Genomic DNA, 70,306 nt, shown 5'->3' on the forward strand with positions numbered 1-70,306 from the left:
CACACAGTAGGCGCACCATAAACACATTTTTTTAAACTTCTTTTTTGTTGTTGTTAAGAAAATTTTTGTGGTTTTATTGTAGGGTGAGGCATTGAAACTTCTGAACAAATCCGTATGTGGGCGGTGAGGCAGCTGCTTTCTTCACTCTGGGTGGCTAGAGTAAGTTGTTGGCAGATTAAAAACAAACAAGCAAAACAAAAACAAAGCCCTTTTGCATTACTTAGGTCTTTCCAAGGCAGGCACTGGTACAACACCAGCTTCTCCTGTCGCATGCAGCCAGTCTGGTGTCCAAACATGCGCAACACCTTGGTGGCAGCAGTGCACTCTGCCCACTCCTGCCGTGGCCCATTTCTATGTGATATTTGATGCATCTGGAAGATTGTGACTAGTATGAGGAAGAGGAGGGAGGAGAAAACAGCATTGCGTGCCTGGCTGGGAGGAGGTCAGCCGGAGTGGCACTGGGTGAGCCTGGGTGTCCCTGGGGCAAACCCAAGCATCCTTGGTATCCTTTTTTTTTTTTGTTTTTTTTAACAGGCAGAGTGGATAGTGAGAGAGAGAGACAGAGAGAAAGGTCTTCCTTTTTGCCGTTGGTTCACCCTCCAATGGCCGCTGTGGCTGTGCTGATCCAAAACCAGGAGCCAGGTGCTTCTCCTGGTCTGCCATGCAGGTGCAGGGCCCAAGCACTTGGGCCATCCTCCACTGCCTTCCCGGGCCACAGCAGAGAGCTGGACTGGAAGAGGGGCAACCGGGACAGGATCCAGTGCCCCAACCAAGACTAGAACCCGGTGTGCCGGCGCCGCAAGGCAGAGGATTAGCCTGTCAAGCCACGGCACCAGCCGTGGTATCCTTTAACAGGAGCATCTGGTGGAAGCCCACGAGGGGTCTTCGGCAGCCTTGAGCTGGCCCAAGCCATGCTGATCATGCAGCTCTCTGTGCCATCATGCTGTGCTGGGTTTTCTGGAAGGGAAGACTAGAAAACTTGTCCTCCGTGGCAGCTCTCCCCTGGAACTGCTGTTCTTCCCGCATAAGGCATGAGGCAGCCATGGAAATGGAACCTAGTCGGGCTCTGTCCCAATCAATAAGTGGTAGTGACACTGGTTGAAGCTGGATGCGATCTGCTCCCACGTGGGCTTGTCTCCCATTCTGGAGCATCTTCCGGTCTGGCTGAGACCTGGGTTATGATCCGGTTCCAGGTGAGGATCCCAAGGGCATGAGTAGGCACCTGTACCCATGCTGACTCCAGGTGGCGCTGTCCAGCCCCAGATCCTTTGCAGGCAGTGGAGGGAATTGGGACTGGGGTCCCCCCGCCAGCCTGCCTGCAGAACTTGTGGGATTCCAGCAGGCAGAGCTGGGCTCGACGGGGTGGGGCAATCCCAAGATCTCCATCCAGAAGGTCTGGGTCAGAGATGAGGGCACTGCCACAGCGCACTCGGGTGTAACAACCATGGGGGCTGCACGGCAGGGATCAGTACCTGTTGGGACCCTCTGCATTCTGTCTCCCACCCCCACCTCCCCACTGCCATAGAAGACCAGTGCGAGCTGGAGCCATATGGGACACATGGCATGGCTGTGCCCCTTAAATTTAAACATTCATTTTTCAGACTAGTATGAGGAACTCCCACACCTGGATTCACTGTGGGGAGACAGCTGTTCCTGCGTCTCTCACTTTCTGCACTTCTTAGAAGCAGGGACACTCCTCCCCAGACTCTTCCAGGCTATCTTTTCAAGATTATTTGTAGCGAATAGCCTTGGCTCCTTTTGGAGCGAGGCACAGGGTTGTTTACCATTCAGTACAATTTTTCTAAAGTCTCTTTCTGGTGCAAAGGTTGTGCGGGTTTGCTTGTAGTCCATTACGAAAGACTGGGATTCCCTAAGCACAGACATTCTCAACTGTACTCTAACCCCTCTGAATGTGCTGTATCCACTTGGGCGGATTTCCCTCACCCTGATGGGACAGAGGGGCGAGAGGAACTGACATGAGAAGAAGCTCATGTGCCTTGCAGTGCCATGAGCAATAGATTCCTTGATCTCTGACCCAAGGGTCTCGTGCCCTCTGCCAGCCTCCAAACAGCTGTGGCAGGCTAAATCTCACAAGTGTGATAGAATCTCAGATCCTGTACGTTTCTTGACAGTTACCAACGGTTAACATCTGGCCACCTTTGCTCTCCCTCTCTGTGTGTCTCTCAACTGCCACCCCCATCCTCTTTAGACCTGAACAGTTTCATTTTTCTTTGCCTTTCTCCACATTGACATTTATTTATTTATTTATTTATTTATTTATTTGGACAGGCAGAGTGGATAGTGAGAGAGAGAGACAGAGAGAAAGGTCTTCCTTTTTGCCGTTGGGTCACCCTCCAATGGCCGGCGCATCGCGCTGATCCGAAGCCAGGAGCCAGGTGCTTCTCCTGGTCTCCCATGCGGGTGCAGGGCCCAAGGACTTGGGCCATCCTCCATTGCCTTCCCGGGCCATAGCAGAGAGCTGGCCTGGAAGAGGGGCAACCGGGATAGAATCCGGCGCCCCAATCGTGACTAGAACCCGGTGTGCCGGGCCGCAAGGCAGAGGATTAGCGCCGGCCTCACATTGACATTTTAAAATAGTACAGACTGGGGCTGGCGCTGTGGCATAGTGGGTAAAGGTGCCGCCTGCAGTGCCAGCATCCCATATGGGCACCGGTTGGAGTCCTGGCTGCCCATTTCTGACCCAGCACTCTGTCATGGCCTGGGAAAGCAGTGGAAGATGGCCCAAGTCCTTGGAGACTGGAGACCTGGAGGAGGCTCCTGGTTGTTGGCTTCAGATCGGTCCAGCTCTGGCCATTGCGGCCAACTGGGGAGTGAACCAGCAGATGGAAGACCTTTCTCCTACTCTCTGCCTCTGCCTCTCTGTGACTCTACCTTTCACATAAATAAATAAATATTTTTTAAAAAATAAAATAGTACAAGCCAGTTTTATTGTTGTTGTTAGTTGTTTGTTTTGAAAAATGTCCCTCAATTGGGATTTTTTCCCCCTCCTGATTATATCCATGTTAAGCATTTTTTAAAAAGCAGAAAAACTATATAAATATGTTGTATTCTTCTTGATGCATCATATTAGGACACACCTGTTGTTACTTGGCCATGTCATTGATGGGTGATCAGTAAGTATTTGCTAAATGGTTGGATGAAATTCTGGGAGGTAAGCCCTATTTGAGAGATAAGGGCTCTAAGCCACAGAGAAATGAGCTTACTCAGGGTTACAGAGCCAGTGGGTGGCAGAGCCTGGATGCCAGTCTAAGTGGGGCTGGATCCAAGACTGTGCTCTGAACCACATGGTGTTCTGCCTCTTCCTCTTGTTACTTAAAAAAAATCTTTGTCTTCATTTATATTATTGAGATAAAATATACATAATATAACATTTGCCATTTTAATTCTAGAATTCAGTGGTGTTAACTACATTCACAACGTGCAACCATCACCACCAACCATCTCTACACTTTCTTCTTCCCAAACTGAGATGCTGTATCCATTAAACAATACATCCCCGCTGTGCCCTCCCAGCACCCCGAAAACCATCATTCTGCTTTCTTTGTCAGTATGCCTGTTTTAGGCACTGCACATAAGAGGAATCACATGATATCCAGCCTTTTATGTCTTAATTACTTTGACTAATGTTTTCAAGATTCATCTATGTTGTAACTTGTATCAGAATCCCCTTCCTTTTTGGGGCTAACCAATAGTCCATTGTTTTCTTACACCACGTTGATTTTCCCTCTCATCCATCTATGGACACTCAACTTGTTTCCACCGTTTGGCTATTGTGAATAGTGCTGCTAGTGGTGTACAACTGTCTGTTTGCATTCCTATACTTAATACTTCTGGATGCATGTCCTGAAGTGCAATTGCTGATAATTCTATGACAATTTTTTTGAGGAGCCACCAAACTGCTTTGCACATTAGCTGCATTTTACCTTCTCCCACCAGTGCACAGGGCCTCCAATTGCTCCACATCCTCACCAGCACTTGTAATTCTCCAGAGCTTTGATGACAGCCACTCTACTGGGCGTGAAGTAGCAGCTCATTATGGTTTTGATTGGCTTTTCCCTAATGACTGGTGATGCTGAGCATCTTTGCTCGTGGTTAGTGGCCCTACCTCACTTCTGTGGTTAGGTACTCTTCATGGTAGCTGGTTCTACACTGGGATGGAGTGCTTTTTATGAGCGTAGGCTAAACTTTTTTCAGTCTGAATGTGCAGGAATGGGCTCCTGGTGGACTAATTTCAAGATTTGCCAGCAGGGAGCAGCAGGTATACTTCAGAGCAATAGAGAACATTAGATAGATGTTGTTAGAGCAGAAACAACTACAAAAACAGAAAACCTGGTCAGAACACCCTTGGTTCTCAGGCATCAGTGTGGACTGACAATTCATTTCCCAGGGCAAGTATTAAAGCCATTATATTTCATCAGGAAACAGTTATTTTATCAGGAGTGGAACTTCTTGTGGCTATGAGTTAAAATACAAGGAAATACCAGACCTATTTGCAACAATTTTGCAAAAGCTATCCTGTATATTTTTTATTCTCTTATATATTGGCTGTTATGAATATTGCTGCTATGAAGATTCATGGGCAAGTTTTTCTGTGGCGATAGTTTTCATTTCTCCCAGGTGTGAAGTTGCTGGTTATGCGGTAACTCTCTGCTTAACTTTTTTTTTTTTTTTTTGACAGACAGAGTGGACAGTGAGAGAAAGACAGAGAGAAAGGTCTTCCTTTTTCCGTTGGTTCACCCCACAATGGCCGCTGCGGCCAGCGCACCGCGCTGATCCGAAGCCAGGAGCCAGGTGCTTCCTCCTGGTCTCCCATGCGGGTGCAGGGCCCAAGCACTTGGGCCATCCTCCACTGCCTTCCCAGGCCACAGCAGAGAGCTGGACTGGAAGAGGAGCAACCGGGACAGAATCCGGCGCCCCAACACCCCAACCGGGATTAGAACCCAGTGTGCCGGCGCCGCAGGTGGAGGATTAGCCTAGTGAGCCTTGGCGCCGGCCTCTGCTTCGGCCTCTGCTTAGCGTTTTAAGGAACTTTCAGAATGTTTTCTAAAGCAGCCTTACCATTTTATACTCATGTCAGTGATGTAGGAGAATTCGTTTCTCCACATCACTGCCAATACCTGCTATTGTCTGCCTTTTAGAAGATCAAGCGGCAATGCTAGTGGGTTGTGAAGTAGCATCTCCTTCTGGTTTAGATTTGCTTTTCCCTAATGGCTCAAGGTGTTGAGCATCTGTTCGTGTGCATACTGGGCATTGGATGACTTCTCTATTTGTATTCAGATCCTTTCCCCATTTTAATTGGTTTTTATGTCTTTTTACAATTGAATTGTGAGAGTTCCATAAAAGTCCCCTATGAAATGTACGGTTGGCGGCTGGCGCTGTGGCTTAACAGGCTAATCATCCGCCTTGCGGCACCAGCACACTGGGTTCTAGTCCCAGTTGGGGCGTTGGATTCTATCCCGGTTGCCCCTCTTCCAGGCCAGCTCTCTGCTGTGGCCCGGGAAGGCAGTGGAGGATGGCCCAAGTCCCTGGGCCCTGCACCCGCATGGGAGACCAGAAGAAGCACCTGGCTCCTGGCTTCGGATCAGCACAATGCGCCGGCTGCAGCGGCCATTGGAGGGTGAACCAACGGCAAAAAGGAAGACCTTTCTCTCTGTCTCTCTCTCTCTCACTATCCACTCTGCCTGTCAAAAATAAAAATAAAAATATAAAAAGAAATGTACGGTTGGCAAATGTTTCCTTCTGCTCTGGGTCCTCTTTTCACCTTTTGATGGTGTCTTTTGAAGTTGATAAAGTCAGATTTATCTATTTTTTCTCAGGAAGAGTTTACTCCATTTTTTCTTTTTAAGTGTCTTTTAGTTTGAGCTGCTATATTTAGGTCTTGGGTTCATTTGGAATTCATTTTTGGGGGTTTTAAGATGCATTTATTTGAAAGGCAAAGAGATTGGGAGAGGGGGAGAGAGAGAGAGAGAGAGAGAGAGAGAGGTCCATATTCAATTCTCTGATTCACTCCCCACTGCAACAGTCAGGGCTGGGCCAGAACAATCCAGAAGCCCAGAACCCCATCTGGGTCTCCCACGTGGATAGCAAGGGTCCATGTACCCAAACCGTCTTCTGTTGCTTTCCTAGGTGCATTAGCAGGGAGCTGGATCAGAAGCAGAGCAGTGGAGACTTGAGTCGGGGCGTTGATATGGGATGCCAGCATTGTGAGCCATGGTCAAAACCTCTGTGCCACAGTGTGCAGTCCCACTTTGCCCTTTTGTAGGTGGATACCCAGTTGTCTCAGCACTGTGAAAACAACTGTTATTTCCCTCACTGAACTGTCTTGGCAGTCTTGTTGGATTGTAATTGATAGGAAATATGAGATGTATTTCTAGACTCTCAGTTCCAAGCCACTGACCTATATGTACATCTTGTACCAGTGCCAACCTGTTCTGACTACTATGATTACTAGGACTTGGTTGTAAGAGCCAAAAGTGCAAATGTGAAATCTGGTAGCAATTATTTTAACACCTTCTCCACCAACTACTTCACTTAACTGAGTATGTTGCTGGATTTTCCAGTCCATCAGTGTTTCTATCAGTAAACAGCTGTTAGGAGAACGGCTTCCATTTAAATATGTTGCTACGAGTACTGTAGAGATATTAACTGTTCTATCATGTTTGGGGCATAGGTTGGACAATAAAACCACATTTACTGAAAATTTAAAATTGTAGGCACGCTGAATTCAAGTTATTTCAATTTGAATAAATTACCAAAAAGCAGTGAAATCTACATTTTTTCGAATAAAGTTAAAATTCAATTATGTAAGAACACTGACATTCCTGTGGGCATATGTTCTATGGTAACAGTAACTTTATCACTTAGTTAAACATTATTTGTGTGCTTAAAAAAATCAAATATCAAGAACAAGCTCAAAGTGCCCTCCAGATAAACTCTGGGTGAAGGCCAAATTATCTGTTCTTTCCCTCTTTAAAAAAAAATTGTTTAAAAATGTATTTCTCACTGTGGAAAACATGGTAAATGTAAAAACTAAAAATAGGGGGAATTTTCATTACTACACTTTGAGGATAATCAGTTAAAATTTTATTATGCATTAGTTTCTTTTCTATCTTTTTGCATGTACTTAAAAGAATGTATCCAATTTCAAATCACAGGTACCATAATATAAATATTCTTCATTAAAAAGAACTTATAAACACAATTAGTTTCATAATATTTTTGAGTGCATACATTGTGACTTAACAATTCCCTTTTTACATAATACTTTTGTGACTTTCAAAACTATTGCTTAGAGAGATTTTTGTGCAAAAGGCTTTTTCCATAATTTGGTTTATTTCCAGCAGTTACAGAAAGAGAGCCTTGCCAACATTATATATTTTCATTTATTTTAAAGTATTGCCTAATTTGACTGATAAAAGTGTTTTCTTTATTTTGAATTCTTCTTTGATTATTAGAGAGTGTTGACTTCTTTTTTCATATATTTGCTAATCAATTACAATTGTAAATTGTTTCATCCTATCTTCTGTTCATTGATTAACTGAGGTTCAGTGGTTTAGAATTGATTTTAATGAGGTTTCAATGTACTTATTTACCATTTGTGGGTTTGTTTTGCTGGAAACATTTCAGCTTCCTTTTTAATTTTGGTGATTTTTCAAATATACATTTTTGCATAACCTAATCTTGGTGGATTTTTTTTTTCTTTTTCTTTTTACAGTGTGATTCACTGCTCTTTGATTTAGAGAATACACCCATGTCCAGACCCCTTCTGTGCTCTCTTGTTATTTTATGGCTAGCTTTGGATCTGCCTAAGTATATGCTGTGAGGAGAGAATTTAAATAATTAAAAACCTCAACAAAGAGCTAACACCACTAAAAATATTTTCCCCAATAATTGGGCCGGCGCCACGGCTCAATAGGCTAATCCTCCGCCTTGCTGCGCCGGCACACCGGGTTCTAGTCCTGGTCGGGGCACTGATCCTGTCCCGGTTGCCCCTCTTCCAGGCCAGCTCTCTGCTGGGGCCAGGGAGTGCAGTGGAGGATGGCCCAAGTGCTTGGGCCCTGCACCCCATGGGAGACCAGGATAAGCACCTGGCTCCTGCCATCGGATCAGCGCGGTGCGCCGGCAGCAGCGCGCCTACCGCGGCGGCCATTGGAGGGTGAACTAATGGCAAAAAGGAAGACCTTTCTCTCTGTCTCTCTCTCTCACTGTCCACTCTGTCTGTCAAAAAAATGAATTAATTAAAAAAATTAAAAAAAAATATTTTCCCCAATAATTGGATACTTCTTTTAAGAAGTATGCAATTCTTACAAAGAAGGGGATGTTTTTCTAGAATAATCATTCTTTTTTTGGTAAAGATTTATTTATTTATTTATTTATTTGAAAGCCAGATTTACTGTGAGAGAGAGAGAATGACAGAGAGAGAAATATCCTCCAACTGCTGGTTCACTTGCCAAATGGCCACAACAGCTGGGGCTGGGCCAGGCGAACCTAGGAGCCTGGAACTCCATCTGGGTCTCCCACGTGGGTGATAGGGGCCCAGGTATCTGGACCATTATCTGCTACCTTCCCAGGCACATTAGCAGGAAGGTGGATCAGAAGCAGAGCAGCCAGGAGTTGAAATGGTACTCTGATATGGGATGTCGGTGTCACGGGTGTCAGCTTAACTTGCTGTGTCATAACACTGGTCTCTGAACTTATCTTTTAATTTCATTTCCCCTTAAACTTTCTGAAGTCTCGTGGATATATCTCAAAAGAGAGAACCCCAAAATATCACATTGAGCCAGAAAAAAGGAACCCCAAAAAACCAAAAGTACCAGACATAAAGAATATGTTTCACAGGATTCCAATTGATGAAGCTCAAGAGCTGGTAGGGCTCCTGTAGGATGCTGGGAACAGAAGCATTGTTGTCCGGGGTGGGCCATGAGGGAACTCTGTGGGGTAACATCAGAGTCCCCTGTCTTGTTTGGGGTCGAAACTCACATGAGCACCTGCCTATATGGAAACTCCTTGAAGTGTCTGCTTTAGATCTGTGATTTTACTGTCCTTGAACTGTACCTTTATGTACATTTCTGAATAAAAAGACACATCAAATAAGGACAATAAAGAGACCTATCTTTTGCACTCCCGCGTCTGTTGACTGAGTCACTTCTGAACATTAATTCGTGTCATAATGATTGTGAAACAGGCACTGCTAGGGCAAAGGGCAAGGCGAAGGCCAAGCACCCCATGTTGAGAGACCACACCCTGTTGGACGGCTGCCAAAGCTCTCCACGCACATGCAGCCTTAGCCCAGTGGGTTAGGAAAGTGGCGAACAGAAAATAACACCAACCACAAATCGTCAGCTCTCCCATCTAGGGAAAACACCCGAGAATCATACAACACTCTGGAGAGGTGGTGACTTCCCCCAAGACCGTGGGCTGAGAAGGGCTCCTCCTCTGGGTAGGTGGTGTGGGGTCATGAATCCTTGTTAGTGGTTTGGTGCCATCTACTCTTGAACATTCCATCCTTAGCTTCTTAGCTGTTCCTTCCAAGGTTTGTGTCTCAATTACAAGTCTGGCTCCATATGCTACCCACAACCACTCCTAATTTCCCAGGTGAAACTGCTTCTCTCCCAGATACAAAGACCTGGAATCTTGGGAACAGCTGGCCAGAGCTTTCTGTGCTCAGGGTTCGTGTCTCTTGGAAGTTCCTCAAGGTGAGGGCCCGGAACCTCTCAAAACATCATGGACTCCACTTGGCCTCTGTAAGGGGATGACATGTTCCCCTATCGTCGCACCTCCATAGGATCCCTCAAGTTGAGTAACAGTGAGTGCTGCCTGGAGAAGGGCTTTTGCTTTTGTGTTACCACCATGTGGTTAAGTACCCTACTCTCCCCTCCCCTGCCAGCCTTCCGGGGCAAAAGGCTGACCTGCCAGCCTTCTGGGGCAAAGAGCAAGTACTGGTTCTGAGGTGAAGACAGGACAGGGTGCTAGCAGAGTGCTCAGCATTACCCCACCTTGATAATCAGTGGGTGAAGTATGGCCTGCTATTCCCAACAGACACCAAGGACCAGGAAAACTGAGCTTGGCTGCCAAGCAGCTCCCTGGAGCTTGGCAAGGTAATGGCTGTTTCTGGGGGAAGCTTTCAACTTTTTACACACTATCTGAGAGAGAGCGAGCAAGCAAACTCCCCATTGCTGGTTCACTCCCCAAATGCTCACAAGTTGTGGCTGTGGCTGTGGCTGGGCTGGGCTGGGACTGACTGGCAGCTGGGAACTCAATCCAGGTCTGCTAGGTGGGTGGCAGGAGCCCAATCACATCGCCCTTGCCTCCCATGGTCTGCATTAGCAGGAAACTGTAGTCAGGAGCCAGGGTTTGGAAGAGAACCCAAGCAGTCCAATCTGGGGTGCAGGAGACCTGGGTCTTTATTGCTAGGCTACTCCCTTCCCCACCCCTCCCCCACAGTCCCAGAGTTGAAACATTGTTGAGGTCACGTTTTCCTAGTTGCTCAGCACCTACCCTTCCACCTTCTCAATACTGATATTTTTTAAGTTTTGTTTTTATGTATTTGAATGAAAGGCAGAGAGAGAGAGAGAGAGCGCTCTTCTGTCCACTGGGTCACTCCTCAAGTACCTACACATGAGTTGAGGCTGTGCCAGGTCAAAGGCAGCCGCCCAGAACTCCCACGTGGGCGGAAGTTTCCTAAGTACTTGAGCCATCACCTGCTGTCTCCAAGGGAGCACATTAGCAGGAAGTTGGACCAGAAGCAGAGGAGGCTGACCCCAACCTAGGCACTCTAATGGACCTCTGTACCACATGTCTGTGCCATCAGTGCTGGCTTTCCTTATCTAGTCTGGGGGCTGCAACATGTCTCAGGTGTGTAACTGGATTTGGGTGAGGGGCTTTTTTATTTTTTTATTTTCTTGACAAGCAGAGTTATAGAGAGACAGAGAGAAAGGTCTTCCTTTTCCATTGGTTCACCCTGCCACCACGGCCGGCGCGCTGCGCCGATCTGAAGCCAGGAGCCAGGTGCTTCCTCCTGGTCTCCCATGCGGGTGCAGGGCCCAAGGACCTGGTCCATCCTCCCCTGCACTCCCGGGCCGCAGCAGAGAGCTGGACTGGAAGAGGAGCAACCGGGACAGGGTCCGGTGCCCCAACCGGGACTAGAACCCAGGGTGCCAGCGCCGCAGGTGGAGGATTAGCCTAGTGAGCCGTGGCGCCGGCCGTTGAGGGGCCTTTTTTTAAGCTAAGATATATTTGTGGACTTTGTTTCCTAAGTCTTTTGTGGCTGACTTGTGTCTAGCTGTCTGGGTTGGACACGTTTGGGGGTTGGTTGGGGGAGAAGAGGTGAACAGATGAAAGGACAATTAAAACAAGCATTTGGCTGAGAAAAGGGAAGAGAGAGGAGACAGAGTACATAGGAAGATGATTAGAACTTTGCAGTATCTCCAGGTCTATGTATAAATTAAAGCAGTATGTACTGCAAAAAGTACTCTAATGGGCTAGAAGAGTCGATATAAATTCCAAAGACTACTGAAAATTGTCTGGACATACAGATTACATACTGTATATCAAATTGTTCCAGAATGTCAGTAGACCCACTAGTGTCCTCATCAAGCACCTGTGTGTGGTTGATTGCTCTAACTGGCCCTTTCTTTTCATGAAAATGGGTGCATGAATGTTCTCCAATGGAGTAACATTGCATAAGACAATTTATCCAACAGAACTTTAAATTTTTAAAATGGTTATCTATTTGTTTTTATTTATTTGAAAGGCAGAGTGACAGAGTCAGAGAGATCTCCCTTGCATTGGTTCACTCTCCAAATGCCCACAACAGTCAAGGCTGGGCCAGGTGGAAGCCAGGAGCCAGGAACTTCATCTGGGTCTCCCCTAGGGGTGACAGGGACGCAAATACTTGAGGCATGATCTCCTGCCTCCTGGGAAGTACATTAGCAATAAGCTAGATCCGAAATGGAAGTAGAACTCAAACTAGACATTCTGGTATGGGATGTTCATGTTCTGGGCAGTGGTTCATGTGGCCACAAAGCCTGCGCCCCAGTGGAACTTTCTATGGTGATAGAAATATTTTGTGACTATGCTGTGTAATACAGTAGCCACCAGAAACATGTGTAGTGTAGCTAAGGAACTGAATTTTAATTTCATTCATTCTAATTAAATCTAGATGGCACGCATGATTAGGAGCTCCTATGGTGGATAGCACAGCTCTAGAGTTTACTTGTGTGCCCTGTGAGTAGGTGAAGAGGACTTCACACTGCCATAGCTCATGGGACTATGTGCTATGTCAGTGTCCTACCTGACGCAGACTGTGTGCTCAATAAACCTTTGTTCTCTTTGATGAAGAGAATGGACTTGCTTTTCACATAAAGCAGTCATGGGGTTTGGGGTGGACAAAATGCCTTCTACAAACTTTCTGTCTCAGGAAGAATACGGATAGCGAGTCCTGGTGCCGGTGTTGTGGCACAGTATGCCGGGCTGCCACCTGCAGTGTCAGCATCCCATATTGGATTCCAGTCTGGCTGCTCTGCTTCTGATTTGCTAATGTGCCTGGGAAACCACAGAAGACAGCCCAAGTGCCTGGGCCCCTGCACCCATGTAGGAGACCTGAATGGGTCTCTAGGTTCTTCTGGTTTTGGACCAGCCCCAGCCATTGTGGCCATCTGGGAAGTGAACCAGCAGATGGACAATTTTTCCCTCTCTCTCTCTCTCTCTCTCTCTCTTCTCTCTCTTCCTCTCTCTCTTTCCCTCTCTCTCTTCCTTTCTTCTCTGTCACTCTTTTAAATACATCCTTTTTTAAAATAAGAAAAGGAGTGAGTCCTGGAGGGACAGTTTCATTCTGTGAGGTGTGGTGGAAGAGGCAGTTATTAGGCAAGGAAAAGATCATTTCAGGTGAAGATGGAGAAAAGCGTATTGTCAGGAGGTAGAATCTCTGGGGGCCGGCGCTGTGGCTTAACAGGCTAATCCTCCACCTTGCGGCACTGGCACACTGGGTTCTAGTCCCGGTTGGGGCGCCGGATTCTATCCCGGTTGCCCCTCTTCCAGGCCAGCTCTCTGCTATGGCCCGGGAAGGCAGTGGAGGATGGCCCAAGTCCTTGGGCCCTGCACCCGCATGGGAGACCAGGAGAAGCACCTGGCTCCTGGCTTCGGATCAGCGCGGTGCGGCGGCCGCAGCGGCCATTGAGGGGTGAACCAACAGCAAAAAGGAAGACCTTACTCTCTGTCTCTCTCTCTCTTACTATCCACTCTGCCTGTCAAAAAAAAAAAAAAAAAAAAAAAAAGAATCTCTGGGTATCTGGTGAGGAAAGATCACTTCCAAAGGTTTGGAAGGGATTCATTTATTATCTTCTTATTTAAAAAATTACTTCATTTAGTTGAAAGGCAGAGCAATGGTGGGGAGGGTGGGCGGGGGGGGGCAGAGAGAGAGATCTTCCAGCTGCTGGCTCACTCTACAAATAGCTGCAATGGCTGTGGCTGGGTCAGGCCGAAGCCAAGAGCCCGAAACTCAGTCCAGGTCTCCCACACATGTGGAAGGGGCCCAAGCACTTTAACCATTTTCCACTGCTTTCTCAGGCACATTAGCAGGAAGCTAGATTGGAAGGGGAGCACCAGGACTCAGACCTGAGCAGGTGACAGCTTAACCCACAGTACCACAACAGCAGCCCCTAATTTTTTTCACGGTTGCTTTTTTTATTATTATTATTTTTGGCACTGTCCACTGTATCACCACAACATAGGCAGAAAAGCCGCAGCCAGCCAACGAGAAGCACCAGGGCTGTCCTCATACATGTCCTATCTATCCCATAAGGATGTTCCTTGCTTGTCCCTCAAAATTTATGAAATTATTATGATTAATTTAAAATAAATTTATGATACTATGAAAAAAGCTCCTAGGTTTCTTGAATTTTGAGGCTTGCGTGTGGTTGCCTTGGCGGGGCCAGATCAAATCCAGACATCCCACCCTTGATTCAAAAGAAGGCGGCAGGGGGCTGTACTGTGGCATAGTGGGTAAAGCCGATCCAGCTCCCTACTAATGTGCCTAGGAAAGCAGCGGAAGATGGCCCACGTGCTTGGGCCCCTGCATCCACATGGGAGACCTAAAAGAATTCCTGGCTCCTAGCTTCAGCTTGGCCCAGCCCTGGCTGATGTGGCCATTTGGGGAGTGAACCAGTGGATGGAAGATCTCTCTCGCTCTGTTTGTCCTCTCTAAATCTGACTTAAAAAAAAAAAAGATTTATTTATTTATTTGAAAGGCAGAATTACAGAGAGGCAGAAGAAGCAGAGAGAGAGAGAGGTCTTTCATCTGTTGGTTCACTTCCCAAATGGCCACTATGGCTGGAGATGGGCCGATCCAAAGCCAGGTGCAGGAGCTTCTTCCGGATTTCCCACGCAGGTGCAGGGGCCTAAGGACGTGGGCCATCCTCCACTGCTTTCCCAGACACATTAGTAGGGAGCTGGATTGGAAGTGGAGCAGCCGGGACTTGAACTGGCTCTCATGGGATGCTAGTGCTGCAGGCAGTGGCTTTACTTGCTATGTCATAGCGCTGGCCCCTAACTCTGCCTTTCAAATAAATAAATATTCAAAGAAGAAGAGGGAGGAGGAGGAGGAGGAAAAGGAGAAGATGAAGGGGGAAAAGGTGGGGAAGGAGGCGGGAGCTCACGGTTTGGGGTAAACAATTCCCTGCAAACTCTCTTTCCGGGGCCCAGGAGACTGCCTCTGTGAGTTCTCCTATACATACAAGACCTGTGCTGCCTTTCGCTCTGCTTCTATGGCCTGACATGCTAAATAAAGTCCTTTTTGCCTTCTTCCCTTCTCTCATGATGGCCTCCAGTCAGTCCTGTTGATCTCTAAAATACTATCAAATAAGCTCCCCCCTTTCCATCCCAGCTTCCCCATTCCAGTTCAGATCGGCAGCAACTTTTCCCTGCGTCATTGTTGTGGGCTTCCTGTTTCCAATCCGATATTTCTCTAACCAGGTTCATGGAGCACAGTTGGGCAGTTTGTGTACTGCACACAGGAGGTGAGGGGGGCTGAAATATGCCCTGTCAATCTGTTCTCTGGTGTGGGGTTCTATTTATATGGAGAGGATAACATGTGTAGTGTTGAAAGGTGCCATATAAACCTGGTGCTATAGACCTCTACTATCCAATATGGTAGCCACCAGCTACATATGGCTATCAAAGTGTAATTCATTAAAAAGATATAACATTTAAAGTTTAATTCCTCAGTCATATTTGCTACACTGAAAGTGCCCAAGAGTCACATGTGCCTTGTGGTTACTGTATTGGAGAGCAGACAAACTGAAAATTTCTACCAGTGCAGGAAGTTCTACCGGACAGCAGCGAGTAGACCTTCCTTTGAAACTGGTTCACACAATGCTCTAGTGTGAGTGATCTTTAATCCCAAACATGTCCTCCTCGTGCTTAAAAGTCTTCCATGATTTCCACTTCCATCAGCAGCAGTTAGGTGGCCCAACCATTCTGTGACTAGTAGCCAGCATCCACAGCAAAACAGCCAGAAAGAATAGAAGGGAAGAGGTTGCTGTTGTGGCTACATCTGGTTAAGTTGCTATTGGCATCTCATATCAAGGTGCCAGCTCAAGTCACTGGTGCTCTGTTTCCAATCCACTCGAGAGGAGCCTGGGCTCCTGTCACCTATGTGGGAGACCCAGACGGAGCTCCGGGCTGCCGCAACTCCAGCCGTTGCAGGGTTGAACCAGTGGAGAAAAGAACTCTGCTTCTCCCTCTCTTTTTGTCACTCTGCCTTTCAAATAAATAAATCTTTGGGAAAAAAAAAAAAAGGGAGGCGTACTCATGGATTTTTGGTGCTGTTTTGATAGGTATTTGTTTTGATTACATCTACATTTCTGCGTTTCTGTATCTATATTGCCATCTCTCTATAATTTTATATCTATATAATGTTCCATTGGGTTGTCATGGGAAAGTTTACTTGTGTGGTGAGCAAACACAGCTTGAAACCCTTGGGCTTGTAGGATATGGGGTCTGAACTCCTTAGCAGGGCACATGAAGTCTTTCATGATCTGACCCCTTGCTAACTCCTTTCTAACTGTTAACACTGTCTTGCATTTATGTTCCACTAATGTAAAACTGACGCTGGGTTCAGCCAACACACCAAGCTCTTCTTTGTAAGCACAGTCTTCGCGTGTGCCGGACTGCTTCCTTGGACAGCTAGCTGCCAGCTCTACCTTGTCTTAGCCTGGACAGCTTCTACTCACCACAGAGGCCTGAGCTTAGGAAACCTCTACTCCAAGAATTCTGGCCCGAATGCCTAGGGCCGGCTGGGTCCTCTTTGACCTTTCAGAACCTCCTACAGACATCCCTGTCTGGCTTATAATCTCGTAATTATTTAATCAGTAAATATTTATTCGTTTCCGGCACTATATTAATTTCTTTCAGTGCAAAGCTACTTCACTCATCTTTGTATCTCAAGAGAGAAGTATAGAACCTGGGACAAACTGGGCACTCATTCAGTAAATACTTGGTCAGAGAGTAACCAGAGGACCAAAGAATCCAACTGTGCCGACAACATGAGTGCGATGCACACTCCAGCCATCAGAGGGCGCTGGCGCGGCGCCCCTGGTGCGCAGGCGCGCTGGGAGGCGGGCACCACGGCGGCGGCGGCGGCGGTCCTGGCTGCGGCCGGGGGAAGTGAATGGTTTTACCCAGAGGGCTCTGCGCCGCCTTTCTCCCGCTGGCACCGGCGCCGCTCCCTGCTCCTCCTGCCCGGCCATGGCGTTCACGTTCGCGGCCTTCTGCTACATGCTGGCGCTGCTGCTCACCGCGGCGCTCATCTTCTTCGCCATCTGGCACGTGAGTAGCCGGGGCCGGGGGGAAGGCGGGCGCGGCGGCGGCGCAGCCCCTTCTCGCCCGGGGGCCCACAGTGCCGGGGACGCGGCGGCCCCCCGGAGGTCGCCGGGGCGGCGCGGGCCGCGCCGTGAGGGGTCTGCGCGCCGGTCCCCCTCGCGGCCTGGGGGGCTGCAGGTCGCTGGGGGGCAGCCGGGCGAGGGTCGCCAGGCCGGCGCGCGGCAGTGTCCAGGCGCAGGCCGCGCGCACCGCTGCTCGGCCGCGGCGGGGCGGGGCGGCCGCGGTGCAGCCGGGCCCTGCGGGACAGCGCCCCGCGTCCCGGGGGAGGCTGCCGAGGGCGCCCCGAGCCGCGGCACGCACTCAGCGAGAAGTTTCGAGGAATGTTCATGATGTAATAGCGAGTGCCTGCCTGATGGAGGGTTTCCGCAGGAGTGTGGCCGACGCCGACGGCCACAGCCCGGCCGAGATGCGTGTCCACCTGGACGACTTCTGGGCACTTGTTGGGGCTGCGAACAGAACCACGTCCTCTCCCAGCGCCCCCAGCCCCTCCCCGGGATTCCGGCTTCCTGTGAACTCGGATGCGGGGCGCGTTGCTTTGTCGACCGCCCTGAGTCCCGCTTTGACCGCCGGCTGTTTCTCGGGAGACGGTCTCCGAGCCACCTCTGTAATTGATGGTTGCCTGGCATGGTAGAGGGCGTTTTAATTTGATTTTCAGAATGCTCAGAAACCGTCGGTTGCGCTGAAGGAGTTTTAGTGTCTTTGACTTCGCATCCTAAAAAGCCCGTAGGATTCAAAAGCGCATCCTCAGTGGGCCCTAAGAGGAACAGGCTTAAGTTCCCGGTGACAGTTCTACCAGAGACTTTTTAAATTATTTTATTTTATTATTATTATTATTAACTTATTTATTTATTTTACAGAATTCTGGTTCTGTAGCATAAAGTGGGAGGCGTTAATAGCCCACTGGCAATCAGCTGCCATGAGTTCTGTCTTCCTTTTGCGCCTGTCCTCCCCATAGCCCAGTGCTTCTGGAATGATGGTCTCCCTTTGCATAGCTGAGGGTGTTCACCCCCAAGTCAGGTGTGGTCCTGCCCACGCCAGGGATTTGTTAGGAAACGTCCGGAGAAGCGGAGTGATGGGCTGGCAGCAGTGTGTTGTGCCAAAAGACGTCTCACAAGCAGAGAGACGGCATGGACCATTCCCTTTGGCTCAGCGGTGCGATGCTGCTTGGTTGCCACCCTGCCTGCTCGTGGACCGGGCGTGCTTGGGGAGGCTGCTGACTTTCAGACATGGCTGCTATCTCAGTGCTGGTCAGGAGCCAGGAGGACCCTGAGGAGCGGCAGGGCTGGTGCTGGGGAAGGTGGAGCAGCCCCGATGGAGCTGCAGTGTGTGGCCGTGGCCTGGCCGAGGCCTGGCGGTGGGTGGGGTTCGCTGGCGGTCACCCGCTGCTTGCTGCAAGGAGATTCAGAGCAAGGAGCCGCGCGGTGGCCCTTTCCACATTTTTACTTTTAGGACCTCCTTGTGCTTGGCTTCACGAAAACCTGAACCGCGCCTTTTAAAAAATGAGTAGTTTAATTTCAGCTTTGAAATGCGTGTCTCCGGGAAGTAGATAATTTTAAGCCCTGTTACAGAATTAAAAAAAAAAAAAAAAAAAAGAATCCTGTCACAGGTTAATGGAGAGCCTTCATGTTTAGGGGTTTCTCAGTTCAGAGAGTCACTGCATCCTTTTGGAAACAATTCTAAATAAACATGGAGTTTTTTTTTTTTTTTTTTTTTTTTTTTTGGACAGGCAGAGTTAGACAGTGAGAGAGAGAGACAGAGAGAAAGGTCTTCCTTCTGTTGGTTCACCCCCCAAATGGCTGCTGGCGTGCTGCGCTGATCTGAAGCCAGGAGCCAGGTGCTTCCTCCTGGTCTCCCATGGGGTGCAGGGCCCAAAGACTTGGGCCATCCTCCACTGCCCTCCCGGGCCACAGCAGAGAGCTGGACTGGAAGAGGGGCAACCGGGACAGAATCCGGCGCCCCGACTGGGACTAGAACCCGGTGCCCATATGGGATGCAGGCGCTGCAGGTGGAGGATTAACCAAGTGAGCCACAGTGCCGGCCCCAATAGACATGTAATTTTAAATTGTCTATTATCCACGTAACCTGAACTTTTTTTTTTTTTTTAAAGAATTTATTTATTTGAGAGTCAGAGAGACAGGTCTTCCATCCGCTGGTTCACTCCCCAAATGGCTGCAACCTGAGCTGGGCTGATCTGAAGCTAGGAGTCAGGAGCTTCTTCCGGGCAGGTGCAGGGACAAAACACTTGGACCATCTCCACTGCTTCCCCAGGCACATTAGCAGGGAGCTGGATCAGAAGTGGAGCAGCCAGGACTCAAACTGGTGCCCATATAGGATGCCAGCACTATAGGTGGCAGCTGTACCTGCTATACCACAGCACTGACCCCTCTCTTTTCTTTCTTTCTTTTTTTTTTTTTTAGATTTGTTTATTTATTTGAAACTCAGGTACAGAGAGAGAGAGAGAGAGAAAGAGAAAGAGACAGATCTTCCATTCACTGGTTCACTCTTTAAATGGCTACAACGGCCGGGGCTGGGCCAGGCCAAAGACAGGAGCCAGAAGCTTTTTCTGGGTCTCTCATTTGTGTACAGGTCATCTTCTGCTGCTTTCGCAAGCGCATTAGCAGGGCACTGGATTGGAAGTGAAACAGTTGGGACTTGAACCTGCATCCATAGGGGATGCCAGTGCTGTGGACTGCAGCTTAACCTGCTGCTCCACAGCACTGTCCCCAGGGATCCTGAGTTTTATACTTGGCATCTTGAGGGATTTGTCTGTTTTTTTATTTTTATATTTTGTGGGCGATCTTATGAACATTTTTGTTGAGCCACACAAAAGGCCACTGCAAAAGAGTTGAAATCCTCTCGTTTAAGAATCCTATCGGAAGAGCATTGAAAACTCTCACTTAGGGCACTCAAACAGAAACACATTTGGCATAATATGCAAAATGCCGCTGGAAGTCACCTAAAGATAATGTCCAATAAAAAAAATAGTGTTAAAGATAAGTTTTGTATTTTGCTATTAAATTAGATCTTGTTATAGGCAACTACTGTTTTTCTTTTGTGATGATGGTCCTTGTCTTGAACTTTATTACTAAAATGCAGTGGGGATATATCACAGTAGTGTCAGGTTGCTAATCATGTCCGTGAGTAATCAGAAATCAGTATCTTCTGATTTCACATTTATATTTTTATCATTTACTTGTGTTAGGGGCCATTAGAACAGGAAAATCTCCTGATGAATTCTTTTTTGTTGTTTTAATTTGTTGATTTTTATTTGAAAGGCAGAGTTACAGAGAGAGGGAGAGACAGAGGGAGAGTGATCCTCCATCCACTGGTTCACTCCCCAGTGGCTGCAACGGCTAGAGCTGTGACGGACCAAAGCTAGGAGCCAGAAGCTTCTTCCAGGTCTCCCAAGTGGATGCAGGGGCCCAAGCACTTGGGCCGTCTTCTGCTGCTTTCCCAGGCACATTAGTAGGGAGCTGGATCGGAAGAAGAACAGCCCGGACTAGAAATGACATCCATATTGGATGCCGACGCTGCTGGCAGTGGCTTAACCGCCACAATGCCGGTTCCAAATTCTGTCCTTTTTAAAAAAAATCTCCAGTGTTTTTCACTCTCCGCACCTTCCATTCAATAAATATTTATTGAACACTTAAATATGTGCCAGGTGTCATTTTTATGTTTTAGGTCCTCGGCCACAGTAGTGAATACAGTAAAAATCTTGGTTCTCTTCAGTGTTACATTATCTAACTGTTTTCATTTCTATTTTGTTAGAGTTTTTATTGGGACAAATTGGTGGAATTTATAAAATTATAGAAATTGAGACTCTATCTTTTTATGAAACTTAAGAAGATTAACAGGGAAATAAGCATATTAAAAGCTAGAAATACAGCACTACTGATTACTGATAATACAGGGCGGTGCTGTCTCACTTAGAAAGATGCTATTCCCAACCCAGCAGGGGAGGCCGGGATCAGTGCTGTGTCCCCTGAGTAATCAGTGGCAGCAGTTGACATGGCTCCTCATTAAACTTGCTGCCATTGGCCTCTCTGACACACGGTGTCAGTGCCACACGGTGGTGTATGGCCTGTATTTTGGGTCTAAGTACATTTTCACTTTGAAGTTCTGTGCTTTAGTGACCCCTAAGGTGATAGCCATATCCCTGCAGAGTGTGGACAAAAGCATTCCTGGAAATGTATATGTTTGGGCCCGAAGGGGAGCAAGTTGAAGTGCGAAGTCCATCTCTGGTGTCTCACCAGTGCTGTGGCAAGGGCAGGGCCTGCCCACATCATTCAAAGTGCTCCTGCAACGTGCAAGAGAACCTGTTGGTCAATGTCAGTGAAGTGCTACCTGCAAACATTCACAAGAATGCCATTATTTTTGCCTGAGACAGTCAGGAAAACTCCAGAGAGTAGTTGATACATAGAAAGCAGATCTTTAAGAGAAAGAGGAGTTTGGATAAATAATTTTGGAGGTAGAGGAAGTCATATCTCAAGTAGAGAAAATAAGAGAGTGGGTGTTGAAGAGATGGAAATTTGAAGGTAATTAGCTCAGTGATATCAGATCATTTTAATGATAATGACATAACAGTGTTTTCAGTTCTTTTAATCTGATTCTTGTGGTTCTTGCTATTAGTATGTGTTTACTGTAAATTGGTTTGCTTTTACTTTCATTTTATTAACTTGTTTCAGTAGTTATTTGATGGTGGGGCAGGTTTGTTGCTCCTTTTTATTCAAATGAGTTGTCCTAACTGTTTAAATTTTATTTTAGATTATTGCATTTGATGAGCTGAAGACTGATTACAAGAACCCTATAGACCAGTGTAATACCCTGAATCCTGTAAGTTACAATATAGGATTTGTCTATAGATTTTTAAAATGTTATTTGCTTTTAACTTGATACAATTTTGAAAATGGCCAGTATTCTCAGAGGCATGGTATATTTGTACTTTTTGAAATAGGTACAGTTTTTTAAATGTTTTTTTTTCTGTCATGCGTGACTATTCTGACTATTATTAATCTGCTGGTGATCTTGTCAGCTGTCATACTAACATTCTTCCAATCTGCTTTTTACGTTGTCGGCCAAAGACAGTTGAAAAGGTCAAAAAGATTAAAAGAGTCAAAATTGCACTAAAGGTGTGTACTGCTTTTCAGTTTAATGCTTTGATGCTACTTCATTTCATGGGGAGGGTAGGGCATTTGTATTGTTCTGTTCAGTGTGCTTGTTCATATGCCTGTTGAGGTTTATGATTTCATGAAACTTCATACTTTATGCAAATATTTGCTTGCTGGCCCAGTCAAGTAGGGAAAGCTGTTAAATGCTTATGCCTTTTTAAATGTCATAGCCATAGGCACTTCTGTATTAAATTATTTGGTGCAATGTTTGAAAGTTGGTTAATATAAAGCGACTTTATAACAGAGTTGAGATTATTCTTGAGTTGTGGCTTTATTGTGAGGTGGGAGGCAAGTGGCATCTTTGGTAGGGGCTTAGCTGCCTAGGCTGGCTTTAGCCCTGGTTAGGGGTGTTCTGGAGTAGATTTAGCCTCTCCGCTAATGCTTTTTCTTAGCCTTTCAGGTGGATAGCTCTGTTCTTGCATTCTGGAATCTTGAGGTAATTGCCCTTTGGACTTAAACTGCTAGAATTTCATAGAAAGCAATTTGTCTACAAATGTCTAGAGTTATTTGTAGCGCATGTCCATTCTCAGTCTCTAAGACAGATCTGTCATACATACACTAAGTTGTGAGATGGGATGGAGTTAGTGATCCTGAGGCTCCATTTGCTTAGAGGTTTTGTGGACTTTTTTTTTTTTTTTTTTTTTTTTTTACTTTTTAAGGAAAATTTTCTTCCAGTTCATAGGTTTAATTTGACTTTAGTAATCTGAAGCAGAAGGAAAACAATAGATGCGTTTTCAAGAAGTAAAATATAGTAATTCATCCTTAAAAATACAATGAAATAGGAGTATGTGTAGCATTTAGTTGTGTAAAATGCCAGTGCACTAGCACGCTGGCGGAGCTGACAGATGGAAGAAGCATCTGTCGTGTGAGTTTGCTACCTTATCAGTTTTCCAGGTACAGGTGAATGACGGTTTGATTTTTAGTTTGTCTTTTGAGAACTGTTACAGGAAGACTTGATGTAGATACAAGGATAACTGTTAACTTAGCAGCTGTGGCTCTGTTCTGTGGCATGAAATGGGAGGAGAAGAGTGCCTTCTGGTTGGAAATACTATGTTCATTGTCAAAATCCCTACCTTAGGAGTTGAAACTAATTGTTACTAGGAAACAAGTAGACCGCAGGCTCTCCTTTTGACAGTATTTTATTCTGGAATGAATAGTATTCTGTGCTCTTTGGCTTTTTATTACTGCCAGTAACCAACTGATGAGGAGAGCAATAGTAACTGCAGTCAGACGAGGCCTTTGTTGGGTGCCAGGCTGTGTGCTAAGCGGTATACCTGGATTTCGTTGGTTCAACTCTCATGCCAGTCCTCAGAAGTTGGTATATTTTCGTTCTCATGAGCAGGAGAGTGTGTGGATGGCTTGGCAAGCTGAAAGCACTTGCTCAAGGTTCCGCAGCTAAGGGAATGCCAGAATTGGAACCCGGACAGCCTGAGTTTTTGAAGCTAAAGCTCGTATTTCCCTAATTTATTGTCATTTAAGAGGAGCAAATTTCATTTTAACATAATATGCCTGATTTCTGGCTTTTCTTAATGGAAAGAAAGTGTCCCTGAGAACACACATGAGCCAAACCCCCTGCCGCCGCGGGGTAGGGAGTCAGGGTGTGGCCGCCCAGGTCACGCCGAGGCTAGGGTGCCGATCATTGGCTGAGCAGCAGTGCATCTGACAGTTTTCCCTATCAGAGTTTGTTCTGACAGTTCTGCCAAAGTATGGGGGAAGACACATACCCTAATTTCCAAAAACGAGAACTGCAACAAGAGAGTATTATATTTTGCGTGCCTGAGTGCTGCCACTAGAGCCGTGTTTGCGTGCGGTACTTGTCCTGGATACTAGTTTGTGTGTGAACTTGAGTTCTTAAGGAGGGTAAGTTTTGTGGTACTCACGGGGCATTTCATCACCGAAGAGCTGGTTTTTGTGAGATGCATAACAAGTGTATCTGAACTTGTTTTTGAGAAGGGAGGGAATGTGAATTTTGTTTCTTATTAGAACTGGTGAGTTGCAGGTTATCTTCACACTCTTACAAAATAAGTGCTTAAGAGCAGTGTGGGTTGTGCTGATTTGAAAATCATGCCCTTTCCATACCCTAGCTGGGAAGGGTGGGCTGAATGATTGCATAATGATTTGTATCTGTTGACTTCAGAGGGCTGAAGTAGGCTTATTGTCTTAGGAAGAAAATCTCCGATATTTAAACAGAGCAGCTCTAGTGGAATTTGTAATAAAATGCCTGTTTTTCTTCATTGTCTTGATTGTAGTCACTGGGCTTTGATAGATGCTGATTCAAAGGTTCCTGCTACAAGGTTACATGTGTGTGCAGAGTTGATCTTTTATTTATTTATTGTTGTTTATTATATTGCTTACATTTGTAGAAGATACCTGGCTAGTGGCATACATTATTTGGTTTTTACTGGGATTTCCTCTAAAATAGTATTCGTTACAAAGTTGAATAGCTTTAGATTGGTAACAGTAATTTGACTATTGGAAAATGGGCTTCAGTAAGCAGTATAATTATTTCTGCAGCCATGGTTTCCCCTCAGGAAAGGTCTGATGATGTTGAAGAATCACATGATTTGAATGTGGGCTGAAATAAACTTGGGAAACTGGCTGCACAGCTCTGAGTTACTGGGGCTTCTTTGGCCAAAACTTGCCATGAAGGGTTTTGATACTTTTGTTTAAGACATTGGCCTGAAATCTTGACGATTATAAAGATGATGTTAAATAAAGCACTAGCTTTTGGTGACTTTATGAAAACCATTTTGCGTAAATTAGCTTTTCCTCACTAAATACTGCCTCCTACCAAGCGGTTTTGAGTTCTGAGTGTCCACTGGTCTTAGGCTGTGTCTCTAGCATTTTGCTAGCAGGCAAGGCATACAGAGGAGTAAAGGTCATGGAAGAATGAGAACTCAGGGACCTGGACAATTCCAATTTCGTGGATAAGAACTCCGTCTTTTCCCTCCTACATTGCAGAAAGCACATCCTTTGCATTTGTGCTTCTTAGTGCTCGTCCCCTGACTGCGCTGAGATGATTGGCTGATTGCTTTCCATTGAAAAATGACTTGTGGTAATGTGATGTGGTTTGCTAAATACCGTGTATGTAGCAGTCCTGGTTTCTGTTAAAGGCTTAAAAACACGACTGTGTGAACTTCTAAAGGACAGTTTTGTTTTTGTGGATTTTTTGTGCCGTGTTGCATGTGATCAGATACTTCATTTTTATATTTTTATCAGTGTTGAGTGGCAGAAGGAAGAAGTATTCCGATCCATGAGTGGAGAACTGAACAGTCTGGGTGGTAACTTTGTATAATTCAACCGGTTGCTTAGAGAATATGAGTTTTAAATTTTAAGCCTTATTTTACAGCAAGCTGTATCTTCCGATCAGCTTGCTTGTAGCCCTGCTTTTGGTAAAAAGTAAAATGTGGCGCTAAAACTCAGTAAAATCGTTTGTCTCTGATTCTAAGAGTGAGTTTTCATTGTGGAAACTTGGTTGCCACCTGCCTTCCAGAGTAGCCACTGTTGACGGTCACTGCGCTATGATAACGGGCTTGTGTTTTTCTTCCAGCTTGTACTTCCAGAGTACCTCATCCATGCTTTCTTCTGTGTCATGTTTCTTTGTGCAGCAGAATGGCTTACACTGGGTCTCAATATGCCCCTCTTGGCATACCATATTTGGAGGTAATATTTAGATATGCTTTTAATATTTTTCTAATTAAAATTTAATTGTACTGTAGTTGATATGCTAGCCACCGAAATGAAAATTGAAAATCAATTGGTATTTATTTTTTTAAAGATGTATTAACTTATTTGAAAAGCAGAGTAATAGAGAAAAGAGAGAGAGAGGACTGAGGGGAGAGAGAGAGAATAAGCACACCCTTCCATACGCTGGTTCACTCCCTAAAGGCCTGCAGCATCCAGGGGCTGGGCCAGGCTGAAGCCGGGAACCAGGAACTCCATATGGGTCTCCCACCTGGGTGAAAGGGCCTCAAGCACCTGACCCATCACCTGCCATCCTCCTGGGTGTACGTCAGGAAGAAGCTGAATCTGCATCCCTCCCAGGCACTCCGATGTGGGCTGTGGGTATCCCAGGTGGCAGCTTTGCTCACTGTGCCACAACACCCGCACTGGCATTTTGTTTTCTAGAAATCGAATGGATGGGGACCGATGTTCTGGCACAATGGGCTGAGCTGGCATCTGTGACGCCAGCATCCCATATGGGCGCCAGTTCAAGTCCTGGCTGCTCTACTTCTGATTCAACTCCCTGCTAATGTGCCTGGGAAGGCAGTGGGTGATGACCCAAGTGCTTGGGCCCCTGCACCCTCATGGGAAACCAGGAAGAAGCTCCTGGCTTTGGCCTGGCCCAGGCCAGCCCTGGCCATTGGCAGCCATCTGAGAGAGAACCAGAGGTTGGAAGCTCTCTATCTCTCTGTCTCCCCTTCTCTCTCTTTGTAACTCTTTGCCTTTCGAAAGAGTAAATAAGTCTTTAAAAAAGAAAGAAGTCAAATGGATGAACAAATAGCTGTTTTAATACCTATCATAGAGCTTACTTAATTACTTTTTGAAGGGATTTTTAAAGAAAATGAAGGCTAACTTACATACAGTAAGTGCACAGGTCTGGGGCCTACAGATGAACGAGGCCTTATGAATATTTACACCTAGGCAGTTGCCACCGAGCTGCAGGTGATGCAGCAGCTGCAGCCCCAGGAGATCCTCTTGTGTCGGGGCTCCCAAGGCCCGATGGTTTTCCCTGTCTTTAAAGATATAAAGCACGTGTTGAATTTCTTTCTCCATGTTTACTTTGTGACTATAAATAAACTTCGGTTATTTGTAAAAGATAGTCGTATTTCATAGCTAATAGTTAGATCTGCCCTTTCTAGAGTTGGAGATTTTCGCTTTAGATAGGCATGTCACAATCTCATGGCCTTGAGTTTCGGAAGCGCTTACTGAAGTGGCATTTAGGAGTAAAGTGGTACGTCTGAGACTGGCTCCAAAACGGCTCAGGAAGTGTTCTCGAGGTTAGAGAACGAAAGAGAAGGTGGATACAGGCGTGCTGAACGTGCGTGTTTGGAATATCTGAGTGAAGGGTTCTTGTACCTTTTCTGTAAGTCTAATGTTATGTCAGTATAAAAAGTTGAAAATACCCTGATTTCATTTTTATTATTTCTGTTTTTCTTGGATTTCTGAAAATGCAGAGACCACATATGACTTGTTTAGCTAACCCTTTGTGCTCATTTTGGAGCTCTGGTTGTAAATTAAGGTGATGAAAGGCTAGAATTCCACACGTAGGTGACAGTGTGTTTGCCTGTGTGGATCACCTGTCGGCCACAGCTGTTTGGGAAGGGAAACCCTCTCTCTCAAGCTGCAGGCCTCCTGCCCTTTCGCAGTGGCTAATAGACTGTGTTTGTTCCAGGTACATGAGTAGACCAGTGATGAGTGGCCCGGGACTCTATGACCCCACAACCATCATGAATGCAGATATCCTAGCATATTGTCAGAAAGAAGGATGGTGCAAATTAGCTTTTTATCTTCTAGCATTTTTTTACTACCTATACGGGTAAGTTTAAAAAGGTGAAAGTATGATTTTCCTTTGCTGCCCCCAAGATTTGCAGGCATTCTGGTCTTAGTACCCTAATTAGAGTCCACTTGACGAATAACTGCGTGTCTTGAGCGGTGGTGACTGGAAATGGCACAGTTCAACATGCCACGCGCTTGTGCTCACCCCAGCAGGCGGCGGGTGTCAGCAGTGGCTGGGTGCTGCTTGCCGCAGGCTGTTCAGACGCTGTCACTTGGGAGAGGATGGGCCTCACTGTCCACGCAAAGTGCTGGCGTTGGGGGGATGGGGCTGTGTGTGTACAAAGAACGTTTCTGCTGGGAGCTGGCGTGTTGACGTTTTCCTGGGTGTTTGTAGCCTGTGTGCACTGCCCTTTGTTTCCTGGCGGGTTTGATTGGAGTGGGATGAATGAATGAAAGCGCTCTGCCTTACGGGGCGGCGAGTTACCAGTGGATGGTGTCCTTGTCCCTTAGGTTAAGGTTTCTCAGCTTTGGCACTGTTGACATTGTGGGCTGGGTAATTCTTTGTTGTGAAGGCTGTCCAGGAGAGTTAGCCGCATGCCAGGCCTCTACTGACTATGTGCCAGTAGTGCCCCTGCCCCAGTCACACAACCAGAAATGTCTCTGGGCATTGCCAGATGCCCCCAGGGGGCAAAACTGCCCTGGGTGAGAAGCTCTGGTATACTTATGTGCTGTAAAATGGCTGCGTATTAAAAGCAGACAAGGACAGGGTGAAGTGTGGAATCAGAATGATGCTTTAAGCTGTGTAAATACAGTAGAGCTCTCCCCTCATGTTCAAAATATAAAAATATTAGCTGTGCACAATGAAATTGCAGAGCTAATGGAATTTCCATTACCTTTCCTTTTGTTACTGAAAGCTTGGTGAGAATTCTCACCTCAGCACTGCGCTATGTCGTATGGGCCGGGAAGAGCCCCAGCTAGCTGGTAATAAAATCCTCTTGCTGCTGGGAAAAAAAAGAAAACTTGATGAGTATCATATGATAGGCTTCTGGTCACATTTCTCTTTTATTACACAAGTTTCCATCATAGATAAGGAGGAATGAAGTCAGGTTGAAATTGAAGAAAAAGACACCTCTATGCTTTTAGAGGTTGTCACTGGAAGAATGAGAATCCCTTAGTGCAGCCACAGGTGCTTCTCGGATATGCAGCAAAGGTAGTGAGCAGGTTCTGAAAAGTGAAAAATCATGTTATTCTAACTCCAAGTTAATTTTCACTTTTGAAGTTCCTATAACAAGTGTCTAGAACAATACTGATCTGTAGTGAGCACTTAAAACAAACTCGTTGAAAGGAAGAAAAAAAATGAATGAATGAACGATAAAACTGGAGATGTGCAGTGTGGAAAACGTTCACAAGGTTAAGGCAGCACTTGGATGTTTGTTGCATTTCAAGATTGCCTACCAAGTTTGCTCACCACCTTACTTTGTGTTTCTGTTTAGAGATGTGTGCTTTTTGAACCATGCTCTTATGCCCTGCCTCCCTCACGCTTCATGTGAAAATTGCCCTTGGTAGTTGAAGCTGAAGTCAAATGCTCACTGCCTTTTTTGCTGGTTTGTCCTGTTTTCTGTTGCTCTTGCTTAGAGCCCTTCTCTGATGGGAGTGTTCCTTAATTGTCCATTCCCTTCTATTAAATGGGAATAATGACAGTGCCTGCCTCGTGGGACTGCTTGAGTTAGGTGAGGTGATGCCTGTGAGAGAGCTGGCGTGGGCCTCACACGCCCGGTGCCCTCCACAGATGCGCCCCGCTGGGCTGAGATGTGGCCCTGAGCACGGTGGCCTTTGAATTACTTCTCTAAGCCCTGGTCCCCATGGAGCTTTCAGCCGTGCTGCTTGCTTGCTAAAACTGGAAAGGAAATAAGGGACCATTACAACTCATGCACGCAGCCAAATCCTAGGGTAGGTGAAAGTTCATGGATGCAGATGAAGCTCCCATGGTGAGTTGTCTCTTTGCTGCCACTCTGCAGTGTGCAGTGTGAAGCCGACTCAGCTTCTTGATGCGCTCAGGTTTGTAAGTTGCCTGCATTGTAACAGCTCTTTTCTTCCTTGCAGCATGATCTATGTTTTGGTGAGCTCTTAGAACCACACACAGAAGACTTGGTCCAGTTCAGTGCATGCAAAAAGCCACCACATGAAGGGATTCCTTCCAGCAAGATCCTGTTTCCAAGAGTAGCCTACGGAAGCTGATCAGTTACTTTAAAAATGACTCCTTATTTTTTAAATGTTTCCACATTTTTGGCTTGTGGAAAGACTGTTTTCATATGTTACATTCAGATAAAGAATTTAAATGGAATTACGTATAAATTAATATAAAATGATTACCTCTGGTGTTGACAAGTTTGAACTTGCACTCTTTAAGGAACAGCCATAATCCTCTGAATGATTGCATCAATTGCTGACTGTCCTTAGTCCATTGGAAGCATTTCTTTATAGGAACTTCTAGGGCTTATTTTGGTTTTATTGAAATGCCATCTAATTATAAATTAGCTGTAGATATCAGGTGCTTCTGATGAACTGAAAATGTATATCTGACTTGTGGGAAACTTCATGGGTTTCCTATTCTATCATGTAGATGATTATGGATACACTTAGACACATAAGAAGAGTGGGATTTTTTTCCCTTCGACTTGAATATTATCCCTGTATATTGCATGAATGAGAGATTTCCCATAGTTCCATCAGAGTAATATACTTGCTTCGATTCTTAAGCATAAGTGAACATGATATAAAAATATATGCTGAATTATTTGTGAAGAATGCATTTAAAGCTATTTTAAATGTGTTTTTATTTGTAAAACATAAGTAAGAAATTGGTTATGCTTACTGTTCTAATCTGGTGGTAGCGGTATTCTTAAGAATTTGCAAGTACATTAGATGTTCAGAATGGAATGAGAGAGAAAACTGTATCACCATCCTGCTGTTCCTTTAGTGCAAAACAATAAAACTCTGAAATTAAGACTTCCTTTCAGTGCATTGTTTTAAAAATTACAAGTAGTGATTTTTTAAACTTGCTTCAATCTGTAACAAAGACATATTACTGTCATTAGAGGAAAAACAGAACTGGAGAGTATTATCGTGTAGTTTTTCATAGAAATACCATGCCTGGATCTGAAATGCATGATTTTCAGACGGCCACGAGTACTCCCCTCTCGTCCTCTGGGGAGGGCATCAGTGGTGACGACAGGACGCAGCCTTTCTCTTACCAGCTGAAAAACATCAAGGCACTTAGAATGTTTCACGTTGCTTTCTCCTTTCTGCAATAGCTGGTTTTGAGGTAAAGGAGCTCGTGAGCTTGAAATTTTGCTGCTGCTTGTATGGCAGGTGAATTGTGGCTAGCATGTGATTGGAAGCATTCTTGGGCTTTATTTGGGATGAGGAAGTTCAGGTGGTTGAAGAGGATGCAAGTCCCCAGCAGAGGATCGAGAGAAGGAAAACCATGTGCAGCCATTCCCCCGAACGATCAGGGCAGTTACGGATGTGCTTGTTGGAAGCCTTACTCTGAGAGCTTCTCACGGCAGAACACTGCTGTCGGTAGAATGCCTGCCCACCCTTGGGAGAGCAGCTGTTTCCAGTAGGGAATGAGTAATTGGGGTGAGTATGTTGAAGAGGATGTAGAACCAGAAGACTGGGGAGAGTCCAGCCATTTCACAGTAGGGACACTCTGAAGATCTTGTACTTCATGGTCTGGAGACCAGCTTAGGGAAATCTGACTGCTTGTCAGTTCAGCCAATAAATCACTTGTTGAGCGCTCGCTGGGCACTGATAGGAGCATTCAGTTTCAGGCCCCCTCCCCTCCCTGCCTGCCCCAATGTGGGTACCCACTTCTCATTTTTCTTTCTTGTTCACAAGTACTTTGGAGCCTGAGTTCTGGCCAAGCCTTCTGTATTCCACATTGGTTTCCTGGGGCTCTTACCATAGTCTTCCTCTCCCAAGTATTCTCTTGAACCCTTTTACTCCTAGGAAACACTACTTTATAAATTTTATCATTTTAATCTATTCCGGATTATGTTCCATGATTAATGTGAGGTTTACTGGTCGGAAGGCACATTCATGTGCTTCCAGAATTCTGATTCCTTAGGGGTGATTGACAGTGAGGTTCACCCATCTTGGTGGAATGTTAGTTCTTGGGCAGATAAGTGATTAGAAGGTTGAGCTGCGGGATGCTCTTGTCTACCTGCCTTTACCTTTTCCACTGTTATGAAATTGAATCACCAAGAGAAGGCAGAAAGGAAATACTTGTGGCCAGCCATACCTGTTAGCGCTTTTCCTTCTTTGAATCAGTCTTCGGGGTGGCCCTGGCCTGCTCTGTGCCATACCTGCGGATTCAGCCAAGCCAGGAGTCTGCGTTTGTAATCCTTTTCAGTTCCTATCCAGTGCCCTCTGTTTATTGAAGTACTTTCTTCTCATCATCACTTTTGATATTTTGTGCTTCTGTTGGCCTTTCAGAGCTTCAGAGACAGTTTTCATTTTTGCCTGTTTTGTTGTCCCTGGTGTAACACTGGTCCCACCTAAACCAACAGCTCTTTGTTCCTATGCTAGGACATACTCTTGAAGAGGTTTTTAGATACTAAATGTAATCTACGTAGCAGTTCTTTAGAGTAACAGTATTCTATCATGGCAATGTGCCTCTTTACTAAGTAAGGAGTTTGTATTAGTTTTCATCCCTGAAACAAATACCTGAAGAGAAGCTACTTAACAGAGGAAGAGGGGTCTTTTGGCTCACAGATTTGGAGGTTCACAGTCCAAGACTGGGTGACCCCACTGATGTGGCGCCTGATGAGGAATGCAGGCAGAGGAAGCATCACATAGCGAGCCAGAAAGCAGGGAGAGCCTGCTGGTCCCCTGTGCCATGGTCTCTCTGGGGGCTCCACCTCAGCAGTTTCATCCAATCTGGTCACTTCCCAAAAGCCACCTTCATGTGGCACAACTGGATTAAATCTCTACCTTTAATCTATGATTGGAGACCAAGCCACATGGACCTTTGGGGAACATCCAATCTAATATCCAAACTAGAGCAGGGTTGTGTGTTAGAAACTATTTGTCCATATCTAAATGTCAGTAATGCTGTGTGATGGTTTTCATGACGCTCAGCTGCTTTCCCTACTTCCCATTCCAGGTTAGACAAGAATTGGTCCCCAGGCTTTTAGACAGACTGCTCATTTGTTTGACATTTGAATTATTTTTCATATGAAGGGAAGTGATAGGAAATGACTAGACCGTCCACTTTTGATGTGTATCGAGAATTGGTAAACTGGTTAAACCATGAATGGCCAGCCCGATAAGTTCAGATGTGTGATCTGTCAGAAGGTAGCAAAGTGGGTGGCTGTGTGGATCATGTCTCATTTAGAGCTTGCCCACTGTTCTTCAATACCACTCATGGTAATGTCTCTCACAAAGCTCTTCTCTGTGCTCCAAAACAATGTATTTTGAAAATACGTCAACTACTTGCATATAAAGAAAATAGAGCCGTATATGCTTTGAAGCTGGACAGATATTTTCCTTTGTACGGCACTTCTCTTTTCCTCTAATTGCGTGTTTAGGAATAGTGCTCGCGAGATGTCACTGCCATAATGCAGTAACAGCTTCTGAGTACCTCTTGTGCCCTGCATGGAGAGCTCTCTTAGGCGTGGCTCTATCAGTGAAATCTGACTTGGCAAATCCATTTAAGTCATGATATGTATATAAGAAGTATACATCTGTACTTCATCTGTGTCATTTAATATCCGCAAATGTGTATCTTTCAATAATCAGCTGGGTAGTAGAATTCTGTGTCAGAAATTTTGATGGCAAAAATATTTTAAAACACATTTAAGAGAGGATTGAAAAATATGGATGCTTTGTCTAGCATCGTTCATGATAGTACTCATGTTCATCCTTTCTGGAAACAATGTCCGTCTCAAATAATTTTAAGCTCATTTTGCTCAAACCAATCATTGATTGGCAGTCAGACCAGCAGCTAAGAAGTCTCTGGTACTGGTTATATAGCTTAGAAGATGGTTCTGAACAAGTACTGTAGAGTGAAGCTGAAAGAAAGCGTAATTCTGTTTCCGAATGTGTGACTAGCTTCCTTGTAACAGTTTGACTGACATTCAGAGCTGTAAAGCTAAATGTCTAAAAGCAGTAAATAACTGCTGTGTGTTATGCTGGTTTTGGAGAAATCGTTCTAACCGTCTGAGATGTGGGGTTGAGTTTTGTCCTGTGTTAACACATGTTTGTGGAAGATGTAGAGAACATGTTGACATGCGTAAGAATGAATTGCATCTCTCATATATGTTCATTTATACAATGCTTTTAATCAATATTTAGATCTCTTTGCTTACCATGTTTATGTATATTGGAGAAGAAAAATTTCTTAGATGTATGACTGGGTAGACCTTAAAACAACTAAAAGAAACATAAAATGTGGTTAGCTGTCTATCTGTTCCCCTTGTTTGTTAAAATCTGAGTTAACCTTATGGTGCTGTACCGCTGTCCAAAGAAATGCTGTTAAGTAGCCCTACCTTACTCCCTAGAGCTTGCTTATTCTGCTTTTGTATATTTAATAAAAATTGTCTCAAATCTTTCCTTGTGAGGTTTATGGATAATGGTTGAGCATTTGTGTTAATTCGGTGTTAAATGCAGGCACCTCTGGTTTGTGTATGACTAGGACTCTGCAATTTCTCACCCCCCCCCAAACTTTGGGGGATACACATAGGTTAAGCAATAAAACACTTTTCCTGGAATGTTGGAATTACATGTTATTAAACTGTACGATTCTATTTCAGCAGCGACATTCCCACCTTATGTTATGGAGTAATTGATGTTTTCCCTTATACTTAGTATTCGTGTTAAGTTTATTCAAGTATTTCAGATGTTGAAGGCTTAATTACTACTTGCAATGAAAATTAAGAGATGCTTGTACTTTGAAAATGTGGTTATTAAAGGATTTAATTTTCCTAAGTGTTCATGAATAAGCTATATACTGGGAGAAAGCTAAGATTTGCCAATGTCAATTTCAGTGACTAATAGAATATTGTGATTTTAAATTGTGTTTGTTCGTAAAACTAAAATCATGAAGATACCTTTTTTCTGCTTGCTCTTTGAAAAAGAGCTCTCTTCCCAGAGCGTTTTGTATTTATCATCTGGGGTAAGACAGCCCTGGCTTAAGCATCCAGAACTGGTGGGCTATATGTGTCTGCCTTAAATTCTCGTAACATGTTCAGTTCGAGGAGCAGTATATGCACGCAGGTGTTAACTGTTGATTTTCTGTGACATCACCGGCGTGCTCAGGTTCCCTGTCAGCACTCCTAATTGTTCTGGAGTATTCCCTAGTGAAATTCAAGTCGTTCAGCAGCAGCAAGAGGAGTGTGAGCCTTGGTCATGGTGTGACTTAGGAAGTCCATTTTGGTGTGGTGCAACTTTATCTTGTGTGGCAGTGCCTAGTAGCAACGGCCAGATGACCACTGGCTCCTATTTGTGAAGACTGGTGGCCATGAGAGGCCTGGGGCTGCAATTCCTGCTCTGTCAAAACAGGTGTCTGACTTTCATGATACTGGGCTAGAGCCAAATGACTGTTTGGGTAGCTCAAAGTTGGATTTGAGGACAAAAAGGTGGGTTCAGTAATAGAAGGTGAGGTGAAGGCAAGAATTGGAGATGTTAACCAGTGGCTGAGTACTTTATAAATAAATGTGAGGGAGGGATTAAAATCCATCCATGTAGTTCCCTGGGTGGGGAAATGAATGTTCTAAAGACAGAGCAGCTGTCGCAAGCCCAGCAAGCCCTGGTCTCCAGAGAATGTTCCAGCAGATGATGGACAGACACCTGTGGGGACCCATCCAGCACTGGGGGTGGGGGTGGGGGACTGGAGGACTCAGGACTCTGCAGCACTTCCCTAAGTCTGTGAAGTAGAGAAAGCAGACGGGGAAATTTGGGGAGGAATAGTGGATGGGAATTACTTAAAGACAAATGTGAGTATGCATACAAAACTACTATGTCATATGCCACCCAGTATTTCACTATGGTACCAACAGTAAAATGACATAAAGCTGTGGTAATAAAAATATGCAAATATTTTTCCACATATCTTTTTTGGGTATTACCTCCAGCTAAAATATATTGGAGCAGCCAGTACATTTCTAAAAGGAAAGTTCTATCCCTTTGGTATAAGAGGAAAGAGACAGTGAATTTTGTCAATAAAAGCTTTAGGAATATCTGCACATAAACATTGACATTCACATTGATAACACTAGAATATTCATTTCAGTACAAATCAGAGAACTCAGATTTCAGACATGGTCACAGATAAGCTCTTTGAAATTCTTTATCTTGATACAGATCTTGAGAATGAATCTCTTGATGATAGATGTGCAGCTAGTTTGTCCCGGAACTCGTGAAGATAATTGTATTGCTGGAAAGAAAAAAGAAGCATTGAGGTAACACTGTAGGAAACCCGGTCCCCAGTGGAGCCACAATACTGGCAGGTCTCAGCCATCAAAACACTTGCTGAGGATAATCCTACATCTGTAGGAAAGGAGGCACTGGTACCCCTGGGGAAGCTTTAGTAAAGCCACATACATTGTGCAAAGCTATTGCTTAACAAAACATACAAATCAGAAGAGCATGAAGTACAGATGTTTTGTAAGTGTAAAATCCTTTCCCTCGTAGGAGTGGGGAGCTTTTATCCCCCCCTCCTCCCGCGGCTGAGGGCTATTTGGATATTTATAACAACGTTCACAGGCCATAGAGAGTGATAACTTACCTTAGCCTGCTCTAGATGTACTGAATTGAGTCTCACCCCCGGTTGCCTTGGCAGGCCCAGACCAAATGCCTGCGGGCCTTCTAGGGTGTGTGGGCTGTGTGTTCCCCACCCTGGACCAAGTAAGGTGAGAATAGTACTTAAAGGGATTGTCTCTGCTACTGTTCTCCAGCCTGGGAGCAAGGAGGGAGGAGAGGCCACTTTGGGTAGCAGTTAGTAGTGGCATCTATACAGAAATCTTTTCTTAATTCATAGAAGCAAGCCCTGGTCTTTTGCTGTTTGTGGTGATGACATAACCTGCTTGGGACAATGTTCATAGATAGTTGCTTTAAAAAATATCACTAATCTCAATAAGCAAAATAAATGCTTTAGGGCCGGCGCCATGGCTCAACAGGCTAATCCTCTGCCTAGCGGCGCCGGCACACCGGGTTCTAGTCCCGGTTGGGGTGCCGGATTCTGTCCCGGTTGCCCCTCTTCCAGGCCAGCTCTCTGCTGTGGCCTGGGAGTGCAGTGGAGGATGGCCCAAGTGCTTGGGCCCTGCACCCCATGGGAGACCAGGAGAAGCACCTGGCTCCTGCCATCGGATTAGCACGGTGCGGCAGCCATTGGAGGGTGAACCAAAGGCAAAGGAAGACCTTTCTCTCTGTCTCTCTCTCTCTCACTGTCCACTCTGCCTGTCAAAAATAAATAAATAAATAAATAAATAAATGCTTTAAATAATTTATCTGGAGTTTAAATAGCTTCCCAAAGGCTCTCTTTGGCTTTGCCAATCATCTCATTCCATGTTATGGAGCAGTGGAGACAGCACGAGCTAACACATCCGCCTAGAACCCATCTGCCACGGGATGCCTGGGTAAGACTGAGTCTCACTGATGGCGGCTTTGTTCTCCCCAGTGTCAAAGATGGAACACGTGCATATTTGTACATAGATTTCACAATGTGATTTGCTTTGTTTCCCGGAGAAGAGACTTGAACTTCTTGGATTTGAAGCATTACTTGATTTCAACCTAGTAAGTGGCATTGTTTTGCAGATTGTACAGTGACATGGATCCCATGTGTGGATTGTTTTGTGAGGGCCCTTAGGCCCTGAGAATCAGGCTGTGGGGTACGTTTGTCAGGAACTGTAACCATGCACCATACACGGTGCTGGCTTGGGTCCCCAAGCCTGGGACAACCGATGCTCAAGGGCGTGGAGCTGCCTGGAGGCCAGGAATCTTTGGTACGCACTCTGATGATTTCGTGACTGAAATTTAGTCCTACAGCTGAGACAGACTGGGTGCTCGGCAAAGAAGGGCAAAGTAGCTCTAGAGACCTACAGAGGAAGTGAGATCTGCAGAAGCGTTTCAGTAAAGTGATGGGCATACAGGCAAATCCTTGGCCTGGCTCCTGTATTGTTTTTGGAGTGGTGGGGGGAACATCCGTGTGCAAGATGTCACTTGAGTTCTGCAAGCAAAGAATAGTTAGCTCTGCTTTTGTTTTTGTGTTATACCATTTATTGCTATTAAATCCCAATGAATTGCAAATATAACGGGACCTTTACATCTTTTTGGTCAAAAGTCTACTTAAGAAACTGTCAAGTGTACAGGAACCATCTCGTCATTCCAAGCGAAAGGATCCATTCCCAGAGCTGCATGGGACAAAACCTGAGCAGTAGTAGATCCCGGAAGAGTGCAACAAGTGCAGGTGTTTTCAGTACTTGGCTTACAATGCCGTGAGCTTTTGTAGGTATCTGGGTTATTTTATGATGTAAATTAAAAAGAAAAAAACCAAGCAGACGGTCCATGGATTTTTATCTCCCCACCCTTTGGGTTAATGTTACGCTGGATTCGCCACAGTCTGCCCCGAGACACAAGCACACAAGCACGGTCAGCGCCTCACCTTTATGGTCTGGATGGCCCCGGATCCTCTCAGGTCTCGCAGGCTGTCTATGGCTTGCTGTGGCGATACGCTGTCAGACAGGTAGAGTAGGAGACAGGCGGCTACTAATAGGACATGGCAGAAACATGTGATCATCTAACTGGTCATACAGTGGTGTACATACATTGTACATACATACATACATATATACATACATTGCTACAGGGGGCTGTGGTGTAATTGCTGCAAATGAATTAAGATTGTGTGTTTTGGACAGTTAAATTATGACCTGAAATGACTGTGTTTGAATTAAAGTTTAACCCTGGCTTCATTCTTTCTTTTGACACTATATTGAGGTATAAATAATTCAAATGCCATCTAGTTGATTCTTTTAAAGGGTGCAACCCAGTGCCTTTTTGGAAAATTTTCATCATCTCAGAAAGAAATCCTGCACCCCTTGTTGTCACCCTGCCTTGCCCCATCAACCCTGCACTTAGCAACCACTTATGTACTTCCTGTACCAATAGACTGTCCTGCCTGGACATGTCATGTAAATGGACTCTTTCGATATGTTATCTTTTGTGACTGACTTCACTTACCATGTGTTCAAGGTTCACACACACAAGGGACCTTCAAAAAGTTCATGAAACAATGCTATATGAAAAAATGACGCATGGGTTTCAAAGAAACATCTTTAAAAATTTATTAATTTATTTGAAATGCAAAGACACAAAGAGATTCATTTAATGGCACAGTCTTCAAATGCCTGTGACAGTCAGGGCTGTGTCAGGACAAAGCCAAGAACCTGCAACTCAATCTGGGGCTCCCACATGGGTGGCAGGGACCCAACTACCGTGGCGTCATTGCTGCCTCCCAGGGTCTGCATTAGCAGGCAGCTGGAGTCTGGATGGAGCCATGACTCCAACCCAAGCCCCCTGATACAGGAGATGGGTCACTCACTGGGGGCTTAATAGCTCAGGGAAATAAATGCCATGCTCGTTTCATTTCTCGATGAACTTTCTGAAGCACCCACCTGTTGTGGCACTTATCCACAACTGACCAAATAACGTCACCCAGTGTGGACACAGCCACGTCACATTGTGTTTACCCAGGTGTCAATGGGCGCCGAGGCTGCTTCCATTTTAGTGGGGGGGGGGGCTGTTATGATGAATGCTCCTCTGAACACTCATGTTCAAGTTCTTATGTGAACGTGTGTTTCCATCTCAGGTTCAAGTTCTTACGTGAACGTGTGTTTCCATCTCACGTTCAAGTTCTTATGTGAACGTGTGTTTCCATCTCAGGTTCAAGTTCTTATGTGAACGTGTGTTTCCATCTCAGGTTCAAGTTCTTATGTGAACGTGTGTTTTCACCTCACATTCAAGTTCTTATGTGAACGTGTGTTTTCACCTCACATTCAAGTTCTTATGTGAACGTGTTTCCATGCCTCTCTGGTGTGGGCCGAGGAGTGGCAGTGCTGGCTCACGTGGTGCCTCCATGTCTAACTTGGGAAGCGATGGCCAGACTCTGCCAGAGCAGCTGCACCTCTGTTCTCCCCCACCAGCGGTCGGGGATGGCCCCAGGACCCCTCCACATCCTCTCCACTATTGGTTGTTTTCCACTTTTTTTTTTTTTTTTGACAGGCAGAGTGGACAGTGAGAGAGAGAGAGAGAGAGAGAGAGAGAAAGGTCTTCCTTTTCCTTTGGTTCACCCTCCAATGGCCACCGCGGCTGGCACGCTGCAGCCAGCACACCATGCTGATCCGAAGGCAAGAGCCAGGTGCTTATCCTGGTCTCCTATGGGGTGCAGGGCCCAAGGACCTGGGCCATCCTCCACTGCACTCCCAGGCCACAGCAGAGAGCTAGACTGGCAGAGGAGTAACCAGGACTAGAACCTGGTGTGCAGGCACCACAAGGTGGAGGATTAGCCTATTGAGCTGCGGCGCCAGCCTTGTTTTCCACTTTTTGACAAGAGCCACCCTAACGGGTGTAGCAGTAGTGTCCTCTGTGGCTTCAATTTGCATTTCCTGGGTGGCCAATGACATCGAGCTATCTTTTCATGTGCTGCTTGTTAGATATTTGTGTGTTTTATTTGGAGGAATGTTTATTCAGACCACTGGCCTGTTTTTAAATTGGGTAGTTTGTCTTTATATTATGAGAGTTCCTTATATATTCTGGATACAAGACCCTTATCAAACACATAGTTTTAAAATATTTTCTCCCATCCTGTGGGTAGGCTTTTCATTTCGGTAGTGTCCCTGGAAACACAAAAGTGGTTCATTTGGATGCTGTTCAACCCTAAAAGGAATAACTCACTCCATTAGGGGATTTCATGAATTGATTTTGCTTTTTCCAGCACATTAACATTTTTAGAAAAAAATAATATATAGTAGTTCACTTTGGCTTTTTTTTTTTTTTTTTTTGACAGGCAGAGTGGACAGTGAGAGAGAGACAGAGAGAAAGGTCTTCCTTTTGCCGTTGGTTCACCCTCCAATGGCCGCCGCGGTAGGCGCGCTGCGGCCGGCGCACCGCGCTGATCCGATGGCAGGAGCCAGGTACTTATCCTGGTCTCCCATGGGGTGCAGGGCCCAAGCACTTGGGCCATCCCTCCACTGCACTCCCTGGCCCCAGCAGAGAGCTGGCCTGGAAGAGGGGCAACCGGGACAGGATCGGCGCCCCGACCAGGACTAGAACCCGGTGTGCCGGCGCCGCAAGGCGGAGGATTAGCCTAGTGAGCCGCGGCGCCGGCCTCACTTTGGCTTTGATACTTGGGACACTCCTGGGTACTTTTTATTTAGAAGATACTGTCAGTGTCACGATTCCTGTGCTGGGAGAACATTTGAAAGTAATGCAGATTCTAAGATGTAAATTGGGTTTTCCCACTCCCACCCAGGCTTTCTGGGGGAACACAAAGTGTGTAGGGCCTTAAATAATCTTCTGAGTCTCAGCATCTTGTTCCAGTCTACAGTGAACATATGGCTCAGAAACAGGAGTTTGCCTACTTTGAGGATAAAAAAAAAATAATGAAAATACGTTTCTTACCAAGACAAGATCTTCCAAGTCCACCATAACAGCTGAAAGGAAAATACAGTTTCGAAGTTTGTACATTTTCATTCCATCACAAGTTACAACGTCAGACTTGCGCCTTCTGCCTGCTCTTATGTGTCTTTAATGCCTAGCACAGTGTCCTACACACAGAGATTAATTTTTTAGAAATCAAAGGCAAAATGTGTTTGTTTATTTGTTGGAAGCTATTCTGAAAAACTCTAAGTCAAGATAGGGCCTTATGACAATAAAATGTTCTTTTTTTTTTTTTAATTATTTTTGACAGGCAGAGTGGACAGTAGAGGGAGACAGAGAGAAAGGTCTTCCTTTTGCCGTTGGTTCACCCTCCAGTGGCCGCCGCGGTAGCGCGCTGCGGCCGGTGCAACGCGCCGATCCGATGGCAGGAGCCAGGTGCTTCTCGTGGTCTCCCATGGGGTGCAGGGCCCAAGCACTTGGGCCATCCTCCACTGCACTCCCTGGCCACAGCAGAGAGCTGGCCTGGAAGAGGGGCAACCGGGACAGGATCGGTGCCCCGACCGGGACTAGAACCCGGTGTGCCGGCGCCGCAAGGCGGAGGATTAGCCTAGTGAGCCGCAGCGCCGGCTCTAAAATGTTCTTTTAAAGTTTATTTGAGGAGGGAGGGAGAGAGAGAGAGAGAAACAGAGAGAACTCTCATCTACTGGTTTGCTTGTCAAATGTTCATGATGGCTGGAGCCAGGTTGGGCCAAAGCTGGGAGCTGGGCACCCAATCCAGGTCTCCTCTGTGGGTGGCATGAAGCTAAACATGGGAGCCATCACCTGCCACCTCCCAAGGCCCACATTTTGCAAGGAGCTGGAGTTAGGAGCCAGAGGTGGGGAATGAAAACTAGGTACTCAGATGAGGGTGGCGGATGTCTTCGCCGCTGAGCTAAACGCCTGCCCTGATTGACGTCTGAGAACTGGAGCCTGTTGGGAAGTAGACAAAGGCCAACTATTTTAACTACCTGCCACTTTATTTCCCCTGTGTAAACAAAACAGTGGGCACAGGACAAATGCTGTCCTACAGTAACCCTTGCTTTATGTAAACAGGCTGTGGAGTCCCCCTGCTGTGGGCTCCTTCCTAGTCCTAGCATTTACTGGATGTGGGAGGCCTTTCTGGACGCTAGCAACAGTGTGCACACTGGAGTGTAGATTCAATGAGGCACTAATTGCAAAAGGCTTAGAAGACAGCTTGGCAGAGAGGAAGAAGTAAATGGATACTTGTTGCTATTATCTGGTATTGCAAAGAAATTAGCAGTCCTACAAACTGGACTTTCCAGAAAAATGAGGTTTAACCCTTGAAGCAGCAAAACCATTCATTTTAATCATTTTCAAACATAGAAAATGCACTGCACATTTCCTGACTTGCTCAGAGAGGTTATGCTTAACCCAGCTTAGGGCTGACTTAGCACGGACACCAGCTACCGGAGTGATAAGTATACAGCAGGCAGAGCTGTAGATACAGCCTGCTGTGGGATGTGAGATGGAGGACCAGACAGGGACTGACCCACAGTTACTCCTGACCTTGCTGGCTACAATGTGTCCCAGGTGGAGGCCTGTTGCCGAGACCTGGATCTACCGTGCAAAGGTAGAGGTATAGTACTTGCTTCCTGCACCGTTAATCCTACTTTCTTGGCTGGCGCCGTGGCTCAATAGGCTAATCCTCCGCCTGCGGCGCCGGCACACCAGGTTCTAGTCCCGGTCTGGGCACCGATCCTGTCCCGGTTGCCCCTCTTCCAGGCCAGCTCTCTGCTGTGGCCAGGGAGTGCAGTGGAGGATGGCCCCAAGTCCTTGGGCCCTGCACCCACATGGGAGACCAGGAGAAGCACCTGGCTCCTGGCTTCGGATCAGCCTGGTGCGCCGGCCGCAGCGCACCAGCCACAGCAGCCATTGGAGGGTGAACCAATGGCAAAGGAAGACCTTTCTCTCTGTCTCTCTCTCTCTCTCGCACTGTCCACTCTGTCAAAAAAAAAAAAAAAAAAAAAAACCAAACCAAAATCCTACTTTCTCCTTTGCCACTTTCATCTTCCTCCTGTTTCAGAAATCCCTACTTAATTTTTCAAAACCCAGTTCAGATTTCATCTCCTGACATACTTGTGCCCCTGCAGGAATGATGGCTGGCTGGTGCGCTGCCTCCCCCGTGTCCACACTGTGTGCAGATCTTACTGCACTTGCGTGGTAGTCTCGTGTTAGCTGTCTCTGTGTGTGCCTTAGGGGCAGGCAGGGAGTTGGGGTTTCCCTGAGACTGGGGACAGGGCCTCACTCTGCAGTCTCAGGGTTTGGTACACACACGTGGGTTGAATTACAACTCCCTGAGAGTGAAGCTCTTCTCACTGGCACGTGTGATTGTGCCTTACTGGGAAGGAGACAGAGTCTTGGCAAATGTGATCAAGTTAAGACAGGGTCATTAGGGTGGCCCCTTATCCAATGTGAGTAGTGTCTTGTAAGAGGGAGACACCATGTGTAGACACAGACACACAGGGGAATCATGAGATGATACAGCTATGAGCCAAGGGCCACCAAGGGTTGACGGCCACCACTGGAAGCTAGGACGAGGCTGGAAAGGAGTCCACCCAGTGTTACGGGGAACCTGGCCCTGCTGACACCTTTGGTTTGGACTTCCGGCCTCCTGAGCTGAGAGAAGATGAATGTCTGTGTTTTAAGCTGCTTCTAGGTATTCTGTTACAGAGCCCACAAGGCCACACTGTGATGCAGGATGCAAGCAGTGTCCAGTGACTTTCTATAGGGCTGAACCCGCCCTGGCAGACCCAGTGGGGTGGCACTGGTTGACATCAGGACCAAAGCTACCAGACCCTGTTTCTGAGGGAGAGGCTCCCCAGCTCCTGGATATGTAGGCTGGAAGAAGGCAGAACGAGGGAAGAGTTTCCTTAGCCAAGCCATGCATGGTGGGACATTTTTGAAAGCTCTAGGACAATGAAAAATCCAGGTCATCAGATGCCCAGAACGTTCAACATGTGCAAGGCCACCTGTCCGTCTGTCCATCCTATTTGGGTTGTGCTCAAGTATCAGAGCATTTTGTTTGCCAGAGCCTATGGAGTAGAACCTGTGGAGCTTCCCTAACCTGGGCTGGTCTGAGCTCTGGAAACTTTTCAGTAGAAGCTGCTTTCAAAAGTGTATTTGGGGGGGCCGGCACTGTGGCATACAAGGTTAAGCCTCTGCCTGCAGTGCTGGCATCCCATATGGGCACTGGTTCAAGTCCCAGCTGCTCCACTTCTGATCCCGCTCCCTGCCAATGGTCTGAGAAAGCAGCAGAAGATGGCCCAAGTCCTTGGGCCTCTGAATCTATGTGGGAGACCTGGAAGAAGCTCCTGGCTCCTGGCTGCAACCTGGCCCAGCACGGGGTGTTGTGGCCATTTTGGGAATGAACCAGAAGAAAAATGTACTTGAGGAAAAAAAAAAAAAAAAGAGGACAAATCTCAGAATGATTTTGAAAAATAGATATAAAAATTGGAAGGCCTTTTTCACTGCCTACATCAAACTGTCCAATACCATTCTGCCTGTACTTATCAGAAAACGCAGCACAGATAACTCTATCATCCCAAAATCTCGCTTTTACAAGAGAGATGATGCTCTCCCTGGAGATCGATTAGAAAGAGGCAGCTGTTGGAGGGCTTCTAGTTCTTTGTTCTCTACCCTGCGAGCCTGAGTTTGCCGTGTTCCAGTTCGGTTCGTCCACAAACAGGTGTACATCGCCAAAGGCAGGGGGTCTGCCTTCAGAACTGGCGCTGGCAAGAGGCCCGGGACAGAGGGTGGCTGCACTTGCCCTGCGACCGCACAGCCATCTGCCCAGTGTGTACATCTGCGGCTGAAAGCCATGGCCTTAGGGACCTCAGGGCATTTGAGGGGTCGAACTAGGTACTCTCCTACCTCGGTGCAGAAAGGATTAAGTGGTGCCCAGGAGGCACAGCAAGGACTGGCTTCTCGCCCTGGGCTCACCCCACCCCCGGCACATCTCCTCTCTGCTCGTCTCCCCTCTGGCAGGTGCAGGATCTCCTGCCCGCTGCCACGCCCTTCGTCTCTTCTCCAAATGACTGTTTTCTTCGCAGTTTCCCCCCTTTCCTAATTCATCTCACTTTATTCTACACTTCCATACCAGCTGCCTGTGTCTTCATAGCCATGGACAGACAACGAGAATTTCTCTTTCGTTCTGGGAGCAAATTCTTATCGACGAAAGCGATTTTCAAGCCAAACCAACGGTGCTCCTTGCTTTTTTCTGTGCTGCTAGTTTTGAAAAAAGATGGGCCTGCATGCTGGGAAAAGTCACGGAGCAACTGAGCTGGTGGCTGATTAGTGAGGTGTTGTTATAGAGCGGTCACGTGCCACCTTGTGGGGGAGGGGGCGGGGAGGCTCCCCAAATTACAACTCAAGGGCAGGGACAAGAGGAGAGAAAAACAGGCCTGCACCCCTAACCCTACCCGCTTCCAGCCTTCCTCTTGGAAAGCAGGAAGGGACAATACTGAGAGCCTTGCATTCCGCTTTTCACGCGGTGCACCCTCTCCACCTTGTAACGCTAAGTGAGAGGCCGGGGACCGCCCGGGCCGCGGTGATCAGAGCTCATCTGGGGCGTTTTCCCGGGGGCACGGGGAGAGGAGGACGTACTGTATCAAGGTTTTGCGGTTGTTTTTGAGGCAGGCTGCAAGCTCTTCCATGATCTCACAGCAGCTGGCAATGTCGGGCGTCCCTCCATCCGGGATCGGGTGGTGGTGGGTGGCGATGCCGCACTGCTCGTAGAGCTCCAGGAGGTTGGGGACTCTGTATTTTGACAGTTCCCCTCGGGTGCAGAAAACAAATATGTCCTGGATCCCACAGCTCTTTAGTTCTTCTGCGACAGAGCAAGACACACACGGACACACAGACAGAATGCGACATGGAGTTAACTTTCCTACACCGAGCTAATGACAAATGATCATCTGTGAATTTGAGAATACACACACACACACACACACACATATATATATATGCTGCAATAGTCCTAAGATTTCTGCTGTCTGTTTTGTCCCAAGCATTGTATATAAAATCCCCGGCAGGGCCCATGGTACCAGAGCTCTGGCATTCTTATCTTATACTGTTCTGCACCATGCTGTATTTAATTTTATGGGCTTTTTTTTTTTTTTTCTTAAAAAAAAAAAAAGGCATGAACTGTATTAAACTTATGTGATTTAGCTATTATCACCATAATGACATGAACCATGAAATCTGGCTACAGGCATCCCATCCACTGGACTGCCTATGGCAATAATCGTCCTGGATCCTTTGGTTCAAAATGAATCTGGCTGTTTCAAGCCCTCTCTTCTTTCCTTGATCTCTAAGTCCAAGGTCATTGAGCTTTCTAAGTTCCAAGTGTCTTTCCTCATGCCCTTGGAAGGTGGCTAGTCCAAATGGAGATGTACTGTGTCGAAACCCTGAACACAAACTGAACACAAACATTAAGTTGCTTTATATGTAAAACCTGGTGAGATGATGATATTTAAAATCTATGAGGTTAAATAAAATATTATTCAAAAATAATTTCACCTGCTTCTACCCTTTTACTGTGGCAACTAGAGAACACACGGTTGCTTGCATGGCTTCTGTTTGTGGTTCCCATTTTGTTTCTACTGGATGCTGCTGCTCTAGATAAAACAGTTGTATTTTTGTGCTCGTGAAAGAGTGAAACCTGCCATTACCATATCTTATCAGTTTTAAGAGAGCAGGCAATTTCCTGTTTGCCTCTTGGCTACTTTCCTAGGAAGGAGTCTGAGGCAGACCCCAGGAACTGCTGGAGGGCGAGGCTAAGTCCTCCCCATCAATCATCTGCATCTGTTTTATATATTGGACTCATTTACTATTTCATTGCAAAAATAAGTTTTTATAAAAAAAAAAATTGGAAGATCCCACTGAAGAATGGATAGGGCATTCCAAAATGGGTTAGCTTGGCCTTGAGCCAGTGATTTAAATTATGTGTTGTTTATTATGGCTTACATGCTCTCCAAGTAGAAATTCTCTACCACGATGGGTGTGTCTTAAGCTGCAAATCTTTATAAATGCTGCAAGGGCCAACTAATCTGTTAGCCTTTTAAAGTCTCTTTTCATGGATATGGACTACATTAAAGAAAGCACATTGGGCTGGCGCCACGGCTCACTAGGCTAATCCTCCTGTGGTGCCGGCACCCCGGGTTCTAGTCCCGGTTGGGGCACCGGATTCTGTCCCGGTTGCCCCTCTTCCAGGCCAGCTCTCTGCTGTGGCCAGGGAGTGCAGTGGAGGATGGCCCAGGTCCTTGGGCCCTGCACCCGCATGGGAGACCAGGAGAAGCACCTGGCTCCTGCCATCGGATCAGTGCAGTGCGCCGGCCGTAGCGGCCACTTTGGGGGTGAACCAACGGAAAAAGGAAGACCTTTCTCTCTGTCTCTCTCTCTCTTTCACTGTCTAACTCTGCCTGTCAAAAAGAAAAAGAAAGCACATTGGCAAACCAGGAAATATCTGTAAGATTTAAAAAGTCGGGTCTGTGCTGTGGCTTAGTGGGTATAGCTGCTGCCTGAAGTGCCAGCATCCCATATGAGTGCTGGTTCGAGTCCTGGCTGCTCCACTTCTTCCGATCCAACTCTCTGCTAAGGTACCTGGGAAAGCAGTGGAAGACGGCCCAAAACCTTGAACCCCTGCAACCACATGGGAGATCTAAAGGAAGCTCCTGGCTCCTGGCTTCATATCAGCACAGCTCTAGCCACTGCAGCCATCTGGGGAGTGAACCAGCGGATGGAAGACCTCTCTCTCTGCCTTTGCCTCTCTGTAATTCTGCCTTTCAAATAAGTACATAATTTTTTTTAAAAAAGGGCCACTTTAAAAAAAATAAATAAAAGTATACTGGTCAGAATCAAGCAGTATATGTTTGTATTTTGTGTTATCAGGACCTTGGTAGGACTAGTAGCCTTGAGATATTCCAGGCCAGCTGGAATTAAATATTTTTTTAAAATCACATTTGTTAGTATCATGCAACATGTAAATTCCAAATTGGGGTGGACTATGGGGATTACTGGACAGGAGGCATGCAACAGTCAGTTCGCGCCCTCTGTCTTTCCTGGATCTCTGCATTGTCTACCCAGGATGGACAACTTCACTGCTACCTCTGAGTTCCCAGCATGGGTGGATCTCTACCGCCATGGTCAGGTGTACAAGAAGCCCATGTTCAAAGATCTGGGCGGTGCCATATGCCACTTCCTATTGACGGACGTCCATCCTCTCACTCACATGGCCTAGCCTCCAGTGCGGTTCACGTCTAACAGGGAACAGCTACCATCAGTGCCCATCACAAACACCTCTTCGTATATCAGAGTAAGCCCCTGGTGGGAAACTTCACAGAATATTGAACATTTATTCGGTAGACTGAGAAGAAACTTCAGTTGGTTCCCTTTGACAAAGGGATTTTCTGTGAGTATTTAAAAACCTATTGGTATGGTTGTCTCTTATTATACCTACCTGTATCTTTTCCAATATTTCTTCTAACATCTTTAAATTTACAACCTATAAGTAGTAATAAGGCAAGTAAAAACGTCAGTTTCTGGTCACATAGAAAAAATATATTTAAACACATATACAGCTACTTTAGAACATCATTCCACAGGATCATTTACATGTTTAATTCTGTTGTGAATGCAAATTTCAATTTATTGTATTCTTAGGAATATGATTACGAGGCTTCACAGATCCCAGCTGAAGGAGCTCCTGTTAAGGATTCCATCTGTGTTCTTTCTGTACCCAGCACCTGGCTGCTGGTCTGTCTCACCTGTACCCCAGGGCTTAAAGTGTCCGAAGACAGATAACCCGGAAGCGCACAGTGGTGAATACAATCTGGGAGACCGAGAGTGGATCCACTCCTCATCTAGGGGCACCGTGAAGCTTCCAGAAGGCACCCCAGGGCTGGTGGTCTATGGAATTCTCTATTGCTCAGTACTTCTAGAGATAGAAGTGTTAGCTGATGGAAAAACAAAACCAAAAACCTGTTCTTAATCTACTAATAGGAAGACAACTACAGTTTGACCCACCTGGAAGAGCACATAAACCAAGAAACTGCGACCAATTCACTCGGGACAGAGATAGCCTGAAAAGAGACATTTATCAAGCTTTGTCCAAATGAAAAAAAAAAAAATAGAAATGGAAATTAAATTTAAATAACATGTGGGTGCTTGCCAATGAATAAGGATGTGTTAAAGTTTCACAGCAGTCACACAAAAAATTCAGAGTTAATATCAATGTGTTGGTCATAAAAAAAACCCTAGAAAAACAACATTTTAAAGTTGGGACTTACCATTTTACTTTGTCACTATTTAAATCTTTCAAAGAGCGAGTTCATTCAATTTTACCATAAAGATAATCATGTTTCAGTTGTCAACAGGTAATATACCGTGTATTTAAGCCATTGTGTGGTTTGTTACCTGGGACACTTTGTGTTAGGAACCTTAAGTCAATGAGCTGGGAAAAAAAAGGCCACCTGACAGTTTCAGCCCCAGCACTCACTCTGCATTCTTACTTTCAGATTCTTCTGTAGGACTTCCTTAACAGATATGTGTCAATGATTTCCTATGAAGAAGCCACAGGTTACCTGCTGCTTGTTGCAATGGGTGTTGGTTAAAATGAAATCATTTCAGGGCATCCTACTCCAAATTTGTGGGGCTCGGGAACACAGGTTCCCCTTGTCTGCCAAGTCAGAGGATGAATTCGGGGGGAAACAGGAAGGCAGCATACAAATATCACCTGACTTTGAAAATGAGATGAGCACTTTAGTTTAAAGATGGAGTGTGGAGGGGGAGTGACAGCTGTGTGGTAGCAAGACAGAACTTTAGGGACGTCAGTGTGGCTGGGCTTTTTCTCCTCAAAATACGAATTTTACAGGTTGAGCGTCCCTGATGGAAAAATCTGAAATCCCAAATCTGAAGCTTTTTGAGCACTGGCACTCAACCAGGAAAGGCCATGCAAATATTCCCACATCTCCCAAAATCCAGTATCTGACACACTTCTCATCCCAAGTGTTTTGGATAAGATACTCAATCTGAACAACGAGCAGAAGAGAATCGCTGAAATATTTTCAATATGTGGACCACAATCCCACAGAAATCAATGTAATGTCAAATAATGTAGCTCATCATTGATCAGAGCAGCTCACATACCATGATATCTGAATTGGAGTGTGTTCATCTTCAAGAGGCTCTTCATCTGATGAGTCAAACTCACTTGTTTGTACTGAACTAGGCTTCAAAAGAAAAGTTATGTTAAAAAAATGACAAACACTATGTCTGTATCATTTTAGTATAGCGGATCCTTGCTTGCACGTGCATTGAATATTTGTAATGTATTCAGTCATCAACCTGTACTACCAGAGACCAGCAATTTTAATAACGAGTGATTGCTATTTATCACAGCATTGTGTAGTGGGAAGAGCGGGATTGCAAATCAAGAAATCTGGCTTCTGGTCCTGCCACTCGATGAATAATCTTGGAAAAGCCACTTCCATTTTTTTCTTGGTCTGTTTTTCTCAACTATAAAATGAGATTTACTCATTCATTCACAAACATTTATTGGACACCTCCATTTGCCAAGCCCTGGAGATGGCAAAGATCCATAACATGCTGGCCAGCCTTCTGTCTAGCTGGAGAGAGAGAGGAGGGGTGCCTATCCTGCAGAAGACAAGTGTGGTGGGAACACGGGGGTCCTTTCGGCAGAAGTGCTCTCTGGGGAGCAGAAGGGCCTGACTGACCGCTGAGGGAGCTGCAGAGGCTTCACAGAGCAGGTGCCTAAAGCTGGGTTTTGAACCGGGTTTGTAGGCAGGTAGGGAAGCGAGGCAACAGAAGGGGCATGTGCGTCCAGGAACTACTATCAAAGCAATGGTGGGGGGAAGAGAGAAAGCCAGGAGTCATTTTATACAACCCCGAGCCTGGGGCGGGGTCTCTGAGCGGAACCCCGTATGCACATCCAAGGAGCAGAGAGTTAATCCTGTAGGCAGCATTTGTACGTGGGAGGTGTTTATGCTCCTTGTTGGCATTTTAAAGGTTCAGTGAGAAAAAGAAACCCCCAAACTATCCTTTCCACTGCCCACTTGGAAGCTGCTGAGCTGTAAGACACCGGGGAGGCACATGGGGGGGGGGGGTAAAGTGTGTTTATTAAGCGTCAGGTGGAGGATACAGCCTGCCCTGGCCGACTGTCCCCTGAACCGGACAGACTTCTCCACCCAGCCCTGGTGGCCGTGCAAATGCAGAGCCCCCACCCCACCCCACCCCACCCCCGCCCTTAAAGAGGAGCAGGGCGGGGAGGGGAAGAGAGGGCTGAGCTACTCGAGTTGCTCCCACATTTGGAGACCCGAAGCTGGCTCTTCCCTCCCCGGGGACGAGTGGAGACGGAGGCTGGGAGCGAAGGGCAGCTGATGCCCCTCCACTTGGAGCTCGGGGATTAGCGAGCGTCCCGCCCGGTGCAGCTCGAAGCCCTGTTCTATACTGGTCTCGCCAGGATCACATGACAGAGCCAATGCAGGCTGCGGACGGGGGCTGCTGGGGATCCGTCTGCAGTGCTGACATCAGCTGACCCCCAGGCTGTCACCCAGGGTGGGGCTGGTCAGCTCGCGGCCGGCCGCCCGCGCTCCTTCGCTTTTCTTGAAAAGATGTTTTTTTTTTTTTAATTTTTTAATTTTTTTTATTTTTATGGTTCAGGATTTTCAATCTGCGCGGCCCAGTCCCGCAGCCCCTCCCTGCCAGGGTCTGCAAATCCTAAGGTGTCCGCTTGCCCGCGCCCAGGGATTCTAATCGCAGGCAAAGGGACGCGGCGCCAGGTGGTGCCACCGGTGCCACCTCGGGGAGGGGTGGTGGTGACGGCGCTGGTGTCGCCCACAGCCCGGGCGCGGCGTTCCTACTCCTGGTCTTGCCCACTGGGGCCGGGGCGACGCCCAAGCGCTCTACGCCTCTGTGTCCCCGCAAGAAGTCGGGCTGTCCGGGGGCTTCTGCGGCCCCGCAAGCGGCAGGTGGCAGCCGCTGCTGGTGCACAGCCTGCGTCCGTCTCCCCTCGCCCGCCGCCGACCCTGCTCCGCGGGCTCTCGCTCCTTCGCAGCCGTCGCCGGCGCCACCTCCTCCACCCAGAGGACGGTTACTGCGCGAGTCGTGCAGCGACCAGACCCGCGCTGCCCGCCCGGCCCAGGAGCGGGCCTCGAGTGCCCGCGGCTTCTTCGTTCCTCCAAGCCCCGGCGCCCTACTCACCGGCTTCATCGCTGGCCACCCCGCGCCGGGACCACCGCCGCCTCCCCAAGGCAGCACCGGCGTCTCAGCCACCGCCCCGCACCGAGCCCGCCCCCCACTCAGCTCATTGGTACATCTTTCTGTGAGGTGGGGCGCGGCGTCTTCGGGAAACCAATCAGATCTTCGTCCTGGTTCTTACTCCGCCTCCTTGTACCCTGGCTCGGCCCCTAACTGTTCATTGGTTCCTGGGAAGCCTTTGAAAGACGCGCGGGAGGAGGGTCCCGTGGAACGTTGATTGGCTGGAGGGCAACCTCATCCGGCCAGTTGGGAGCGTGGAGGGGCGGGCCAAAGCGTCTGGGGGCGGTCCCAGCGCTTAGGGGACACTTGGAAGCCCTGAGGTTTTTGGTGGCTGGGTGTTGGGGAGGTTTCGTTTGCTTAAAGATTTTTTTTTTTTTAAGGACGTGGGGGAGATTTGGAGCACTGCACTGAGGCGTCATGGGAAAACATATCACATAGACTTTGTATTTATAGGCATATGTAATCACACATGTACTGTAAAAATCTAGAGAGTAAACATAACATATGCTTGACGTTCTATGTTCTTTATCATTGCTGGATCTAGACAAGTTCGGGTGTAGATCAACTTTCCTGCTCAACGAATATGAACGGAATAATAGCGGGAGGGAGATTTAAAAGATGCCAGGTGGATATGCAATGTATTTCTGCATAATCAGCTATAATTTTAAAAATATATGTTTTATTATCCACCACCCCCCCATTCTCCAGGTCCCGTGTGGTGGGCCGTGGAGTAGGAAGTCACCGGGAGCAGTGTTACCTGCGGATCTACAGCCAGTGGCCCTAGAGCTATCCGAAGACGGCACAGTTTGACTCAGAGACCGTATGAGTCAGGGTTCTGCAGAGAAGCTGAAGGAAGTGGACGTGCATAGACACGTAGAGTCTGTCTCAAGGCATTGGCTCCGTGGTTGTGAGCGTTTGGCGAGCCCACAATGTGGTGGTGGAGCAGGTGGGCCGGAGACTTGGGAGACAATTAAAGTTCAAGTCCAAAGTCAGCCTTGTCCTAGGACCTGGAAGAGCTCATGTTGCGGATGAGCTGCCGAGGCTGCAGCCATTTAGGGGGCGAGCCAGCGGATGGAAGATCTCATTCTCTCTGCCTCTCTGTGACTCTTTCAAATAAATTTTGAAAAAAAAAAAAAAAAAGGAAAAGTCATATGCAAGGGAACCAAATCCTTTTCATAGGAAAACAATTTTGTTTTCACCACTCACCAGAAAAGCAACATTGTGTTCAGGAATCCTGAATTCCGAATCCTGAGTTTTCATAAAGTTTCAAAGTGAGTTTACATAACCTTCCCCCCTCTTTTGTCCTGTTCACTAGTCTAGCCAGCAGCCTGGAAAAGATCCATCCACTTGGTCACTGCTGCATTTAACAACCAAGCTGCCTAAGCTGTGTGCGCCAGGAGGGAGGTCGAGTCTGGAGGGAGACTCCATGGCCGCAAACTGAGAAAGCTACTTCAAAGAGTTTGTGGGGAAAATGGAATTAAGAGGTAAGTCTATTTTTGGTGCAAACAACCTTTGAAATCCTTGCATGGTTTATTTTTTGAAGACCATTCATTCATTGGATTCATAAATCCAGAAAGTGAGGACCGCAGGCCACAGAGGGCGGTCATGCCCCAGAGTCTGCTCTGCCAGGAGCCGTGGAGGGGTTACTGGATGGGCAGCTTCTGGCACCAATCAGCAGTTAGTCTCAGTATCGGCAGGGGAGACCAAGCCACAGCTCAGTTTCAGGGTCTTCTCAGAGAGTACGCCTTTCCCCGCGACTCTGCATGTAGCCCGGAAGGTCCAGCCAGCATCCACCTGGTTATATCCCCACTGAGTGGTGTCCCAAAGCGCTGTGGGTCTCCAAGTTAAGTCCTAGTCATTGAGCTTAGCTGTGCCTCTGGCTCAGCACAGCCTGTCTTGGCGCTGCGACAGCCCATAACAGACAGGATCAGGCTTTAGCTTAAGGTGCAAGAAGTTAGCATCTGTGACGTCAAGATTTCAAAAAGAGGCTTTTTTTTTTCCCCTGATAGTTGCTAAGGTGAGGCACTGCAGGCGGAGGGCCGTGTTCCAGGTCCAAGTGGACTTGCAAGGCTTTCCCATGTCTGTGTTTATCGTGTTATTCCAAACTGACTCTCGCACAAACATGTACATCAGGCCAGAAAGAAGTCATTGACCGCTCTAAGGGCCAGACATGTGAATTCATGAGTTCATTAACAAACCAAAACTTGCTCTTTAAAATTCCAAAAGTGTAACTCTTGTCACGTTGACTTCTTTTCCTGAGACTCTGATAAGAAAAATGTCACGGTAGAAACTATCAGTGTTGGCGTCTGGTTCTGTTCTCAGTACTCAACGAATTTACATTCTAATCCTGTATGACTGGCAAAAAAGCAAGACTTCTGTGTCCCAGGGATACTTTTCTGTCCAGTTTATCTTGATTGGGATGATTCCTCTAGCACTCATGAAATCACAAACGTAACATTTCGCATCAATTTTTATCATCATTTAGGTGTAATAGTTTGAAAAACACAATAATTATTTTAAAAAATCTTTTATTCTCATTGCAAATTTACTCCAGTCTCTGGCAGTAAATTCAACATTTGTAGGATTAATACTATAGATTCTAGCTGGAAGGCAAGAGGAGGGGGCTGGCTGGCTGGACTGTCCCCCAACCCAAGCCTGCCCCTTGTTTATCTAAAGCTATGTTCCGGCTCTGGGAGCTGATTGCTCTTTTACCATTCTACTTGGAGAAAGGAGCAATGTAGCTTTTCCACATTTTTGAACCATTCCAGTCACCTTTGTGGCTCCACTGGGAGGATGGTACAAAACCAAGAGCAGCACCTGAGCAGCACTCTTTAGCCCTCTCCCTTCAGCTGTCATGGCCAAGAGCAGCCGGGTGACCCAGTGAGCCTCCTCTCCTGGGGTTGCATCTGTCACAACACACAACGGCTCAGCTGCTATTTCACATGGAAGGGAGCTCCATGGCCATCTAGGCATCAAACGCCTGCCATATCCTTCTCCCTCTCTCTTCCTTTTCCTGAAGATTGCGCTTGTCATATTGCAGTGAATCGGGCTTGGTCTTGCGAACCCCACTTCTGACACCTGCTGTATCAGGAAGGCCCCTAAGACCACCTCCAGATTTAAAAATACACCACAGGCACCAGTACTCAGTACCTAGTCACCCTTCTGGCTATGACTTGTCACACTGACAAGATACCAAGGAAAACTGGCCAAGAGAAAGGTGCATAGGGCCAGTTCTGCAGGAAGCTAGGTGCAAGTCTCTAAGAATCCCCTGCCAGGGGAGTATCATGGGATGTACTCAGTTCCTCCTCAATGGGTTGTGACAAAAATGTGTGAAACGCTGTCTATTGAGAAAATTCATTACAGACTCAGTGACCAGGGATTTTATTGGAGGCCTGGTCTTGTAGGTACCCTCTGCCTGCTCCGTAGCAAGGTTTCAGACTGGCAGGAAAGCAGATGTTTAGCATCAATATATTGTTTGCACACAAAGTTTAGGTATAGTGAGTCCCTCTTATCAGACAATGGTGGGAATTCTACCAAGAGCAAGTACCAATACCAGCCCTGGGCCAACCTTATAAGCAGGCCTTTCTTTTTTTCTTTTTTGACAGGCAGATTTAGACAGTGAGAGAGACAGGGAGAAAGGTCTTCCTTCCATTGGTTCACCCCCTAAATGGCCGCTATGGCCGGCGCTGCACAGATCCGAAGCCAGGAACCAGGTGCTTCCTCCTGGTCTCCCATGCGGGTGCAGGGCTCAAGCACTTGGGCCATCTTCCACTGCTTTCCCGGGCTACAGCAGAGAGCTGGACTGGAAGAGGAGCAACCGGAACAGAATCCGGCATGCTGACCGGGACTAGAACCCTGGGTGCCGGGGCCGCAGGCAGCCACGAGATTAGCCTAGTGAGCCACGGCCTTTCTAAGGAGAGCAGTCTCAGGGCTGTTACATTAACTCTTTTCTTCACAGTATGCTATGGCCAGAGGTTCAAAGAGTTCTTGTCCATTCAGGCTTTTCCTTCTCCTTTTCTGTTTTAATGAGTAAAACACTCCTGGTGTGGCCCACTTATCTCAGGAGGGATTGAAGGCATGTGAAATAAGTGAGTTCCCCTGCAGAGCCCCAACCAAGCCATCAACATCCTTAGCAAACCTCCGTGTGTGTGTAGAGCTCGGCTGAGACCAGCTAAGTCCAGACTAGATGACCCAACTCTCAGCCAGTCTTTAACTGACCCCTAGACCTGCAAGAATAAATAACTGTTTTAAGCCACTGAGTCCTGGGGTGGTTTATAGCATAGCGGTTTTGTGGCTGTAGCTAAGTGAGGCACTAATTTAATAACACTAAAATAAAAATATTACTTCCTATTAGAGAAAAGGCAATTGAGAGGAGAACAGAAGGGAATCAAGATGCTAGTTGTCCAAGATCCTAGAGCTTCTAAAATGAAGAGGCAGAAAAAAAAATTTAAAAAAATTAAAAAAAGGAAGAGGCAGGATTTGAAGCCAGAATTCTGGTCCCAGAGCCTGGATGCTAATTATCACTTTGTGCTGTCTTGGGGGTTCAGCTGGAACTTGATGAACAAAGCATGAGTAAGAAGAGCCACAGCTCGTTGCAACAGAAGGATACAGCTGTAAAGCCAGCAGGAGTGACGGGGAAGAATCACGCTGGAGAACTATAAAGAACGATGCTCGAAACATCCCTCCTCTACCTTTGCTTTGACTGTGAGGTCTGTGAAGGCAAACTCTCAATCTCAGGAGACCTCGGTGGTGATGAAGATGGTGATGATGCATGAACATTGATTGGGCATCTCGTAAGCGACCGACACTGCTAGGAACGGGTTCCTCCAGGGCCCAGAGTAGGATTTCACATTCTTTCTTCTCTCTTTTAAGAAAAGATTTACTTGTATTTTAAAAAAAATTTATTTATTTGAAAGGTAGAGTTATGGGGGTGGAGGGGGGAGAGGGAGAGAGAGAGGCAGAGAAAGAGAGATCTTCCATCCGCTGGTTCACTCCCCAAATGGCTGCAACAGCCAGAGCTGGACCAGACCGAAGCCCGGAGCCAGGAGCTTCTTCCAGGTCTTCCAAGTGGGTGCAGGGGCCCAAGGACTTGGGTCACCTTCCTCTGCCTTCCCAGGACAGAGCAGAGAGCTGGATCGGAAGAGGAGCAACCAGGACACAAACTGGTGCCCATATGGGATGCCAGCACTGTAGGCAGCGGTTTTACCCTCTATGCCACAGCGCCTGCCCCAAGGATTTCACTTTCTTGTTCCCTTGAAGATGGCCAACTGATTTGCTTTAGTCCAGGGTGCACAAGGAAAATTCTGCAGGCTGCTTTTGTGTGTCCTGTAAGTTAAGAATGATTTCGTGTGTGTGTGTGTGTGGGGGGGGCACTTCTGAAAGTTTATGGAAAAACAGAATTAAAAAATAAGTTCATTTTTGTGCAATTTTCTGTAGTACGCATTTTCCATGAACTTGTTTTTGAAGACCCCGTGTGTGTGTGTGTATACATGTAAGACATTTACTTTAAGGAGTTGGCTCACAAGACTGTCGAGGTTGGGAGTCCAGATGTGTTGGGCGGGCAGGCTGGAGAGAGCTGATGTTGCAGCTCAGGCCAGAAGACCGTGGCTGCCCAATTCCCTCCGACTCAGGGGCAGTCGGGCCTTGAGCTGATTGGGTGAGGCCCACCCACGTGACGGAGCGCAATCTGCATCCCCCGGAGCCCACTGATCATTGCGGAAGTCTCAGCCCACAAAGCACTCCCAAAGAAACACCCGGAAGCGCCAAGAAGCTAGGAGGCCCTGTGGGAGGGGCTGGCTGTGTGAGGCAAGAGGAGCCGAACCTCGGGGGACTCCGAGCTGCCCGGCTGAAGCAGCCGAGAGTGGGGCCAGCGAAGCCAGCCTGCACCTCTGCGTGCCCTGGACTCCCAGCTGTCTCTGCTTCTACCACCCCTGTGTCCACAGCTCTTCCCATTCTTCAGGCTCGGTGTTCCTGCTCTGCGCCGCCCCAGGGTGAACGAGGTCCCATTTGTGCAAATTCCGCGCCTGCGCCCGCACCATCTCAATCCATTCCTAGCTGCTGCTGACTGCGGAGAGGTGAGGAGAGGCCCTGGTCCCAGGATGGGGCGGTGGGGGGCTGGGGTGAGCTAGGCAGTGTCTCCAGCCGCCGTCTTCAGCTCTTACCTGTGTAGGTGTTGCCCATGGTGGTGCCAGGACAGTGGAGTTGAGCAGTCGCAAAGAGGCCAAGAGGGGTCTGCCAAGCCTCAGATGGCTCCTGTCCGGCCCTTTACAGAAAAGCTGTGCTCGTGTAGACTGTGAGAGGCACGTAGGTGCCTTCGGGTGCCATGTGTCCCTAGCTCCTCCCTACACAGCATTGATCCTGGCCGTCTGAGGCTGACTCGGGCCCTTGGTGATGTGGGGTCTCTTCCGGTAGTGCCTCCCAGTTCAATGACATCGCAGTCACCTGGTTTCTCTCTGATGCCCAGGACTCTCCCCGGCCAGGAGGAGCAGGGGCTTGAGTTCAGCCTGCCAGGCCAGCAGTGTTCAGTTGATTTGTTGGCATGTGACGCACATGTGGTCAAAACAATGTAGGGGATTTTTCAAACCAGCAGTGGCTAAGTGCTAACACCTGCTTGTCGATGGCGACTATTTCGAGAACTGCTAGAAGAGAAATTAAACATGATTGCTGTCAGTAGTTGCACCTGGGCCAATGTTGTACGACTAATATGTGTTTTAAAGGTATTTTAATGTTAATACTAATGGATTTGGCATGTGTGTTTGGGAGAAAACGCTAGAATCTTAGAGTCACAGGCAATTTGGAGAACACTTCCTCATTTTTAAATTTTATTTATTTGTTTGAGAGGTAGAGTTACAAACTGAGAGAGGGAGAGTCAGAGAAGTCTTCCATCCGCTGGTTCACTCCCTAGATGGCTGCAACAGCCAGAGCTGAGCTGATCCAAAGCCAGGAGCCAGGAGCTTCTTCTGGATCTCCCATGTGGGTGCAAGGGCCCAAGGTCTTGGGCCATCTTCTACTGCTTTCCCAGGCTATGGCAGAGGGCTGGATCAGAAGAGGAGCAGCTGGGATAAGAAGTGGCACCCACATGGGATGCTGGCACAGCAGGCGGGGGCTTACCCGCTACGCCACAGCGCTGGCCCCTTGCTCATTCTTGATAAGCCAAGGTTCAGAATTTCTTGTGTGATGACTATCAGGTAGAGTAAGATGGTGCCATCAGTAGACAAGTGTTGCTTTCCCATTGCACTGACCCCCTTGCACGTCATGTGTTCTGGTTTGGTAGATGCCTGGCCTGACCCTTGAACAGGCCCATTTCTCTGGTAGTAGTTATGGATCCAGGGAGTGTAGGACTCAAGCTGGAATGTCCTTTCTCGTGTGTGTGTTGGTTGCAGGTTCTCTCATTTTCTTCTCTACCTTCCTAAGTTTTCTGCTTTACCCAAGAATGATTCTGAGTTCCAATTTGCACTGGGTAATTGGAATAAATTTTACTATAAAACAATACTACTTATAATTTGGGGGGGGGAGTTTTAGTGTAGCAGATTAAGCCTTCACTGACATCCCATATCAAGTGCCAGTAGAGTTCCAACTACTCTGCTTCTGATTCAGCCTCCTGCTAGCCCACCTGGGAGGCAGCAGAGGGTGGCCCAAATATTTGGGTTCCTGCCACCATGTGGGAGACCAGTATGGAGCTCCTGGCTTTGGCTGGCCCTGTCCCAGCTGTTGTGGGTAACTGGGGAGTGAACCAGCTGAGAGAGGATCTCTCTGTATCTCTACATCTTTTTGTTGCTCTTTCAAATGCATAATTAGTTAATTAAATAAAATATACTTTTAGATGGTATTATGTTTATAATGAGATTAATTTATTTTCTATAACAAGTTCATTCTTAGGCCTGCTCCTCCGTGATGAGGCTTGGCCACTCCCCATAAAGAGGTGCAGTCTAACACTCTCCTGTAGTCTGTGGGCTGCCCTAGTGACTGGTTTGGCTGGTAAAGGGCCCAGAAGGGCAAATAATAATAATACATTTAAAAAAATTATTTATTGGGGGCTGCACTGTGGTGTAGCGGGTAAAGCTGCCACCTGCAGTGTCGGCATCCCGAGTGGACACCACTTCAAGCCCTGGCTGCCCCACTTCTGATTCAGCTCTCTGCTATGGCCTAGGAAAGCAGAGGAAGATGGCCCAAGTGGTTGGACCCCTGCTCCTGGTTCCTGGCTTCTGGCTTTAGATTGGCTTAGCTCCAGCCATTGCAACCATTTAAGTTGTGAATCAGATAGGATTATTTTATTTGAAAGGCAGAGTTACAGAGAAGGAGAGAGAGAGACAGAGAGAATCTCCCATTCCACTGTTTACTCCCCTAATGGCCACAACTGCTAGGGCTGGGCCACCCTGAAGCCAGGAGCCAGGAGCTTCCTCTGAATCTTCCATGTGGATGGCAGGGGCCCAATCATTTGGGCCATCTTTGGCTGCTTTTCCCAGGCCATTAACAGGGAGCTGGATTGGAAGTGGAGCACTTAGGACATGAACTGATACCTATATGGGATGCCATTGCAGGCAGTGGCTTTACCTGTTATGTCACAATGCTGTTCCTTCAACACATTTTCATACCCATGTCCCAAGCACCCAACTCAAGAATGAGGACACTGGCAGCTCATAGAAGCCTCCTGTGTGTCCCCCTGTTTCTCCTTCTGACACCTGTACCTTAATTGTGCTTGCTGTCAATTGCATAGGAATGGACTCATTTGTGTTTGGCTGTTTGAGAGATTCATTCATGGTGCTGTGTGTGGTTGTGTTTGTTTAATTTCATGGTATTATTCCATGATATGAATACACCATGATTTAGCCATCCAATCTACCACTGGATGATTTCCAGGTTGAGACTACTGTGAAGTGTGTTGACATAAACCTTCTTGCCCATGTCTTTTAGTAAACATGTAGTATGTGTTGCTGCTGAGTGTGTAATAGGAGTAGAAGTGCATGTGTTCTTCGGTTAATGCTGTCAAGTAGTTTTCCAAAGAGGTCATACTCGTTCACACCTCCACCGGCACTGGTTTGGAATATTCCAGCTCAGCATCTTTGCCAGAACTTTATAGAACATTTAGTCATCCGATGAGTGAGTCACTTTTCTTCAAACCACTTTTTAATTTTAAAATGTTTAAAGACTAACACTAATAATATGCCAAATATCAGAGAATTGGAGATGCCAGTTCTAAGAGGAAGCAAAAATTCATAATTTTTGGAAAATATTTCTACTGGGCTGGCAGTGTGGCGAAGTGGGTTGAGCTGCTGCCTACGATGCTGGAATCCCATGTGGGCTCTGGTTCAAGTCCTGGCTGCTCCACATCTGATCCAGCTCTCTGCTATGGTCTGAGAAAAGTGGCAGAAGAGGCTCAACTCTTTGGGCTCCTGCACTCATGTGCGAGACCTGCAAGAAATTCCTGGCTCCTGGCTTCAGCCTAGTTTGGCCTGGCCCAACCCTGGCCGTTAAGGCCATGTGGGGAGTAAACCAGCAGATGGAAGATTTCTCTCTTTATCTTTCTTTCTCTCTCTGTAACTCTGCCTTTCAAATAAGTAAATATAACTTTTTTAAAAAAGAAAGTATTTCTATTGTGCACATTAATTACCTTGTGTAAATATTGTTCTATAGTCTTAGAAATGTGCATATCATTGTAAAGCACATGCCTACTTCAGTCCATAGAACTACAATAGGAACAGAATGGCTTCAAATTAACAAGATTCTCAAGTTTAGTGATTCTTTTTGAAAGTAGTTAATTAACTTGAGAGACAGAGAGAGACAACTCCTGAGTGCTGATTTAGTCCCCAGATGCTCATAATAACTCAATCTGGGTCTCCCACATAGGTTTCCAAGGACCCAACCACTGCCCTCCAGGGAACGTGTTAGAGGATGCCGGAGTCAGGAACAGGAGGCAGGAATTGAACCCAGATACTCCAACACAGGATGTGCGCATCTTAACCGCTAGGCTAGATGCCTTCCTCCCAACTGTAGACTTAACATCAGTGAGCACCTCCCACTGTGATGGAAGAAATGCTACTTCCGGCCGGCGCTGCGGCTCACTAGGCTAATCCTCCGCCTTGCGGCGCTGGCACACCGGGTTCTAGTCCCGGTCGGGGCACCAATCCTGTCCCGGTTGCCCCTCTTCCAGGCCAGCTCTCTGCTGTGGCCAGGGAGTGCAGTGGAGGATGGCCCAAGTGCTTGGGCCCTGCACCCCATGGGAGACCAGGAGAAGCACCTGGCTCCTGCCATCGGATCAGCGCGGTGTGCTGGCCGCAGTGCGCCTACCGCAGTGGCCATTGGAGGGTGAACCAACGGCAAAAGGAAGACCTTTCTTGCTGTCTCTCTCTCATTGTCCACTCTGCCTGTCAGAAAAAAAAAAAAAAAAAAAAAAGAAATGCTACTTCCGTTTTCCTGGCATCACCAGCAGGGTGATTTAAAAGTCCCAGGAAGGTGTTTTCTGGCTCTTCCTCTGTCCTCTATGTGGGACAGCAGCCCTGCTCTGCTCCTCATGCTGGTTTCGTGTGCCCTCAGGCTGGGCTCCGAGACACAGAACCAGGCGCCACTATCTCCCCGCACTCCTGCGCTTGCTTGCTGGGCTGGTGTCTCAGTGCTAACCCCGATAGCACAGACTCATGTTGGGGCACCCGCTGATGTCCCACCCAACTGTAGCACCGACTGCGCCCTCTCTGTCACTACTGAAATTGCTGGCACTGGATTTGCTAACACTTGCATTCTTTTTTTTTGGTCAGGCAGAGTGAGTGAGAGAGAGAGACAGAGACAGAGAGTTATAGACAGTGAGAGAGAGACAGAGAGAAAGGTCTTCCTTCCGTTGGTTCACTCCCATAATGGTCACTATGGCCGGCGCTGCGCCAATCCAAAGCCAGGAGCTGGGTACTTCTTCCTGGTTTCCCATGCGGGTGCAGGGGCCCAAATACTTGGGCCATCCTCCGCTGCTCTCCCAGGCCACAGCAGAGAGCTGGACTGGAAGAGGAACAACCGGAACTAGTACCTGGCGCCCCAACCGGGACTAGAACCTGAGTGCTGGCGCCGAAAGCAGAGGATTAGCCAAGTGAGCCACGGCGCTGGCCATAACCCTTGCATTCTTAAGATCCCATGGGAATTGTAATGAACAGTTCAGTTTCATTGGCTTTTTAAGTACAGGGAACCTGGGCCAGAGGACACTGGGCATGACTACCAATGGGTGCTACCAAGAATTGTCCCTCCCCTGCGGCCATGTCTTGAGGTCACTGAACTCAGTTTGTATACATTGACTTTATCCCCCTTTAGGATGAGCTACTTCCTAGGAGTCCCTTGGCCTCTCCTGTAAACAACCCAGCAAGATTATCTCCCCGCTGGCCTACCTGACTATGGTCAGGCGTGGCTGTGACCTGGGTGCTGGGTACAGGGTGACTGTATGTCTGGGTGAGTTCTGCTTTGTGACTGCTGCACTGGTATAATGATGAGCTCTCTCTTCCACTTTCACTTTTCACTTTTGGTTTGGATGGTAAGTTACGTATGGTCATACTTTCTAGAGCCGCCTTTAGGAAAGTGTTCCAGAAGTAAAACAGTATTGACAACACAGTTTTTAAAAAGGTTTATTTATTTCAAAGGCAAAGCTAAAGGGGGAGGGGGAGAAAGAAAGAGAGAGAGGTCTTCCCTCTGCTGATTTGCTCTCCAAAATGGCCACAATATCCGGCTCTGGGCCAGGCTGAAACCAGGAGCCAGGAACTCCATCAGGGGTCTCCCATGGGGATGGCAAGGGCCCCAGTACTTGGGCCAACATCTGTTGCCTTCCCAGGTGCATTAGCAAGGAGCTGGGTTGGAAGTGGAAAAACTAGGATTTGAACCAGCACCCTGACGTAGGAAGCCAGTGTTGCAAGCCTGGCCCTGACAGCACCTTTTTGCCAAGAAATAGACTGTGCAGGGGAAGAGCATGAGTGTGACCCAGGGCTGGGCTGGCGTTGCAGGGATCCACCTTGTTCTCTGCCCACCACTGCCATCTCCTTCGGCTCCACCTGCAGGCTCCGCTATTCTCTGGGCTGATGCTGTGTCTTCCTTTCTGCCAGGCAGCTGGAAAGAGCTGGAGTAGAGAGCTCTGGCCCTGAGCGGGAGGTTCACAGTGGTGGTGGTGGGCCTGCCCAGCACGTTCTGCTACCCAGTTGGCCTACCCCAGCTTCCACAGTGTTCCTGAAACAGCTTGTAGTTCATCTACACCCTAGTTCTGAACAGGACCTGGTAAGCTCTTGCCGTTTTCCTTCATCACTGACCTGGCCTGGCCCTGAACCTTGGCTCCACCACATGGGTTCTGGCACCTTCTGCAGCCTTCCCCACGAGGCCTGCCTGGCCCTGTTGTGTGTCTCCCTCCCCCACACTCCATGCCCCAGTAGGCTTTTACTCTTTGAAAGCTATGTTGCAACCTCTTGTTGGATTTGCATATTGGATTCCTACCAGGAAGACAGGGTGCTCTAGGAGAAAATAACAAAGACACTGGTGTCAAAAGACCTGAAGTGGAGTCTCCCTTCTGACATTAACTGTGGGGCCTTGGACAAATCAACTAAATACGTGACCTGAATTGCAGTAACCTTACCTATAACACTGACGGGAAGTTGCTCCTTGGAAATGAGTGGATTGACTTCTGAGGCCAGAGTTTCTTAGTGAGTTTGTTGAGTATGGATCAGTTATCTGGGGCTGAGCCAATCTTTAGGAAAATCACGCTTCTGAACTTGAATGATGGTTGTGTATAAAAGAAGCTGGGAGAGTGAGACTGCAACAGCCAACTTGACTTCCCACCTTCATTTTAGGGGAAACTTTTGCCAGCTCCCAAGGCTGGGCTTTTCCTCTATCCCAGCTGCTCTACACCCAGAGAGGTCTTAACAAAGCCAGCTTTGCCTGATGGAGGAGACACAGCCTCTTTTCCCTATCTCATCTCAAGGGTTTTAGAAAAGAGGTAGAAAGATTTGCCAGGATTGGAGAAGAGTCTGACACTCTTAACTCTCCATCTTTCCCTAATACCTAGTTCAGTTTCAACATGATCTAAAATGAGGAGAAAGACTGTACTTTTCATCAGTTCATTCTGGAGTGAAACAGAATGAGCTGGGAGCATGTTTGTTATAAGCGTCCATATTAATGACCTACCGCGTGAAACAGAAATGGGCGAGGCTGTTCTTCCTGGAATGGGCAATGACAGTGAAAACAAGCAGATTTCAGTAAACACCTCCCTCCTGTGAGAAACCCCCTGGCTGGGACTCCAAGCTGATTAAATGCATCAGGCTTCCATTTATTACGGTAGACTAGAAACGTTTCTTAGCCTTCAGACATGACTGGTGTCTCCGTGGACTTGGCCAGTTCCTGGCAATTATGCACTTGGCTGCTGAGGGGAGAGCAGTGTGCCAAGTGCTGGGGTTGAAGATGTGTGCTTGACCGTTCAAAACACCGCGTTCCTCCCCAAGGCGGCCCAGTCCCGGTCACAGACTGAACTTTGAATCTGTTTATCCTGAACCTCGGTCAGAAAGGATGTGGCCACGACTCTCTGCCCCTGTCAACTTCCATGGAAGTCACTGGGGGACCTTGTGTTGATTTTACTGTGTGTGTCTGCAGCTTGATCCATAACTCATCCCGTGCCGAGTCCCTTAATCAGAGAGTCACATCGGTAACCTGGCAGGTGGACCACTAGAAAAGACGAATTCTTGCAGAGACTGTGAAGTCCGGAGGCCTGGCCAGATGCCAGGCTGGAACATGGCGGTCTTCTGAAATGTCCTTCTGGTTTTATTTGAATGGACGTGAACCAAGCTGTCCGGTTCACGGCCAGTTCACACTTAGGTGTGCTTCCGTCTCTAGGAGGAAGACAGTCTTGCTGGGCACAGGCTGCATCGCAGTGGGTGCTGCTGAAAGCGAAATGCTTTTTGGGACCATCAGCGAGGCTGTCTTGGCATGTATGGGGAAGACTAGATTGTGTGTCTGCTCTGCTACCTATTAGATTTGTTGAATGCCTATTAGGTGGCTATTAGCCCACTCTCTTCTTAAGTAAATATCACCTTGTCTATTCTGTATGCCTTTATCTTTTTCTCATTTTGTCTTTACTCAATTTAGATAGAAGGCAGTTAAAAACATTTCTGCACTCAGCAGGGCAGATGGAAAGTAAATATGGCTGCCTTGACGGTCTCGCTCTGGTCAATCTTCCCACGTACGTGGCTTCTTTGAAGGACCGTCACCACTTCTTCAAGCAGAAGCATCTGGTGGGGCAGTTAAGCTGCTGCTAGGGACAGCTGAAACCCAGATTGGAGCCCCTCGGATTGAGTCCCGGCTCTGCTTTCTATTCCAGCTTCCCTCTAAGCACTCGGAGTTGCATTATGTGATGGCTCAGATAGCTGGGTCCTTGCTGTCCATCTCGGGCACCTCGATTGGGTTCCTGGCTCCCAGCTTCAGCGTGGCTGAGCCCTGTCTATTGCAGGCTGTTGGGGGACCAGCAGGTAGGAGATCTGTCTTTCTACCTTTCAAACCAATGAACTTTAAAAAATAAATAAATAAAAAGGTGGCCCTCATTCCTTTGCTTTCTTAGCCAGTTGTCTGGTCTTCTGTCTGCTCCTGTGACAAAATAGGATCACAAACACACATCCCTCTCCTCTGTCTGAGTGATGCTTTCCCTCTGCAAGGGAGACCCCTTCTGTGTGGACTCTTGAATGATTTCTCTCCTGCTTGTCTTTGCCATTGGCTTAAGAGAGCCCGCAGGAGAGCTCATGTCTCTCCAGTATTCAAACAAACACATACAGAAAAGAAAAAAAAAAAAAAAAACCAGCAGCTTCTCCCCACCAAAAAACACCAACCCCACCTCATTTTTACCCTAAGCCAAGGTTTTCAACAGAAAATGCTACACTCAGATACTCTGCCTTCTTGCTCCTTTTTTAGCCTTTGTAAAATTAAGCAACATAGAAAAATGTTCTTCCAGAAGGAAAATATAAAACCAGGGACAGACATTTAGCCTGGTTGTTAGCTGCTGGTTAGGAGGCCCGCGTTCCACACTGGAGTGCCTAGATTCAATTCCTGGCTCCGGTTCCAATTCCAGCTTCCTGCTAATGTGTACCTGGGGCAGCAGCAGCTGATGGCTCCAGTAGTTGGCTCCCTGCCAGTCTTGTGGGAGACCTAGGTTGAGTTCCTGGCTCCCAACTTCAGCCATGGCTCCGTCTTGGCTGTTGTGGGCATTTGAGGAGTAAGCCAGCAGGTGGAAGATGGATAAGAACACGTCTCAAGTCAGATCGCATTTTGTTTTCATGGAACTTTCTGATGGTGAATTCTCTTGATAACAAAGGAGAAAAATACGAAGATAATCTTTTTTAAAAAATTTATTTATTTTATTTGAAAGGTAGAGTTACAGAGAGGGAGAGACAGAGACTGAGAGAGAGATCTTCCATCTGCTGGTTCACTCCCCAAATGGCACATGAGCCAGGGCTGGGCCAGGCCAAAGCCAGGACCAGGAACTCCATCCAGGTCTCCCACGTGGGTGGGAGGGGCTCAAGGACCTGGGCCGTCCTCCGTTGCTTTCCCAGCTGCATTAGCAGGGAGCTGGATTGGCAGTGGAGCAGTTGCTCGGTCGCAGCGTTCCAGAGGTCACCGCTCTGCGCTGCCTGACCACAGATGTCGCTGGGACAGTCCCTCCCACTGCTCGTCAGCGCACCTGGCCGCTCTTGGCGCTGCTCTGCACTGCGCTCCGCTCAGCTGCCTCCACCCCCTGGACTCGGACTAGGGTTGTAACGCGCGCGCCTCACTTCGTCCTAGTCCCGGGCTAGCAGCGTTGGGTTTATGTCTTTATTTGATAAAAATGAGCTGTTGCACAGCCATTGGCACCTGTATTGGGGACACATAGCACACAAGCAAGAAGCTTGCAGCCTCAGTGGTGAACATTTTTTCAAGTCGGAGACCGAGAACTCTCGCAGTCGTTTATGTCGTCCCTTCTTTTCCAGACAGACGATACCAAAAAGTTGCAAAGATCTCTTCATCTTATCAGTAAAGCCACTAATAAGCCACAATGTCTGTCAACATGTGAAACGCAGTGTGTTAGACCAGTGCTATCCTTACCAGATGCCCCATCTGATTGCCAAGGTTGAGGGCAAAGGAAATGGAATGGACAGTTACAGTCAACATGGTTGACATTGGAAAGGCACTTAATTGACCCCAACAAATCCCATCAAATGTTCTGGTTGTGAGCTGGGATCACAGACCCAGTTTGATGTTAAAAATGACCGTTGCATTGTCAGTGGATCTCATGAGGCGAATAAGCTGTAAGACATGTGGATGGATTCATTAAAAGCTTTGTTCTCTGTCCTGAGTGTGAGAATCCTGAAACAGATCTGCATGCAATCTGAAGAAGCAAACAACAGGTAATTCTCCTAAAGCCTGTGGCTATCGAGGTGTGCTTGACACACACTTTTTTTTTTTTAAAGATTTTATTTATTTATTGGAGATGTAGAGTTACAGACAGTGAGAGGGAGAGACTGAGAGAAAGGTCTTCCTTCTGTTGGTTCACTCCCCAAATGGATGCAATAGCCAAAGCTGTGCCAATCCAAAGCCAGGAGCCAGGTGCTGCTTCCTGGTCTCCCACGTGGGTGCAGGGGCCCAAGGACTTGGGCCATCTTCTACTGCTTGCCCAGGTCCCAGCAGAGAGCTGGATCAGAAGTAGAGCAGCTGGGACTCGAACCATATGGGACGCCAGTGCTGCAGGCGGAGGATTAACCTACTGTGCCATGGCACCAGCCCCTTGACACACATCTTAAACTCTGCACGTTCATTCTCAAAAACCCACCCGAGAACAGCGACAGTGGTGCAGGAAAGAAAGAAAAGGAAAAGCAAAACAGGAAGGGCAAAGACAAGGAAAATGGCTCTGTACCCAATAGTGCAATACCACCACCACCACCATCAAATGAAATCGCGCCTCCTCCAGGGACTGTGGAAGAGGAAGGGGGGAGGAGGGTGACTGGGGAGGAGGGTGACTGGGGAGGAGGAGGGGGAGGAAGGTGACTGGGGAGGAGGAGGGGGAGGAGGGGGACTGGGAAGGAGGAGGGGGAGGAGGGTGACTGGGGAGGAGGAGGGGGAGGAGGGGGACTGGGGAGAGCATACGACCGAGGAAGCTAGAGGTGCAGAATGGATGAAATCAGTGACCACGCGAAAGTTCTGACGCTCAGTGATGACTTGGAGAGGACTGTGGAAGAGCGGGTCAATATCCTGTTTGATTTTGTTAGGAAAAAGAAAGAGGGTGTTATTGCTCACCTGACACAGACATTGTTGCTGAAGCAGAAAGACTGGGTGTAAAACTGTGGGTCCTCTTGTTCTGACTCAAGTTTTTCTTAATGAGGAGATTAGAGAACAAATTAAGAAATAGAGGTGCCATTTCCTAAGATTTTGTCACAGCAACAAAAAAGCTCAGCGGCTCCTTCTTCATGGTTTGGTGTGTGGTAGCAATGCATCAAGCTCAGCTCATCTCATCTCCAAGAGTCCACACTTCTTGAAGGAGATGGACCATGCAGACCTTTTAGAAGAAGAGATTGTCATCAGCCGGTCGGAAAAGGCTTCTAAGAAATACGTCTCAAAAGAACTTGCCAAAGAGATTGGTGTCAAAGCAGAACCATTTGTTAAATGGTTGAAGGAGGCAGAGGAGGAGTCTTCTGGTGGTGATGATGAGAACATTGAGGCGGAGGATTCGAAGACTGCCAGTGTACCGAAGGTTGAAACTTTGAAGTCTGACACCAAGGACG

The 70,306-nt window shown here is 47.2% G+C and overlaps 2 protein-coding genes and 1 pseudogene across 5 annotated transcripts; 2 read left to right on the plus strand and 1 right to left on the minus strand.

Annotated features, from left to right (window-relative positions):
• Positions 1-16,653: 16,653 nt before the first annotated feature.
• Positions 16,654-29,791, plus strand: CNIH1 (cornichon family AMPA receptor auxiliary protein 1). The gene is made up of 5 exons (XM_062205106.1): positions 16,654-16,845; positions 21,664-21,732; positions 25,618-25,730; positions 27,463-27,606; positions 29,670-29,791. Exons 1-5 carry the CDS (start codon positions 16,765-16,767, stop codon positions 29,695-29,697), a joined length of 435 nt encoding a protein of 144 aa, XP_062061090.1. The 5' UTR covers positions 16,654-16,764; the 3' UTR covers positions 29,698-29,791.
• Positions 29,792-33,961: 4,170 nt separating this feature from the next.
• On the minus strand, positions 33,962-52,606 carry CDKN3 (cyclin dependent kinase inhibitor 3). 4 transcript variants are annotated; one of them, XM_062205104.1, is made up of 8 exons: positions 52,503-52,606; positions 50,430-50,512; positions 49,308-49,363; positions 48,742-48,786; positions 45,888-46,107; positions 41,247-41,278; positions 38,230-38,333; positions 33,962-36,003 (listed from the first exon to the last, which is right to left on the minus strand). In XM_062205104.1, the coding sequence occupies exons 1-8, from the start codon at positions 52,509-52,511 to the stop codon at positions 35,917-35,919; spliced, it is 636 nt and encodes a 211-aa protein (XP_062061088.1). In that variant the 5' UTR covers positions 52,512-52,606; the 3' UTR covers positions 33,962-35,916. The 4 variants fall into 4 exon arrangements, with proteins under 4 accessions (XP_062061088.1, XP_062061087.1, XP_062061086.1 ...); XM_062205103.1 differs by having other exon boundaries at positions 38,230-38,330; positions 45,888-46,110; XM_062205102.1 differs by having other exon boundaries at positions 45,888-46,110.
• Positions 52,607-65,710: 13,104 nt separating this feature from the next.
• The window catches only part of LOC133770437 (eukaryotic translation initiation factor 5-like), a 4,628-nt pseudogene continuing 32 nt past the window's right edge, over positions 65,711-70,306 (plus strand).

The sequence above is a fragment of the Lepus europaeus genome, chromosome 11 (assembly GCF_033115175.1).
Source record: "Lepus europaeus isolate LE1 chromosome 11, mLepTim1.pri, whole genome shotgun sequence".
Lineage (NCBI taxonomy): Eukaryota > Metazoa > Chordata > Mammalia > Lagomorpha > Leporidae > Lepus > Lepus europaeus.

What these genes read in the sequence shown, in the direction of transcription:
- CNIH1 (XM_062205106.1), top strand. Translation starts at nt 16,765, where the DNA reads ATGGCGTTCACGTTCGCGGCCTTCTGCTACATGCTGGCGCTGCTGCTC. An exon ending in AGTGTAATACCCTGAATCCT is followed by an intron (nt 21,733 to 25,617) that starts GTAAGTTACAAT and finishes TTTTTCTTCCAG; the next exon opens with CTTGTACTTCCAGAGTACCT. An exon ending in TTTTTTTACTACCTATACGG is followed by an intron (nt 27,607 to 29,669) that starts GTAAGTTTAAAA and finishes TCTTCCTTGCAG; the next exon opens with CATGATCTATGTTTTGGTGA.
- CDKN3 (XM_062205102.1), bottom strand. An exon ending in ACTTGGAAGATCTTGTCTTG is followed by an intron (nt 38,334 to 41,246) that starts GTAAGAAACGTA and finishes ATGTCCTATTAG; the next exon opens with TAGCCGCCTGTCTCCTACTC. An exon ending in GGGCCATCCAGACCATAAAG is followed by an intron (nt 36,004 to 38,229) that starts GTGAGGCGCTGA and finishes TTTTCTTTCCAG; the next exon opens with CAATACAATTATCTTCACGA.